The following is a 72,089-nucleotide window of genomic DNA, read 5'->3' on the forward strand; positions in this document are numbered from 1 at the left end:
AGCCCAAATAACAATCTAAGCCTCCGTGAAGCCCTCGTAGACCAACGTTGCCGATCTATGAGAGATAATCTCATATTCACCAACATCCCTGAGTACGTAGCTACAACAACTCAACCTTTCGAAGACTGTGAACAAGTACTGAGAAACTTTGTCAAAGATGAATTAAAGCATGAGGATGGTGACAAGATTCAATTTAAACGTGTTCACAGAATAGGACCTAAACGCAGTCCACGATATCATGGGGAGTCTATCAGACCTCGACCCATCATTGCAAAATTTCTTATCACAAAAGAGAGAGATAGTGTTAAGAAATGTGGGAAAATGTTGAAAGGAAAACCATTCCATATTGTGGAACAATTCCTGGAAGAAATCAGTGACTATAGAAAGAATGTTCTGATGCCTCTGTTGAAGGAGGCAAGGGAAAGCGGGAAGAAGGCAGTGATTGTAGTAGACAAGCTGTATGTTGAGAATACCCTCCAGTCCCCTGTCCCTCCCCCCTACAGAGTACCCCAGGGACCCAGCCATCCCATACAGAAACCAACGTAGGGAGACGTCGGTGGGCAGGAGCTTGAGTCAGTCAGTACTACATGGCCTGCATCCCCCTCTGTATATTATCCACCAGAACAATATGACACTCACTCATGTGAACTCCAAACCTCCAAAAGTGACTCACAAATACCCCAGTTTTCATTAAAGACAGAAGTACAAAATACTGAGACCTCATATGATCGATACCCAGTCAGTATTGCCACATATGCCAAAGCAAATACATCAATGACTCTCATTTGCAATGGCTCTCATGTGTACCCTGAACCACAGTGATGTTAATATTGCAGACCAAAATAATGTTTTTTGTCTTGATGCTATTGACATTATTGACGATAAAATTGTTGACGCCAATGATATTATAAATAGTGATGCTGTTGATATTCGTGAAGACAAACTGAAACATATCAACAAAAGTGTAAATAATGATGTTTCTGAAATTGATGGCAAAATGAAACATATCAACAGAAGTGTAAATAATGATGTTTCTGAATCTAACGACAAAATGAAACATATCAACAAAAGTGTAAATCCTGATGTTTCTGAAATTGATGGCAAAATGAAACATATCAACAGAAGTGTAAATAATGATGTTTCTGAAACTGATGACAAAATTAAACATATAAACAAAAGGGTAAATAATGATGTTTCTGAAATTGATGGCAAAATGAAACATATCAACAGAAGTGTAAATAACGAAATTTCTGAAACTGATGACAAAATGAAACATATCAACAGAAATGTAAATAACGATATTTCTGAAACTATTGATAAAGTGAAAAAGAAGAGAAGTGTAAATAATGTTGCTTCTGCAATTGATGACAAATTGAAACATAGCAACAGAAGTGTAGATAATGATATTTCTGAAATTAATGATAAAATGAAACATACCAACAGAAGTGTAAACAGTGATGTTTCTTAATTTAATGACAAAACTAAACATCTCAACAGAAGTTTAAATATTGTTGGTTCTGAAAATAAAGATAAAATGAAACATATCAACAGAAATGTAAATAATGACATTTCTGAAACTAATGATAAAGTGAAAAAGAAAGAGAAGTGTAAATAATGTTGCTTCTGTAATTGATGACAAATTGAAACATAGCAACAGAAGTGTAGATAATGATATTTCTGAATTTAATGACAAAACGAAACAAATCAACAGAAGTGTAAACAATGATGTTTCTGAAATTGACGACACAACTAAACATCTCAACAGAAGTATAAATATTGTTCGTTCTGAAAATAAAGATAAAATGAAACATATCAACAGAAATGTAAATATTGATGTTTCCGAAACTGATAACAAAATTAAATACATCAACAGAAGTGTAAATAATGATGCCTCTGGAATCGAAGATGTTGATACAAATACTGTAGATTATTGACATAGCTGATGAAGATGATAATATTGTAGATGTTGATAAACATGTTGTAGATAATGTCGATGTTGACATTTATGATACTAACGCTGATGATTATGGTGGTGGTGATGGTGGTGGTGATGATGATGATGATGATGATGATGATGATGATGATGATGATGATGATGATGATGATGATGATGATGATGATGATGATGATGATGATGATGATGTTGATGATGATGATGATGATGATGATGACTGCATTTTAAACTATTCCGCTCTTAAGTTTTTAAGTGTTAATGTATGTGGACTAAGATTAGAGTATTCGGAATTTGTTAACCTTATAGAAAGTAAACATATTTTTGGACTACAAGAAACTAAACAAATGAATTAGATGACATACATCTTGATGGGTATACACTATCGCTCAGGAATAGAGTAAAAACTAACAGAAAATCAGGAGGAATTGGAATAGCTGTTAAGAACGAGTACAAAGATTTTATTACATTAGTAGAGAAGGATAATGATTATGTAATGTGGATAAAACTGTCAAAACCTTTATTTGATATTGAGCAGGATCACTATTTAGGAATAATGTATATCCCCCCGGACGGATCCTGATGTGTTACGAATGACACTTTCCTCAACCTAGAACATTCAATTATGCATAAGCTTACGAAAAGTGAATATGTTACTCTAATGGGTGACTTCAACTCCAGAACAAATACCTTATGTGATTATTCTGTATACGATGACTTTCATACTGAAGAGTTTGATTTAGATGAAACTGGAGATATATGCCCTGAGAAATATTTACATGATTTAAACCTTCCTCTAGAAAGATCATCTCAAGATGTCGGTAAAGTAAACAATTTTGGTTATGCACTTATAGATATTTGTAAGAATTTGAATTTATTCATTGTAAATGGAAGGGTGGGAAATGATAAACATATTGGGAAGTTAATTTGTAATGACCAAAAGTTTAAAACTTTTTACTGATTTTGATGTTTTAGACTTTTCTCCCCTCACGTCAGATGTTCACTGTCCATTATCGTTTACACTGAAAAGCAAGTCTATTCCCGATGTAGTAAAGGAACCTTAACTTATTCATCATGTAGATAATAGTAAAACGGCAAAACCTAAACGTTATAATCTCGATAAATAGCAACTTTTCGCCAAAATGTTGACATGAATAAAGTAAATAAACTTACAAATCTTGTCCGTACAGCGGTATCCAACCATGAAGATTTATCGATTATCAACACGCTCTCCGATCGCTTCGCGCACGTGCTTGTTAATGCTGCACGTGAAACATTTGGGACACGACAACATATGATATACACACACCGCTATCGTAAGAACAAGCCGTGGTTGAATACAAAATGTAGAAAGTTCAGAAAAAGATTCCATAAAGCAAAACGAAAAGTTAAGGAAAATAAATTACAGTCTAATCTTCAAAACCTACGCACCGAATCGAGAGCTTACAAGAAATGCCTAGATGAACATATTAGAAAACACAGGATATCTCTTGAAAATATGTTTAGAGAAAAAATGAAAAAGTCACCGAAAGAATACTGGGAATTTCTGGAAAGATAGAAACTCGAAAGATAACATCGCGATGCCTGATACCAAAACGTTTTTGAATACTATACAGATCTAAATGCAGAAAATTACAGCGAACATGAATTGAATTTCAAAGAAAGTAACCATCCCGATTTGGAATATGACTGTAGTATTCTTAATAAAGACATTAGCATTGAAGAAATTATGCCTACCGCCAAAACACTCAAACGAAATAAAGCAGCGGGCTTGGACAATATTGAAAATGAATACATAATCGATACTATTGACATCTTTGCCCCCTTCTATGTTCAATTTTTCAACCTCGTTTTTACAACAGGTAAAATTCCCGATTCTTGGCTGATTGGAGTTATAAAACCGAGATACAAAAACAAGGGTGACCAACTTGACCCAAGTTCATACAGACCTATAACTGTTTTAAACTGTGTTGGAAAATTCTTTACCTCTATACTTAACTTGCGTTTAACATCTTTCCTTGAACAAAACAATATCATTACTCCCGCGCAAGCAGGTTTTAGAAAACATTTTACAACATCCGATAACATATTTATTTTTCGGACAATTAATAGCATACTGACATCACAAAGGCGTAAGCTCTACTGTGCCTTCATCGACTTCACAAAAGCATTTGATACTGTCTGGCGAATCGGTCTATGGACGAAGATGCAAAAGTCCGGTATACATGGAAGATTTCTTGAGCTCGTAAACAGTATGTATCGTAACATTAAGTCAACAGTAAGTACACAAAACAGTACATCCGAGTATTTCCCATGTCAAAAAGGGGTACGGCAAGAAGAGAACTTATCGCCACTTTTATTTTCAATTTTTCTTAATGATCTAGAGGATAATCTGTATGAAAATGGTTGCGAAAGGGGTTAACTTGGAATTATCTACCGAAAATGAAATACAAATCTGGCTGCAAATTTTATTGTTACTTTACGCTGATGACACTGTTTTATTTGCCCTTACTCCTAAAGCCCTACAAAAGTCTCTTGATTCCTTCTATGAATATTGCACTAATTGGCAACTCAATGTAAATGTATCAAAAACAAACAATTTAGTATTCGGTTCAGGCCCAGCGGCTAAATCAAAAATGATATTTAAATTTGGGGAAAGAAATCTTAGTTTAGTGGACAGTTATGTATATCTTGGTATAAAACTACACAGAAACAAAAGAATGGTAACTAGCATAAAAACTATAACCGAAAACGCTACAAAGGCTATGTATAGCCTGCTGAAAAAAGCAAGAAATTTGAATTTACCCTTAGATTGTTTATTATCGGCATTTGATGTGATGATAACACCTATTTTAACCTATGGATCAGAATTGTGGGGATTTGAAAAACTTAACCTAATAGAGAATATACATCTAAAATTTCTGAAACTTGCATCTGGACTAAGGAAATCTACGCCGAATTTTATGGTTTACGGCGAACTTGGCAGAACTCCAATATCTATAAAAATATACCAACGTATGTTATCCTTTTGGCACAAACTAACATAAACTGATACACTTAAAGTATCCCATGTGTTATATAATTACAGTTTAAATAAATACAATAAAAAATTTAAGTCGGATCCTTGGATTCACTTTATCAAGGGTTTACTAGAAAGAATTGGATCATCATATGTATTTGTAAATCCCTCGGTATATACTACGTCTTCTTTAGTTTTGAAAGCTGGACAAGTTTTAACAGACCAGTTTATTCAACAGTGGAGGGAAAGTATCAAATCTAGCCCGAAAGGAATGTATTATCAACATTACAAACAATTACTTGCTTTTGAAAAATACCTACTTTTACCGAAATATGTTTCTGTGCCGATTTTAAAATTTAGAACTTTAAATGTAAACCTGCCAATTGAGACTGGAAGATGGCAAAGTATACCGAGGGATGAAAGATATGGTACACGTTGTAATTTAAGTGTAATCGGTGATGAATTACACTATATTCTTAAATGTCCAGCACTTAATTCATATCGTGAACAATATATACCCACCACAAAATATCTTAACAATACATCTAAATTAGTCTTTGTTCTTTCGCCGACTACTACAGGATATAAGAAATGTTTGTCAAATTTTATCATACAGTTGCAAAAAATGCTAACCAATCTTTAATAAGCGTTTATGTTTATCCACCTATTAATATATGCACTTATTTATATATAGGGAACTGTACATATGTATAAGGAATTATTTATTGTATTCAGTTGTCTATCTAAGACGCATGCCTATGAATTGTACATAAATTGTTGTTAAAATATGTTCTTGTACCACCGAAGGTGGTTTTTTGAGTAATAAAATTGTCGACAGCCTCGTGTGACGAGGGGGTGTCTTGTTGCTACCTGCTGTGCGTGGTTAGGCGACGTTCCTTTGTATCAGGCTTGGACATCTGAGGATGCAGGCCTCAGATGAATGGATGTTATTGTGAATTGTCTCACAGCAAGACAAAGAAATTAAATAGATCGTGACATTGTACGTATGATTGTTTGTTTTATATAAATAAAAGATCATCCAGAGATTCCCACAAACAAGAGTGGCATTTGCGTCCCTTAAAAATACCATTATGCTTGGCTCAAAACATGTGGCAAAGATACTCGTGCAGCATAAGGATTTGAGTGTGACTCTTTTAGGGAGTATGAAATACATTTCCGTGCATGGAAACTCGCAAAAGTAGGGTGTGTCAAAATTAACAAATAATTGTACTTTTGTTTTAGTTATTATTATTTCAGTCTGATCATGTTGATTAGACAAACTGGTGATAAACATCATGAGCTTCGAACAGCAAAACGTGGATGCAAAGGCATCCATTCCAGCGAGTCCACCGAATATGATACGGTCGCCTCCAACGTCATGTTTTAACTTTTGTCGGAAACCATCACGTGCCCAATCCTTTAATTACGTCACGATTATATATTTTGGTTTGTTACTGACATACACAGAGACTCCTAGAACCGCCCTCGGACACTATACTTACCTACAATTATCTTCTTGTCGCCGCTGCAGCTAAGTTCACGTTGTGTGCCGTCACATGTAAAGTTGATTTTAATGTTTCCGTCATGCGCAGATGTGACTTCCAAGGTCTTGCTGACGACGGTGCTGTTAATGTCGACAACGTGGTGTCTGGGTACCAGCTTCTGCTGGACACTTCCGGTGATGAGGTCGAACGCAGCCTCCTCGGTGCAGTAGTAGTTGGTGATGTTGACAGTGAGAGTCAGGTTTGTACCAGGAATCAGGGATCCATTCCTTGAGCTGCTAATGTCACACTCCGGAGGACCTATGCATGAAAGGTAACACCAAATATGGATTCCATAACTTTAACAAGTCAATGGTTACACACGTGTTATTTGTATGATGTGACACGCTATATTTTATCCATTATACGTTTTGGAACTAAATACTACTTTATACACAAGATAGCGTATGAACGAACGAGAAAGCATGAATGTACAATAACTTTAAAAAGTAAGAGGGTAAGCTAAGTATTATTATTGACAAAAATATTATCTTATAATAATCATCACATTTATTGACGTGAATATTTCTTACACTCGAAAAAGCACCTGTAAAACTGAGTTCAAGGGAACGTAGGAAAGAATCACAAAAAGATTATATTTGCTGTAAACTCTTTAAGGCATGGCAAGTGTGTCTCTTGTCATCCTGATTCTTCTGACAATTTGAGTTGCATAGATAAGGTGTGTGTGTGTGTTCTTTGATTGTCGAGTTTTAAGGACTTCCATTTATAACTGAAGACTATTCATGCTTTTATTTTACAGAGATGTGAAAAGTGCACCGAAATCGAACTGAGACAGGAACATTTGTACATCAATAAGAACACATATGATTTACTTACACAATTTTTCGAATGTTCACACAATACATTTTAAAAACATCATGTAAGCTGTTTTTGATCTGATAATTTCTACTTACTCTTGAGAAGTTTCACAGCTCCATGACAAACGAGATTATACGTTGAGTAGTCACACGTATAGTCCAGTTGAACATTTCCAAGTCGTTTTAGTGTTACGTTGAAGGTGGTGTTGAGGACGATGTCAGTGACAACAGTAACTGTGTTGTTCTTCAGCAACACCTCGGGTACGTCACGGCCAGTAGTTAGTTCAAATCCTGCCTGTTTAGAGCAGTAGTAACCCCGTATGCCTGCGACCAGTGTCAGCTCTGAATTGGGTTCAAGGGAATCGTATGGCAGAGAGCCGGTGATGGTGCAAGATGGAAGACCTGTTAACAAAAGAAGAAACTTGACATTTATTTTAAACAAGATTAGTTCTCTTTTAGCTCCCGGCCGTTATCAGTCATTATTCGACTGTAGTCAACATGAAGTAAAGACAATATTGAACAAACTTTATCGATAACAACTTCTTATATTTAGTTAATACAACGTTTTGATACAGAATCGTGTACCGTTATCAAGCGGGAATTAAAAGAGGTTGTTACCCATAATGTTCAATATGTTAAGACCCAACTCCTGAAATGACATTCAAAGAAGTACAGACAAAAAGGAAATACATTAGGTAGGTAATGGTAGGTCGTTTATCAGTAACCAATCTGGGATATGTTATATGTCATTCATGACCAAGCTGTTACAGTCGAGACATTCAGGAGAGACATTCGTTTGTTTGGAAAGACTGAGCATGCTCAGATATGGTCAGGATACACCGGACTCCACAGTGCACAACAGAAAATGCTGTACTTAGTCATAATTCGCCTGACATTTTCTATCTCAAAAATTTAAAAGACAATGTCATCATGAAAACCAACCTGCGGCATGTAAGTGACATACAGACATGTTGGCTGCAGCTGCATCAGTAACAGTCCATGTTCCAACATCTTTGATCTGAACTCTTTCCATCATCAGGGTGGAGATGTTCTGGGCATTTTTCTGTGTTGCAGTGTAAGGGGGTACAGCACTGCAGTCTGGGCTGCATGTCACAACGTTTTGGTTATCACCTGGCCGAACCCACACGAATTGAGGGAACATTATCTCGGTAGAGATGTTGTATTTTCCACCAAGAAGAGCAATCCCCTCGCAGGGAGTTTGTGTGGATTCTACAACTGAGATAAAATGATTATCATTACATATGATGTTACATTATGATTTCATCTAGTCTATTTTTAACCCCAAAAATAAAAAACTTCAACATACAAACCAGAAAGAGTGAGTGTAGTTTAGGACTGTGGTCATAAAAAGTCCAGCTGGTGATCATGAAGGCCGAAATGTAGCCATCATCGTCATCATCACCAACTTATAGCACAATGACAAGAGACACACAATGCCCACCCGTTCCGACTTTACTAGTTTTGACACTTGAGGGTGATTGTTATTGGTTGGAGGCACAGAGGCCTCCAACATTACAATCAGGCTGACTTTTCTCTCAGGGAATGTTACAGGGAATATATGAAACCAGGGATTTCACGTAATCCCTAAAAGAGTCAGTGATTTCGTGAAATCACTGTGACCCCTGGGCATTCATGTATTCCCTAAAATTTCCAGCAATTTCATGAAATTACTGAAATATTGGCTTAGCGATTTCATGAAATCCCTGTAAGACTTTATTGAAATACAGCCACAAGAACATTAACTTGGTACCCCGAGTCAAGGTAGTAATTAGCCAAAAGCGTCACCGGTAAATTGTCAAAGTTGTCAACTCCTAAGAACTGAGGGATGACATGAGACTCAACAGTAAAGTTTTAACGTACAAACATTAATTTCACACATTTACTGATATCTTAACATGCAATATGTGTAATGGAACACCATGAAACTCAGTAATTTCATGAAATCCCTTGAAATTGTATAGAATACATGAAATTCCTCGGGGTCAGCGATTTCACAAAATCACTGACTCTCATAGGGATTATGTGAAATCCCTGGTTTCACACATTCCCTGTAACATATATACACTTGGAATATTCAAAATAACTTTCAGCCAATGATACTTAGTCTCTTTGTATTTTGGCAATTCCAAATGACCAATGAACTTAGCAGTAGCAAATTAGGAGCCACACGACCATATGGGTAATCCGAAATGAATGTCCCGCTTTACTTCATAGTTAATGAAATAGAATATAGTTAATAGAAATCGAGTTTTCTATAAATCTAATTTAATTTATCATTTTAATCAGAAACGTTTATAAACTGATACACTTTCAATAAAAAAAAACAATTTTACGCGCAATAGAGCACACTTCGAGTATTAGTTCAGTGCATAATTTAGAATTGCAGAATCGGAAAATCCTTTCCATTTTAGTAACAGCATTTACCTTTAAGGAAAGGAAACGGACATGTTGTACAGTCTTTGTAATCACTGTGCGAACCCAGACGCCGGCAGTGGCACGTCTGAACAAGTCTTACACATGGAAACTACTGTTGCAGTGAAAATGATGCTGTCAGAACTTACCTGTCACAAACTGAGCTGACCACATGATGATGTTGCAAATCAACAACATTCCCAAAGTCATCATTATCCTATGCAGTATTAGCTGGAAGAAAATATAAACATTAGATCCAGCGTATTAGGCATTGGTTTTCCTCGTCATTTTATGAAGAAAAGACAGTGGATTGTGATCAGTGTACACGCGTGCTGGAAACAAAGTAGTGACATGGTACAAGTCAAACTGTTGCAGAGTTAATTACAAAACAAGATTTACTTTTTGTGAAAATAATTTATCTTATGATAAACATTCAGGGAAGTATATCATTGCTAATATTTACACAATATATCTCACATGTATCACTCAGGAAAGTAACAATCCCATAACTGTTCACGAATTCGAAATTATAGGCAATCGCAAGCTATATATTTCGAGGAAACGTGTGTGAAATGTGGCAAGTTTATATATTGTGCAAAAATACAATTTGCAAAGGTAATTATGTGGGTATTTATCCGCCATCACGATCTGACGGACACATATCAGAGAAAGTGTTCCGTGTATGATGTCACGGTTATTGGTATTGTGCGAAAGGGTAGGCAAGTGGTCAAGGTTGCATTCAGACCGGTGAAGTGTTTGCTGCCAATCCTGAAATCTTATTACCAATCCAACCATAACTGCAGCCCAGTGTGGGAAACCCATAACGTTCCGTCCTAAATTGTAATTACAGGTTAATCTAACTGGTGTTTTTGGTTTTGTCAACTAATGATTTAGATCAATTCAGAAAGAACATACATTTTGATGCATCGATTCATTATGGTCATTTCGGATGCGTTCATGAACTCAAGAGGAGACTGTCACGTCATTTACAGCACTGCGTTAGTGTTGCCACAGTTAAATACAGGGAGTTTGCACTTGTGTGCGTACATGCGTGCCTCTGTGACGACTAGGCTACCATTACGTATCTCGTTTCTTTGTTTCTTGTTTTACGTTGTATGACAGTCTGTAAATAATCGAGTCTGCACCAGACAATCCAGTGATCAACAGCAGGAGCATCGATCTACGCAATTGCGATACGATGACATGTGTCAACCATGCCAGTGACCCTGACTACCCGACCCAGTTAGTCTCAGGACAAGCATGGGATGCTGACGACCAATTCTAACCCGGATCTTCAAGATCTTCAATATTTCGAGATCTATATACTTCATGGCACATTATACCGTTGTACATCCTCTTCAAAAATACATCTTGCATTGAGGATACAGGCCTACATCTAGATGAAACCTTCCTCACTGTATAATGAAATACAACTGAATGCCTCGAGAAACGGATCAAACCGGTTCCTTAGACATCAATGTCCTTATGCCGAGGGCAGGTCTCGTGTGATGCCCAACTATGAAGCATGAGTATGCTGCTGTCGAACCCTGAAAGGTATTAAAGATGTATTCGGGAATCGTAACAACGATCATGACTCAGTGGCAAGAGAGGGAGGCAACTGCTTCAAAAACGGTTTCATCGTTTACTGAAGAACATGCCCTCTGTGAACAAGTTGCTGGAGAGTGTGACACAATTCGTCAAGATCACCCACATCAACCAGCTTAATATGTGACTTGTGTTGTGATAATATGACAGAATACTCTTTTAAATATACATCTCAACTATTGAGAAGGGTATCTGGGTGGCAGTTAGGGGGTTCAAAAGAAACTAATCATTTGGGAGTGATGTCAGAGATAGTATCTATCATTCCAGTTGAACGAAATCATGTCGGCTTCATTTCGGATTACATCCTTGTAGAAGGCAACTAACAGCATCTGGTGGCCAGGCTTGTTGACACATGTCATCGTATCCCAATTGCGTAGATCAGTGTGCATGCTGTTGATCACTAGATTGTCTGGTACAGACTCGATTATTTACAAACCGCCGCCAAATAGCTGGAATATGGCTCAGTGCGGCGTTAATCAACAATCATGAACCAATCATTTCGGAATATATCCAGAAAGATACATAATTTAATAACATATTCCACGCTATTTTTATCAGCTTAGATGAACTTTTAAAGTACATAAAGTATTTACATTTTGTCCACCAGTTGTTTAACTTGGATCCACAATTCCAGTATCCATATCAATTGCTGAGTTGTTTAGTTTATAACACAGAAACACTGGTGTAGAAATGCATACTTAGCTTGAAAACGAATGAAAAACCACCATACCTGAGAGATAATCAGACTGGTCACCTTGGTCACTGTGGTCTTTTAGCAGGTCAGCAGGTATTTCACGGACCCCTCTGTCCAGTGTGATGGTCAGCTACTCATCTACACATAAGCCCTGACTTCACAACGCGGAGAGTTTCGATAAATAACAACAGTTGCACTTAACGAATATCACACCATATATGTGCATGATTGTCAACGTCATTCACGTCCGTATGTCATGACTCATTATAAATGTGATTTTTATCCTCAACTGGACATTAACCTTTTCGTGGGTCAGTATCTGAAGGGAAGTTGCAACTCTCACCACGTGCTGCAATTAACATATAGTTTCAGGGAAAGGAACTACCTGTACATGTGACACAGCTATCGTCGATTGATAAATATAAGATTATAATTTCAGTGTTGCTGTTAACATGTATTTTCAGTGAACAGACGCAATATTAGTATTTTCACTCAATCGACGCTCACATGTATACTGATACATACATAATATAACAGAACATATTTCAGGAATATGAACATCCCACGTGTCGATAGGTCTGTGCAACTAAACTCAAGGGCAAAAGAAACGTCACCAAAATTATGTTTCATTTTTAACGAACCTTTGTATTTTTTTCAATAAAAAAAGGGTTGAAACAACTAGCCCAGAGTTACGCTGTTTTTATAGTGCTAGCTCACTGAGATACCATGCCGCAGTGAAATATTATTTCTATCGTTTGAAGTATGAATTAGAGGGAAATTATTTTCTCCTAGCGGTATGAAGTGTTCACATGGGTTATCTGCCCGGTAGGTGGCGTGTTATGGGAGTATATAAGGGTGTAGATATTTGAATTTGGCATTCTCGATTAGTGCACTCCCGGCCTTTCAGCATTTAACATGAATTCTGACGAAAAATTGGACGCCATTTTGTCACAACTAGAGAGAAATAAAGCCACGTTTGAATCGGCCCTCGACGAACGGATTGGGGCTTTGAGGGAAGAATTCGTTCAAACATCTAAAGACATTAAGAGGCTGAAAGCAGAAAAAGATTACACTTGGCGACGTGAAGGTAATAAGATTCAGTTCAATTTTAACGAAGAAACTGCGGATGCTTTAAAAGAAGTGTTGGCCGCCATTCAGGGCAAACGTTTTGAGGAAAGTGAAACGTTAGTAGCGTCAGAGTTGGAAAGAATCCTTAAAAGAAACAAACTCATCAAAATAGCTGACTCGTCTGAAGGTGGGTGGGAGACAGTGAGGAATTACGTGGCAAACGATTTAGCGGACGATTCCGATGATGACCGGAAAATCACGAGGGCAGACAACAAAGCGTTGCGTAAATTACGCCAGAAGCGTGGAAGAGGTGCTCCATACCCGAGTAGGTCAACTCGAGACAGGCAACGATGTCTCAGCCCATGCAAAGTGTCCTTCACCAAACTACTCCTGTGCTTCACCAGCCTAGCACTAGCCATCTTTTCGCGGGAAAAGCGGGAAGCCTGGATCATGTTTCACGTGCGGAGACTTCGGCCACTTCAGGGAGAGTGTCCCTTTAATTCGAGTTTGTCAGCCGGAGCGTCAACTTCCAACACCCAGGGAAACCAGTAGTGCTGGTCAAGACTTGTCAGTTGAGTATTTCTCTCATGATGGTTTTGTTGATGATGTATGTTCTATAAAGCTCACTGATGACTATTATGAATATGAACAAGGCACGTCTGAAATTGTTGTAAGGGGCCGTCTCAAAAGCAATGTTAAATTTTGAGAGATATCAAAGCTTCTCAATTTGTCATTGATCTTATACAACATGGTTACAAGATTCCATTCGTCAATTGTCCACCTCCTATGTCAACATCTAACAACCAGTCAGCATTAAAACATAGTGATTTTGTTACGCAGGCTATTGACGATCTATTGAAGAAGCAACTTATTTGTGAATGTGCAACCCCGCCATATGTGGTCAGTCCACTCTCGGTATCGGTACAATCCTCCAGGAAGAAAAGATTGATTCTGGATCTTCGTAGAATTAACTCTTATGTGCATAAACTGAGCGTCAAATACGAAGATTGGAAATGTGCTTTAAATTATATCAACGAAGGAGACTGGTTGATTAAGTTCGACATTCATTCCGCTTATCATCATATTGATATCTTTCCCCCACATACTCGCTTTCTCGGGTTTTCATGGAAAGACAATTCTGAATTTGTACATTATTACAAATTTTGGGTTTTACCGTTTGGGCTTACATCTGCTCCTTACGTTTTCACTAAGGTCACTAGACAACTTGTAAAGAAATGGAGGTACGAGGGTAAGAGAATTGTGACATTTTTAGATGATGGAATTCTTGCGGGATCTTCTAAACATGAAACAAGTTCGTTTGGATCAGCAGTAAAGTTAGATTAGTTCAGTTCTGGGTTCGTTCCTAAGGTGGAGAAATCTCTCTGGTGTCCATCACAGTCGTTAGAATGGCTTGGATTTCATATCATCACTTCTTCCATGATGTTAACTATTCCTGATAGAAAAATTGAGAAAGTGTTGACAGCAATAAGGTTGTTGTTGTCAAGTCAGACACAGAGGATTCCTGTAAAAAGTGTTGCTTCCATTGTTGGTCAAATTGTGTCAATGAAACTTGTTATTGGATCCGTTTCACAGCTTATGACTAGATCTCTTTGTATTGATGTTGTTGCCGCTGCAACCTGGAACAGTAATATTTATATTTCTGCAGGAAGTGTTACACAGCTCACGTTTTGGGCTAACAACATACAGAAGTATAAAAGCAGAGAGTTGATCCCATCTACAGTCATCAAGAGATTAGTCTATACTGACGCTAGTAACACGGGGTTCGGCGGATATTGTGTGGAGATAGACGGTTTATTTTCTCATGGTCAGTGGTCCAGACTCGAGTCTATGCAAAGTTCTACATGGAGAATTAACAGCGGTGCATATGGTGCTCAAAGTTTTGTGCCTCAATTAGCTAAACAGAGTGTCAAGTGGTTCACTGACAATCAGAATGTGGCAGCCATAATTGAGAAAGGAAGTATGAAAGTTCACCTGCAGTCAATAGTTCTTGAGATTTTTGAGTTGTGTACGCAACACTGTGTTGATCTTCATTTGCAATGGATTCCGAGGAATGAGAATCAAGAGGCGGATTTCCTAAGTCGTTTGATTGACTATGATGACTGGGGGATTTCTAAGGCCACTTTTCAATGTGTTGACAAAAGATGGGGACCGCATGAAGTTGATAGGTTTGCTTCCTATTACAACGCAAAAACTGAAAAATTTAACTCTATGTTCAGTAATCCAGGATCTACAGCTGTGGACTGCTTTACCGTCGACTGGAGTGGGACTATGAACTGGGTTGTCCCCCCTATCCAGCTTATCCCTAGGGCAGTGAAACATTTGTCTGTGTGCAGAGCTAAGGGAACCCTGGTAGTGCCTGAATGGCATTCAGCATGTTTTTGGCCTTTGATATGTTGCAACTCAGTGTTTATTCCACAAGTCAAGGACGTAATGTATCTACCATCGTCAAAACAATGTTATGTACCAAGTAGGATACCAGGTGGCATGTTTGAACATGATTTACATTTTAATATGTTGGCACTGCTAGTAGATTTTTCCTGATTGTTTTATATATGTTACAGATGTGTTCAAATCCTTGTATAAGGAAGACTTGGAAGAATTGCCAGTCAATGTTAGGGAGCTGGCGGGAGCCTTACCAGAGTTGATATCGCACGCTAGAGCTGAGTCAACTAATAAGAAGTACCAGAATGCTTTTGCTGCGTGGAAAAGGTGGGCAGAGTTGAATGATATGCCTTGTCAGCTACCAGTGTCTCATCTACACTGTGCTATATATTTGTTGTCGGTTGTACAGCAAAGTGACACTATATCGCCTGTTATGTCAGCTTATTATAGCTTGAGATATGCTCATTATAGCATGGGGATGGATAGTCCCACTGATAATGGTTTGGTAAAGAATGTCCTAGAAGCAGCCAAACGTAAATTAGCTAAGCCTGTAACGAAGAAGGAGCCTGTTGATATTGATATTCTGCATAAAGTGTACGATTCCAGGAGTGAAAATGCATCATTAGCGGATTTGAGAATATTAGCTGTATGTTTACTGGCTTATTCTGGGTTTATGAGATCAGCAGAACTTTTAAATATAACAAGATCAGATATTGTCTTTTTTCATTCTCATATGACTGTTTTATTGAGAAGTCGAAGACAGATGTATATAGAGATGGGGCATGGCTTGTAATAAGTCGGACCCATTCTAAGTTGTGTCCGGTGGAATGTCTCGACAGATACCTGAGAGCAGCGGAGATTTCACCAGAGTCTCAAGAATGCATTTTCAGAAGTTTGACTAAAACTGGTAATGGTTATAAATTAAGAAAAACTAACGCTCCTTTATCCTATACTAGACTAAGGGAAATTTTCTTGGAAGCTTTGTCACCTTTCGTGGTTAATATTAAGAGCTATGGTTTGCATAGTCTGCGCAGTGGTGGTGCTTCGGCAGCCGCAAATAACGGGATACCGGACAGAATGTTTAAACGACATGGGCGCTGGAAGAGCGAAAATGCTAAGGATGGTTACATCAAAGACAGCATTAATAGCAGAATGAAAGTCTCCTTATCCCTGGGCCTTTAACTTTCTTTGCTAGTCTCTGCTGCGGAACGCACGTCGGTTCCTGTTGTTCAGTGTGTGCTTGTTGTGTTTTATGTACACGGGAATGGGGGCGACTAGGAGAAATATTATTTCTATCGTTTGAAGTATGAATTAGAGGGAAATTATTTTTCTCTAGCGGTATGAAGTGTTCACATGGGTTATCTGCCCGGTAGGTGGCGGGTTATGGGAGTATATAAGGGTGTAGATATTTGAATTTGGCATTCTCGATTAGTGCACTCCCGGCCTTTCAGCATTTAACATGTTTGTATTCTAATATTGTATTTCTGTATGTTTCAGATGCTCATGATCATCGTTCGTGTGATGTGGCATGAGTGATTTAACCATGATGGTTTATGGCTGTCGAGCCGTTATAATACGGTAATATGGTATTGTATGCCATATGTCGGCTGTCGAGCCGTTATAATACTGTAATACTGGAAAGTATACCATATGTCGGCTGTCGAGCCTTTATAATACGGTAATGTTGGAATGTATACCATATGTTGGCTGTCGAGCTGTTATAATACGATGATTTTGGAATGTCGAGCGGTTATACTACGGTAATATGAGAATAATGTATTGGTGGTTATGATATTGTCCATTGAATACCTCCTGTGTTTTGATGACAGAAATTGTCAGCATACTGTATATTATGAATCTCAGGTGTATGCTTGAATGTTGTGTAAATAATGCTTATATTTATGTAATTTATGCTGCTGTTGTCAGTTGTGCATATGCTCACATCAACCTACATAAACGTATCGCTGGATTGCAGCTATGTCCATGTTTAAGGTTAACGATACTGTAAACCCTCCAGTTTTTGGTGCTGCTGCTGCATTCGTTGAGGGAACACGGTTCCAGAGTTTTTTCTCTACGGGAGTTGTTATCTCTGGTTTAGGTGTAGGGCTTCAGCATGCATTTCGTTATTCACGTATCATAATGTTGAATGTAGGTTTTGTGATGAAACAATGTAAATAAATTGGCCGCGGAACGCACGTCGGTTCCTGTTGTTCAGTGTGTGCTTGTTGTGTTTTATGTACACGGGAATGGGGGCGACTAGGAGAAGCATGAATACCCCACTCAGATACATTATACTGACTCCGAGCCGACCAGTCATTGTTGTAACCATTAATACCGAGCGCCAGACAGGGACAAACAAATACCATATGTTGATGCCTTTTGGTAAGACGCGGTCGGGGATCGAACCCGCGACCTTCCGCTCTCCGGGCGGACGCACGTGGAAATTACAGCACAGATATACGCAGATATGAAACTGGCATGCACGTGGAAATTAGATAATGAGTACTTAAACTCACATGCACGTGAAACGGACATTACACAAACATGTGGAAATAATTTAAAAAGGCAGATATGAAACCCACATGGCAGTTAACAAACCGGAATAATGAATGGCATGTGCCCGTGGAAAGTTTGTAAATACGGTGTGATGGATCAATGGAGTCAGTGTACATGTACATTGTTAGAGGTCGTGTGTCCCCGTTGTGGAAACGGTACAGAAGGTTCAGTACAAAAAGGGCAGTTAACTGGTAGCATCACTGAGTGAGTTAAAATTTATAGTCACTTTTGCAATATTTCAGCCATATCGTGACTTAAAAGGGTCATATCGAAATAATTTATAATGTTATATCTTAAAATCTGTCTGAATAGGACAATAAAAGAACTAGAATGTCACAGTTGGAGATACAAAAGTAGAATGTGACTTAAATGAATGTACTATTTAGGACATTACAATATAAAAACAGGTTATAGATCACCAGTAACTGAAGGTAGATCACCATACTAGGGACTGGTAGCATCAGGGCCGGTAAATATATACAACAGAATGTCACGACTGTGAAACCTCCTCAGGCAGACCCGTGAAGATCCGGGTTAGAATTGATCTTCAGCACCCCATGTTGTCGTGAAAGGCGACTAACCTTATCGGGTGGTCAGGCTCGCTGACTTGGTTGACACATGTCACCGTATCCCAATTGTGTAGATCAATGTTGTTGATCACAGGATCGTCTGGTCCAGACACGATTATTTACAGACCGCCGACATATAGCTGCTATATTGCTAAGTGCGTCGTTAAACAACAAACCAACCAACCAACTCTTCAGGCAAGCACGAACGTTGTAATGAGACGTGGTCGATGACGGACGCTCAAAACAACATCTTGAGCCGATCTGGTGAGGTGAGGTGTGCTGTGGGTTTAACGTCGTGCTTGAGAATATTTCGCTCAAATGACGACGTGCATGCGTGTGTATGTGTATGTGCAGCTGCTTGCACTAGCCCAGACTTAAGCTAGTTTTATAGTGTTAGCCAACTGAGATACCATGCCGCAGTGAAGCATGAATACCCAACTCAGACACATTATACTGACTCCGAGCCGACCAGTCCTTGTTGTACCCATTAATGCCGAGAACCAGACAGGTACCAACAAGAACCATATTTCAACGTCTTTGGGTATAACGCGGTCGGGATCGAACCCGCGACCTTCCGCTCTCTGGGCGGACGCTCTAACCACTACACCATGGCTAACTTTTCCATCAATACGCAACAGTAATTCCCCTGACATATATGCCTCGTCACAAATAATCCGCAGGTAGACAAGCAAGACGGATGGGTTATAAACACGGTTTATTTACGGTGAACCCAAAACAACACAAACAATAAACATTTGTCCTCAGTATACATGGCAGGCGATTATTGATGAAATGGCACAACTAGTTTTGCCTGACATCACTTACAACAACCCCCCTGTGGGGTCAAGGTGGGTGGGTGGGGCGTTATCAATATTCATACACAGCCAAACTCATTACAGGTCATGTGCTTCTTGCTGAAAGGTCTAATCATATATAAACTGGTTGGATTAATCCAGAACACACAATATCTAATGTAAATAGAATAAAACTATGAGACAAAATGTCCGATATATACAGCAAAATATATAATCTCAACAAAGCAAATTTCAATGTGAAAAGCGTATGTTTCTTTGACATCATAAGTGACAACTTAGAATGACATGTGACATTGTGGTGTCAAAAGGATTACAATATAATAATATGATATACAAATACAGTAGGACTGACGTAAATATGCTTGAAGCAAAAGATACTTGATTACATGAGAATGTTCTAAAAACAAGTAATAGAGGCTGAGGTAAGATAAAAAGAACACACGGATTAATAATGAATTTTCTAGTCATAAAGCAAAGTCAGTACAATGTGTTTTAGTATAGTTCACAGTCCATTAAAAACCCGAAATCACACCACTGTACGTTTTCCATAACATAAATAACCAGACACAAACTGGTGCTTAAACACATATGTACATCCAGCTGCACTTTGAATACAAAAATCAATAAACATAGTATTCACTCAGACATCAAACAAACAATGGTGTAAATAATTTAAACAAACATCAATGAATATAATCATGATTATACATACTACTGGTCATAAAGCGTGGCTTGGACAACATCAAGTTACAATATCTTTTGAAAAGAACCACAAATGGCGTAAAAAATAATGAATGACATGGATGTTTTAACAAGTACTGCAAATTGCAAGTGTTGATGTAGTTTGATTATTATATTTCTGATATGCAACATGATAAGAATATTCAAACACTAAAATAATATTAATTGTGGCTTTCAGTAACACTAATTTCGGGAAATCAAGTTTATGAGGGTGAACGTTCTTTGCAGCCTGTTGACTGCTATGTACATACCTGGTTGACTTATTATCATATATTGATCCGGTACACATTACAAAGTGTCAAACAATGGATTTGTAGTCCTGATGTTTCCTAGCATGATTAAATGTTTCTTGTCAGTGTAGGAATATCTGAATTTGTGCCACAGCAACATATACTCTCAGAACACGTCTTCAAAATATTGAGAAACAAATGCACACTAAGTATCCTATTTCATTGACACAATAACAGCCAAGTGTTTCACTCCGACTGTCAAGTTTGCTATGTGTCTCTTTTACTTTCCATAATGCAAGAGCATCATTATTTTCAAAATGAAAATAGCTGAAAGTTTTGATCAATTATCTCGGACTTTCATTCATATAATAAGAAGCTGTTCAAAACAGACTACCATATAGTTTTACATCCCCGAATTTCCTTAAAACAGAGTCTCTATTACATCCATCGGCTATATCGCCATCTCTTTAACTGATGCTCCTTTGTCTTCTGAAGCAGGATCAGCGGTGGATCCAAGAACATTTTGATCAAAGTCTGCCTTTTTGTCAGGGTTGATTTGGGACATGCGTTTCCCTTTGTTGGGTTTATCATTTTCCTTCAAGTTCCGAACCTTGGGCCTTTTCCTTGTGACGCTGTACTTCCGGGCAACCCGTGCGATTCTGTTACGAAAGACAATCAGGACAAAGATGATGATGAGCAGCACGAGCAACACAATCACTATACCTATGATGAGGTACACAGGTACAGATGCAGGTGTTGGAGGTGTAGTGGTGGACGTGGTGATGGAGGTGGCGATGGAGGTGGAGGTGGAGATGGAGGTGGTGATGGAGGAGGAGATGGAGGTGGTTGTGGTGTCACTTCCTGGAAGAAGCAAAACGGGTAAGCATTAGGATCACAAGCATCACTGCTCTAAAGACCTAAACCAGTTTGAACTGAATGACCAATGGTTAATGTTAAATGACCTACTGTAACAAAGAGGTCACAAAATAAACTTTGACAGATATATTTTCAGCTACATGTTTAACTGGAAACAAATAGATCTTACAACTGCAGTAAACATAGCGTCAGGTATTTATGAATCTATAAAATACACACACCTGTCGATGTCGATGTAGTTGGAGATGCTGAAAGCATTAACAATACACAATGTCAAATTCTCCTTCTAATGGATTCTTTTTCTATCCAAAAATCATTTCATATGGTTCGATCACTGGAATTTTATAATGCCAAGAATGTTGAAATGATTCTTTAAAAATTATTAATCCATAGAATTACAAAACAGGGATAACACAGAGTATGAATATGCGCACATGCAGGCGTTGACGTTGGTGGTGTTGCAGTTGATGTTGCTCCAACTGCAAAGGTAAAATAATGGTTTTAACATGAAAGAGGACATTTCTCCTTCAACAAACTAGAGAAGAAATTTGTACAAACGTAATTCAATACTGCCGAGTAATGCATTGTTGGTGAAGTCGAAGTGTAATTAATTGCAATTTTCCCTTGAAACCAATGTGTCTCGTGTATCTTGCGTAATGTAAAGCTTCTTATAAAACTCATACCAAATACATCGTCGTGGTCAAACTATATATGAGGAAGCTGAGACGTAGAATATAAACATACCTAATATATATATATGTATACATCTTTCATGTGTATATAATACGCAATACCAGTGATATTTGGCCTTATGTATTGAACAAGAAGGTGTCATGGCGAGGGAAAAACAGTTGGAAGAAAAAGTTCTTTTTCACCTACCATGACATCGTGTTCAATACAGAAGGTCCAAATGCACTGGAATGACATTCTATCTTCATCAATACAGATTTATTTAGCGGACAACTGTATTACTGTATTCGCAATTTTCTTGAATTATAGTCTGGTAGATGACCAGGAGCAAATTCACGAGGTAAAGGATCGTCCAGGGTCTGGGTCCAGGCTGAGCATGCGTCGAGGTGACAAGACGTGTTTGTGTCTCCATCTGATTGAATCAACACGATTTTAATGTAAACTGTCTCAAAATACTCCAAAGTTGTCTACAAAGTATGGGAAAGAAGTTCATATCACCTGAAAGTGATAAGAAGGGCCGAAAACGACATAAACAGTCTACCTCACCTACCGAAATCAGCGAGAAGACTACAGGTGACACGTCAACAATGGCCACGTCAACACCGGGTAGCACAGCCAACATCGTGGGAGAATCTCTCCAGACTATCTACACGCCCAACCAGCAGACTGTTTTCACTACCCCACAAGGACAATATATAAGTCAGGTACCGTTTCTCCGCAACCCTCTCGCACAACCTCTACCCCCCAGCCCTTGCCTTGACTCAACCTCGGCAGCCATCTTGGCCAGGTTAGAGTCCATGGATCACAAACTTTCTAAGTTGGACTCAATAGTGAAAGATGTGAATGACATTAAGACAAACATTGCTAACTTGGAACTAAAAGTGAAAGATATTGACGATGTTAGAGAAAGGGTCAATGCTTTGGAAGAAAGCGCAGGGTTTCTCAGTGACAGTTATGATGATCTAAAACTGAACAAAGTGGAAATGGAAAAACAAATCGCTGATATTAGGGCCAAGTCAGCTAGCAGCCCAAATAACAATCTAAGCCTCCGTGAAGCCCTCGTAGACCAACGTTGCCGATCTATGAGAGATAATCTCATATTCACCAACATCCCTGAGTACGTAGCTACAACAACTCAACCTTTCGAAGACTGTGAACAAGTACTGAGAAACTTTGTCAAAGATGAATTAAAACATGAGGATGGTGACAAGATTCAATTTAAACGTGTTCACAGAATAGGACCTAAACGCAGTCCACGATATCATGGGGAGTCTATCAGACCTCGACCCATCATTGCAAAACTTCTTATCACAAAAGAGAGAGATAGTGTTAAGAAATGTGGGAAAATGTTGAAAGGAAAACCATTCCATATTGTGGAACAATTCCCGGAAGAAATCAGTGACTATAGAAAGAATGTTCTGATGCCTCTGTTGAGGGAGGCTAGGAAAAGCGGGAAGAAGGCAGTGATTGTAGTAGACAAGCTATGTGTTGAGAATACCCTCCAGTCCCCTGTCCCTCCCCCCTACAGAGTACCCCAGGGACCCAGCCATCCCATACAGAAACCAACGTAGGGAGACGTCGGTGGGCAGGAGCTTGAGTCAGTCAGTACTACATGGCCTGCATCCCCCTCTGTATATTATCCACCAGAACAATATGACACTCACTCATGTGAACTCCAAACCTCCAAAAGTGACTCACAAATACCCCAGTTTTCATTAAAGACAGAAGTACAAAATACTGAGACCTCATATGATCGATACCTAGTCAGTATTGCCACATAAGCCAAAGCAAATACATCAATGACTCCCATTTGCAATGGCTCTCATGTGTACCCTGAACACAGTGATGTTAATATTGCAGACCAAAATAATGTGGTTTGTCTTGATGCTATTGACATTATTGACGATAAAATTGTTGAAGCCAATGAAATTATAAATAGTAATGCTGTTGATATTCGTGAAGACAAAATGAAACAAATCAACAAAAGTGTAAATAATGATGTTTCTGAAATTGATGGCAAAATGAAACATATCAACAGAAGTGTAAATAATGATGTTTCTGAATCTAACGACAAAATGAAACATATCAACAAAAGTGTAAATAATGATGTTTCTGTAATTGATGGCAAAATGAAACATATCAACAGAAGTGTAAATAATGATGTTTCTGAATCTAACGACAAAATTAAACATATCAACAGAAGTGTAAATAATGATGTTTCTGAAATTGATGGCAAAATGAAACATATCAATAGAAGTGTAAATAACGATATTTCTGAAACTGATGACAAAATGAAACATATCAACAGAAATGTAAATAACAATATTTCTGAAACTAATGATAAAGTGAAACATATCAACAGAAGTGTAAATAACGTTGCTTCTGTAATTGATGACAAATTGAAACATATCAACAGAAATGTAAATAACGATATTTCTGAAACTAATGATAAAGTGAAACATACCAACAGAAGTGTAAACAGTGATGTTTCTGAATTTAATTACAAAATGAAACATATCAACAGAAGTGTAAACAATGATGTTTCTGAAATTGACGACAAAACTAAACATCTCAACAGAAGTATAAATATTGTTGGTTCTGAAAATAAAGATAAAATGAAACATATCAACAGAAGTGTAAATAATGATGTTTCCGAAACTGTTAACAAAATTAAATACATCAACAGAAGTGTAAATAATGATGCTTCTGGAATCGAAGATGTTGATACAAATACTGTAGATGCTCATATTGACATAACTGATGAAGATGATAATATTGTAGATGTTGATAAACATGTTGTAGATAATGTCGATGTTGACATTTATGATACTAACGCTGATGATTATGGTGGTGGTGATGGTGGTGGTGATGATGATGATGATGATGATGATGATGATGATGATGATGATGATGATGATGATGATGATGATGATGATGATGATAATGATGATGATGATGATGATGATGATGACTGCATTTTTAACTATTTCGCTCTTAAGTTTTTAAGTGTTAATGTATGTGGACTAAGATTAGAGTATTCGGGATTTGTTAACCTTATAGAAAGTAAACATATTTTTGGACTGCAAGAAACTAAAACAAATGAATGAGATGACATACATCTTGATGGGTATACACTATCGCTCAGGAATAGAGTAAAAACTAACAGAAAATCAGGAGGAATTGGAATAGCTGTTAAGAACGAGTACAAAGATTTTATTACATTAGTAGAGAAGGATAATGATTATGTAATGTGGCTAAAACTGTCAAAAACTTTATTTGATATTGAGCAAGATCACTATTTAGGAATAGTGTATATCTCCCCGGACGGATCCAGATATGTTACGAATGACACTTTCCTCAACCTAGAACATTCAATTATGCACAAGCTTATGAAAAGTGAATATGTTACTCTAATGGGTGACTTCAACTCCAGAACAAATACCTTATGTGATTATTCTGTATACGATGCCTTTCTTACTGAACAGTTTGATTTAGATGAAACTGGAGATATATGCCCTGAGAAATATTTACATGATTTAAACCTTCCTCTAGAAAGATCATCTCAAGATGTCGGTAAAGTAAACAATTTTGGTTATGCACTTATAGATATTTGTAAGAATTTGAATTTATTCATTGTAAATGGAAGGGTGGAAAATGATAAACATATTGGGAAATTAACTTGTAATGACAAAAGTTTAATCGATTATGTTCTTACTTCCCCCAAAAGTTAAAAAATTTTACCGATTTTGATGTTTTAGACTTTTCTCCCCTCACGTCAGATGTTCACTGCCCATTATCGTTTACACTGAAAAGCAAGTCTATTCCCGATGTAGTAAAGGAACCTAAACTTATTCATCATGTAGATAATAGTAAAACGGCTAAACCTAAACGTTATAATCTCCATAAAAAAGCAACTTTTCGACAAAATGTTGACATGAATAAAGTAAATAAACTTACAAATCTTGTCCGTACAGCAGTATCCAACCATGAAGATTTATCGATTATCAACACGCTCTCCGATCGCTTCGCGCACGTGCTTGTTAATGCTGCACGTGAAACATTTGGGACACGACAACATATGAAATACACAACCCGCTATCGTAAGAACAAGCCGTGGTTGAATACAAAATGTAGAAAGTTCAGAAAAAGATTCCATAAAGCAAAACGAAAAGTTAAGGAAAATAAATCACAGTCTAATCTTCAAAACCTACGCACCGAATCGAGAGCTTACAAGAAATGCCTAGATGAACATATTAGAAAGCATAGGATATCTCTTGAAAATATGTTTAGAGAAAAAATGAAAAAGTCACCGAAAGAATACTGGGAATTTCTGGGAAGATAGAAACTCGAAAGATAACATCGCGATGCCTGATACCAAAACTTTTTTTTGAATACTATACAGATCTAAATGCAGAAAATTACAGCGAACATGAATTGAATTTCAAAGAAAGTAAAGAAGTATATACAATGGGGGTTTTGGACCAAGTCCAACAAAAGCCTCTGCAAAGCCTTATTTCCCAAATAAGGCTTTGGTCGGACCCTTAGCTCTTGCTACCATTACCCCTACTATAAAAAAGTTTGAGACGCCAGCGGGATACGAACTCCACATGTATACCACGCAACCACGCCGCTTAACCGACTGAGCTACCGGGGACTTGGCTGAAGTATGTTGGTTTAACGGGTCTATCCTGGGATTGCATCATCATGCAGCTATGCCGTGTTGACTGGAGGTAACACTGTGCCGTACGGTACGATCAATAATTCCGCTCTTACAAACCCTCTACCTGGGCAATCCCTCAAGTAGTACAAGTTATCTATGTTGTAAGTTTTGACTGACCATATAGGATCGGTGGCTCGCTTACGGCTGTCACCCTCGTGTTCCCCCGGCTGGTATAGATACCTCACTAGGGCCCTATCTGGTATCTGTTTCTCCTTCCCATGCAATGGAGCAGCCGACTCTGCCACTATTGATTTTAGTTTGATCGCGTCTGCCGGTTTCTTGCCGGTGAGACGGGTGGCTTCATGGTTGATTGCCGACACCACCTTGGGTAACCTCACGACCCATTCAGTCGATCGTTTTCCCGGGGTTGCCATCTCCCTCGCATACTGATGCCCGAATAAGCGCTAAGCCAAAGTTCTATTAAATCTCTCAACTATGGCTTGGCTGCAATGGGCTCCAGCCGTGCCACGCCTGACCTTTGTATCGTGTTTGTCTAACAGGTGTGACACGACACCCATGAACTCCCGCCCGGGGTCAACTTGCAGCTCTGTTGGCCACGTCAGCGGACTGCGTTTGCATATGCGTTCGAATCCGCGGGCTACCTGGGCAGAATCTTTCGCGGTCAAGGGTTCGGCTTCCTTGTAACGACTGGCCACGTCCACTACAGTTAAGGCATACTTGTACCTCTTGTCGTGGGGTAGGAACAGTAGGTCTGCCTGGTGAACGCTATTAGGTATGTTAATACCAAACCTCCTTCTAGGCACGTAGCGTGGTGCCGGTAAATAGATCTGCCACAGGGCTTGTTTTTCAAGCCACGCTTTGGCTTCCTCCGGGGGTACTCGCGCCATTTTAGCCAGCTTATCTACAGCACTAGCTCCTTTCCAGTACCCACGTGGGCTATAGTAAATAGCCTCAAACTTTCTCTGGTTCCGTGACATGTCGCCTACATACACCTATGTTCTTGGTTCAATTTTCTCATGCCCGTACGCGTACGTGTTTATCCCATCAATAGCTATCCAGTGTTTAGTGTCCATAGGCGACAGGGACGTCTTGTTTATTGTCAGTCCGTATATCCTATGTCCATCACTTCTAAGTGTGTTCATTTTATGTCTAAAGGTACGGGTCTTGAACAGGGCTTCCTTGAATCTGGCGTGTTTGATGTGTTGTTTCACCACGTACTTCTTAACACCCTTCGCCTTCCGGATCTCACCATTGTCGGCCTTCAGTATGGAGTACATCTTGGGCCTCAAACCTATGTACTCGGCTATGGGCGTGCCAGCACACTCGTCCTTAATCTTACTTAGGACCTTTTTATTTACCGTGCTGTGTATGGCATGGGCCTTGGGGTAGTCGCTGGTGTCGTACAAATCGAGGTGTTTTTCATGTCCTCGTATCACGTCCTCGGTTCGAATCTCCATCAGCAGGGAATCCCGTATCAGTGTACAGCACTTCACACCTGTCGTCGTACTGTTTCTTAAGCTCGTTGTAGTAAAAGTCGTACATCAGGTGTTTGGATAAATCGAGGATGCTCATCCCCACGTAAACAGGCCGGTTGAATTTTTTTCTTCATGTGTAGGGCAACTAGGTCGTCGGTGAATATCTTGCTACGGTTGAATGCCGGACTGGCTATCAGTCTCCTGAGCTTGTCTTCCTCATTCGACCGAACCAGCTTCACGGTCACGCGTTTCCTAAGGTTCTCCATAGTCTTACCAAACACCGAGTTGTTCATGAGCTTGTAGAGATTTTTCTCAAAGTCACTGGTGGCAAGCTTTCGGAGGTCTGTGTTCATTCTGATGTAAGGCTCCATCCATGGGCTCTGGTTGAACACGAGCACCCTGTGTATTTTGGTCAGTTAGGAACGAGTTTTTCAACGTCTGCCACCCGCCCACCTAACAAGTTATGTTGGTACTCAGACATCCAGTCTGGGTTAACCCTCATACGTTCGGGGGCTAGGGGGTAGCTGTTGTGTGATGTGTGTAATGCCTTGGGGTATTCCAAGTCAACCTCGAGTATATAACCTTTGTTCGAATCTGGTGCGATGCTCATAACATCGACCTCATGTGACGCCCATTCGAATCCCCCCTGTGGGTAGATACTGGCTCATAGCCCAGCCGTACAGGTTGTTGGCATCGAGGTAGAGAATGTGATTGGTTGGCTTGCTCAGGTCGTAGCCTTTCACGTATTGATTATTTGCTTTCGCGTATCGCTTGGTTGCCATGGAGATCCCGCCTCGCAAGCCTTTCTCAATGAATAGGTGCATGTCATAATCTGTAAGCATCTGTTCACCAACAGTAGTCATAGTTGCGTACTCACCTAAGAAGATCAATCTCTAATTGGACCGCCGTAAAGGTAAAAAAATCTAGATACACCTTATCGATTATTCCCTCGACCCACCCGGAACATGCGCAGCATAGCAGGGTGTTTTGTATTACTTGCAACGAGTCGTCAACAAGTATATCTATCTCCCCATGCACATCTACTCGCCCCCCATCAAAGTAATTCCAATTGTGCCCAGCCCATGGCACATCAAACCCTACTTTTACCATGATTGTAAACGAGCACCCCTTATATAGTTCACTAACAATCATGGGTTTGAGGACACTGATATCTATACTTTTCCCCACATCCATCTGCCAGCTTCTCAGGCAACCTTCCCTGGGCTCAATTTCCACAAACATAGCTATACGTAGGTGTGTATAATCTCTAATTGGGACACTACACTGCTATCTTGAGAAGTCGCCTACGTTCTTTTATGTAGGCCTTTTTTATTCTCGTAGATGAGATGATGTCTGACTACGTTCGCCCCGTGAGCTTTACATAGGCAGTAGTGCCCTTTAACCCCTATACCACACACAGAACACGTGTAGTTAGGACTTCCCATGTGGAAACAACAGTACCCCTGAGTCCTGCATCTCCTATCACAGGCTTCTTTCTTCCCCATAAGTATGTATTCGCATCGGTATGGAGCAGGTCTCATGTTTAGCATACTTATATGAGTATTTAGTCTAATTGTTTCGCAACCAACGCAGTCGCTGCAATACCCAGCGCTATGAATACCAGTTCACGGTCCATTTGCCCCTTGGATGGTGTGTAGTACTGAGCGAGTGTGGGTTTATTGAGCGGTTGCAGCCGTTTACCTGTTAATAAGAAGTATTATCTCGCTGCGTCGTCGACATCGTGGAATGTTTGAACGGCATGGTTTTCACGCCTGAGTTGTTTGTTAATGTAATCGATCCTCTTGAGGCGTTTTTTAGCGTACTCGGATTGGGCGGTCTGTAATTTCTCAATAGCGAGGTCGTGTCTTTTACGCTCTTCCTGTATTTCAGCCGCGAGTGACTCTCGTAGTTTCGAGAAGAGGAAATTACTCCCGGAAAATGGTAGAGCATTTACTAACGCCCCCACCAACCATCATGGCGATCGTAGCCATCCTATATTTACTTCATAATATTTTCAGGTAGTATCCCTTGTTTTACTAGGATGTCTTTTGTAGCCATCGCCATACCAAGGTTCATTATGAGCATACCCATATCCTGCAGGTTGAAATCTAGCTTGATGGTCGGTTGTTTAAGCACCATTTTAGTCAACCGAGCGTATCCTACGGCTAGACTGGCGACCACTGTGGCGTGGTATGCGACGTTGACGAACGTTTTCCCCTCAGACATTATGTATATGATATAAAAATATTAAATTATAACATGATATGTGGGTTGACCTCTAATTGTGGGTGAGGGTTTCCCTCACTGTGTGGGTCTCCCTCACTGTGTCTTGTATATAACCACGAGATAACCACGGCAGCAGTTACGCCTACAGCCAACAAGAGTCGGGTCGGGTGAGTCACCGTGATAATTTTATGTTGGTTACACCACCGTTTTTTACCGGCAGCTACTCTCTTAGGATTCTTCTGCCTGGTGACTGTGGGTGGGTTCACCTCGGGAGGGTTCACCTCTGAAGGTGGGGTCTCCCCCCTGGAGGTTTCCTCCAGTTGGGGTTCCCCCCTGGGGGTTTCCCCCAGGTGTGGTGTCTCCTCCTGTGCAGCATCCATCTATACTATTATTATTATTTTTCCTCTCAAATTGACAATGCTTTGCCGTAATAATCGCCGCCGTAACCGGGGCTAACAACATACCATATTTGTGGTACAGCTCGCAGCTAATAGAGCTCAAGGCGTGTTCGATAAAAGGGTCTTTCTCGAGGTCTTCCCACAGGTAAAGTCGGCGTTCCTGGGGAATGGGAAGGAAGTATGACGCAATACCAGTGTATATCTGGGTCATAGCCGATCCTATTGTCTTTGTCATCTCTGCTCCGAGACGGGTCTCGTATCTAGCGTACAGTTTATCGATTTCTTCAGCTGACATTTTGTGAATTTTATCGGGAGTGTAGTCTCCAAAGTAATGTTTGGCTTTGCCACCAACAGCCAACGCCACCAGTTTCTCTCGCTTGTCATCACTCACCTGTGGTGAGTGTACTGGCACCAACAGTTGCTCTAGCAATTCCTCACACTCCATCTTATAATGTGATAAGTAAGTTTTAGTTTTAACTATATAATATACGATATAGGCGAAACACAGAGAAATGAAGGTTAAGTTGCACACGACAAACACTTCAAATACCATAGCTATAACTAAATGCTAAGTATTTATACTAAGCATTGCTAAGCTTTACTTAGCTTTGCTAAGCATTTACTAAGCTTTGCTAAGCATTTACTAAGCATTGCTAAGCATTGCTAAGCATTGCTAAGCTAAAACACCCTATAGGCTACGGGTTGGTCGGTCTTGAGCACGAGCTTAGCGTGTTTAGTTTCAGCAAGCTGTTTCTTCACCCATTCCCGTTCTAATTTACTCATCACATCGTTCTCTCTCAAACACTCCTCGAACGAATCCCTGTCCTTGCAGTGAAATAAGGCCACCCATCGCGTCTGCTCCCTGAGGTCTTTCAACACCTGAGTTGAACTTCTGCGTTAGTACCCAGACGCTGTGATTTGCATGCCGGCTGGAGAAGGCCAGGTACGATAGCATATCTCTCTTTTTGTTATCTCGCGATTAAGCGCCGCCAGTCATCCAGTATGAACAGTGTCGACTCCCCTTTAAATTTCCCGTGAAGAGCTTTCAACCAGTCCTGCAGGCGTGTTCCCGGGTCGACTTTGTGTACGTCCGGGTCCGTCATCACCCAAGGTCTTTCCGTGTACGTTTTATTCATGCTCAGAGTAGGGCACATGATAACGATGTTGTCGAACACATCCTTGTAGTAACCCTCCAACATATCCAGCACGAAAACGGTCTTCCCACAGCCAGTCTGCCCGCACACTATGGCGCAGTGTGGGTCGCGGGGTAAATCAGTAGGCAGTTGCCTACTAGATGATGGCTTACCGCCATCAATAGATGGCCTGCACGAATCTCCCATTGTCTATATTAAGTTGCGCGTCCATAATCACGTACAGATATAATTTCAACTTGCCCGCGGGTTGAGCCTTCTTGGTAATCTGGATTGTTATCCCCTCGCTGCCGTTGTCTATGCGGCGACCGCTACCGTGCAGTTTATCGTCATCCGTGGATCGCATGTCCAACCACAGCGCGTACTTCGTGGTCAGGTATTCACCGATCTGCACGGAGGATAGGTCCAGGTCCTTGGTTATGTATGGGTGTTGTTTGATGGCCGGTAGCTTTTTTATCTCATCCCACTGCTGGTATGCCCTCATACCATGACTGAACAGCTGGTTGGGCACGCCCTCTATGGTCACTTCCACCTTTTCAATCTCGGGGTTGAAAAACTTCTCGCTGTCCCTCCGGAACGGCTCGTAATCCTCCACTGGGACGACCAGGATACCTTTCATCGATCGCGCCGGCACGTTCAGGTTGATATTCCACACAGTGTCGCTCTTATCTCGCACGACTGATCTATGCCTCAGTATGCGATCGTACAGGATGGCCATCTTCCCAGAGTACTGGCTTCGAACCTGCCTGGCCAGCTCTGGGCTAGTGACCATGTCGAACTCCAGAGAGATGTTGTCTATGGCGTAACTGGCCTCATCACCGTTCGGCGTACGCACTACTTTGCTGTAGTCGTTAAATGTTAGCTCGAATTCAAGCCTATCACCCAGCGCGGCCTGGTAAAACGGCGCGTGCCCCGTGAGCAACTCGAAGTCGAGCGGCACGCAGAACCGGTTCCCGTACGCTTGAGCGATGGCCTTTTCACCGTCCGATAGCTTGTCTAGCTGGTCTTGAGTGAAGCTATACCCAATGCACAACCGGGTCGATTTGCTGATACCCTGGTACACGTCATTGACACGTTCTCCCTCGCTTTTCCAGAGATCCCCGTAGCAGTGAAACACGTCGCTGTTGTCGATGCTCAGCACCTCGTTACCGCTGATCTTGATGGTGGTTTTCTTGATGATGGCTCGACCTACGTTCCGCACTAGCTCGCGTTTGTCGTTGGTGGAGGTCAACGTGAGGTTGAACGCCAGTCGAACCGTGCCTGGTACAATGAGGTCATTCTCGCCAAGGTTTGGAAATCTAACCAGCAGCGTTTGGTTCTTGTCTATCTTGCTGGGATTGTTGGTGATGGTCACCGACTGGCGCACGGCTCTGACGCCTAGAGGCTCTCTTGATCTTCGGAAGGGATCTAGTTTTCTACCATACATTGTTATATAAATGAAATATATAAGTTTTAATACTAAATAATGGCTGAATACATACCTATGGATGATATGTGGGATGATAGTGCCCAGGCATTCGAGGATGACACCACATTCACTACCCCCTTAAGTACTGAACTTGTACAGCCTGCTGTCGACGATTATTACGACGCAGTTGAAAATAGAGACAACATCAAGCCGTTGGGAAGGGACTATGCCAAGTTTACCGTCGATAAGAAGGGCACGCTGCGATTGAAGGCTCACCCGGGGGTCGATATCATAAAAAAAGACGGGAAGCCGTATGCTTTGTCAACACTCACCAGTCGCCCTGGTGGGGGTCAGCTGATCCGTGATGAACTAGGCTTCATAGATTATGGCGGCGCGGCCAAAGCTTCCCCCGAAGGTCGTCCAAGATCTGCAAGCAGCCAGACCCAAAGGCGATGAAGGTGATATACTCCAACGTGCTAAAGAAACGTCGGACAGTATCGAGAAAATATTGACCACATACCATGACAAACCCTTGCCGGGTCTCGAATTTCCCCTGAGGGAACTGCGAGGCCTAGACGAAGACTTGAAACATGTACGCGGAGAACTCGTGAACAACATGGGGAATATGAAATCGATGAGCACATCGCTCGCGAGAAAATAAAACTCACCGAAGCCGATTGTGATATGAAACGTCGTATCGAGGAGAGAATAAAAAACTTGGAAGACGAGAGACGGACTCGGTTGGAATCCGCTTCCTCTAACCGGGAAGCCCTCCGATCACAGATCAGTAGAGTACGGGAAACCATCGATCGAGTCCTAAATGAGGACACCACGCTAGCTAACAGGATTCGGATCCTCTTCCGAGAGCAAGGCATCACCATCGCCAGCATTCTGACTGCATTGGGCTTCATCATATCAACCCTGGTCGTGTCATTAACGCCTGCCGGCGGCGGGGGTACCCCCATGCCTGCTGGTAAACCAAGTGGTGGGGGCTTCAAAGCCTGGATAAAAAAACTCGGGGAGGCCCTGGCTAAACTGGCTGGTAAGGCCGCCGGCATCCTGGGTAGCATCGTCTCGTGGCTGCTGGGCGCTCTGGCTAAAACTGCCACGTGGCTCAGTCAAAACCTATGGGCAGCCATTGTCGCCATGGTGGGTTTGGTGTACGTAGCGGCTAAGAAATTTTTAACCAAATAAGTCCCAAAGCTACCCCACCAACCACCAGGGCTGTTTTACGGTCGATGTGCTGCTGTGTGTGTGACCCCACAGGGGGTGACCCCACAGGGGCTGTTGGTTGAACCCTAGGCTCCGGGGGTGGGGTGACTATACCCATTTCGCCGGTCGTGGGTGGTGGGACGTGGGGGATGTTAACATTGGGGTTGACGCCCAACTTTTGGTCCGCCGTGGCTATAACTATTTTGTTGTTGTAGCCCACCACTTTTTTTACTCTCAGTTGCATATCGCTCAGAGCCATGTACAGCCCCACGTCGAAGACGTAGTCGACTTTCGACCTGGCGTATTCCAACACGTCTTGGTAGCGTTTGATGGCACTCGGGAGATCAACTGGAGAATTGATAGCATCCTCAACGTTAACAACGAACTGTTTCTGAGCGTCGTAAGCAGTCCCCTTGCCGAGGATGTTGGAACGCGTTTGCGTCTGCGCACCCAACAGCGCCCACACGTACGTTCGAATCAAGTCGTTTAACCTGATTACCCCGGCACGAGTGAATCCTTTCGACGTGTCCAGCATGAACTTTTTCCAGTCATCCGCTGCCCCCTGCTCGAACCTCCAGACTCGGTAATCCTTACTGTTGTCGAAAGCCATGTAACGGTCATCCCACTCGTTCGTTGTGAGGTGATGATACGACTTGTATCCCCATTCTTTCAACTTCTCGCTGGCATCCACGAGGTGCATGTTGTGAACGATGGGGATACCCAACCCGTGGTTCGGTCCCGGCAAACGCCAATCCGTCTTCGTGTTTAGTTCGAATTCGTTGCAAATACGTTCGTAGGCCCGCCTATCGTACTTGTTGTTTACTGCGTTCCATGCGTTGTCCTGTGGGACCGGAGCGCTGATTTCTTTAAGGATACGCCTGACCTGGTAGTACACGTGGAACGTGAACACAGACTGACTCAGCGGTCCACGCCGAGTGTCGGTTAATGTCACACCACACCCCGTTGTAGCGCACCACACGGCGAAGTTGAGTTGATTCTGCCAGAACTGCATCGGGTTGTTGAACCAAGCATGAACTACCTTAGCGTTAGTCACGAAAATTTATACAGGCTGAACACATCTAAAAGCTGGGCGTTGAAATACATCCCATCAGCGACCGCGATCTTCATGGGCGAGAAATCTACGTCCAGTTTAGGGTAAAACACTCCAGGGTAATACATTTTAAAACTATTATATAATGAGCATATATACTCTAACATGTACATAACACTTCCAGGAATAACGAGCGGCGAGGCTGTTCAGCTGACGCACGCGATCGATAACACGTCAGGTCAACTCGAAGTCGCACTCTGCGATATCACCTACCTACCGCAATGGACTAACATCAACGCCAGCAACAATAAGCTGTGGAGCTCGCAGCCAGATAACTGACGGCTACTACAGCGTGTGCTCGCTAAGCGACGAGGTCTTCAAACCCCTGGGAGCCGAACTCAAGATGAACGACTCAAACGGCACAGTGGTGTTAATCAACAACAGAAGAAACTCCTTGAGGCTCGGCCGGCCATTGGCGAGGACACTCGGTATACCGCCTGACGAGATAAAACCAACAACAACCGTCACAGGTACGAAGTTACCCGACCTAGTACCGTACCGAGAGCTGTACATTCATCTCGGTCAGGTGAGCACAACGTACAACATTCAAGGGGGTCACCCTTCCACTATACTGAGAGCCGTACCGGTGAAAACGGAGAAATACAACGACGGTAGAACTGAGTCGTTTTCACTGCGGCAGTATAAGAGGTTGACTCAGGGCAACATACCTGAGCTGATAATATCGGTGTTAGATATAAATCATAATCCCGTCAATATAGGATACCTCAGCAACGCTTCACATAAAATGACCAGCGCACAAGGGCCGGGGTGAAAAATGCGTCAATGTGGGGATCTCCGACCTCGGGGACACACGCGGATTCGACGCTCCCGGAGTAGATGGTAAATTGTACGCCTTGCAACTGAAAAACAACATTTACAAACGCGTTGAAGTCCCCTCCGGTGGAGCCCTAGGTGATATAGTAGATACCACAAGAGCGACAGTCAACACTCGGTACACCCTAGTCACCACCGGGGATGATAAATGGATAATATACCCATCGTTCGGGGGCAAACTGTTCGACTTAGACGATGTTGAGAGCACTACCGTCGCCCGAAACAAGCCATATACGCTCGTCTTCACTGAAGATGACAAGTGGGTGTTGTTACCAGATAAAGACGACTGGTTTCTCAATATGAGGCTCGGCTCCCCCTACGTGTTCACGGATAACAAAGACAACCACCTAAACAAAGTCGTTAACAACGGAACCCTGCTCGTGGCTTACGTCCCGACTCAGAGACGTAGCGTAGCCATCAGCCCAGTCGCCAGTATGGCAGCCCATATGCTATCGGGTAAACCGGGCATGCAAAACGTGGTATTGCAGTTGGTGTCTGAATTTGAAGGCGTGGTCAGGATACTGGAGAGTCTACCGGCGAACTCAACACTGATCATCAAAGTCTACCTAGGGGAACCATCGGGGAATGAGGTCGAGATCGTTAAGGGGGTCAAACTCGGGTGGGTGAAACGACACCAGTATCACGTTTGCACAGTTTACGTGCGGGTGGGTGTCGGCTCCAACACCAGTCTGCAGGGTGTCACCGTGATCGTGGAAAACACGATATCACTAACCAAGATCTTCCTACCCGACAACATACACTTCATGGGGGTGAAGTTCACCCCTGAACTATTATCAGAAAACCAGTTGGAAATTACCTCGTAATAGTATTATAGCAATGACCAGTCATCGTCCCAACACTACACTTAACGATCTAGGGGACACGGAGGGATTCGATCAGCCTGGTGAGGAAGGTGGCTCATACGTCCTACACTTGAAAGACAACGTGTATAGGCGGGCAGCAATAGCCGATCATCTACCCAAACTCACACTCAGGGACCTAGAGGGATTCGATCAGCCTGGTGAGGAAGACACCTTGTACGTCCTACAATTAATAGGTGGTGTGTACGTGCTGAGGCGCCTGCCAGACGACTTTATGAGAAGTCTGCACAATCACTTTATGGAGTCCAAATGGTTGCTCAACATAACCCTCACCACACCTTACGTCTCTTTTCATAATGGTAGGCATATCGCTGAAATTAAGAACAGCGGTATCTTGCTCGGGGGGTTTCAATCCAACGGCCCTAAAAAAATTAGAATTTCCCAAATCCCAAATCACCCTGGTTACATGTTAGATGCACCCGGGAATGCACAGTTATCATTTAAGATATACTCTGACCTACCATTTCCTAGGTTTATGCCTCCAGGCTCCACATTAATCATAATACTCTTTTTTAAAACGTCCATGGGTTCTCATGGGACCTTTTATCTGGGGTGCGAATAGACCATTCTTTTATTGGCTTTGAAGACCGCCATTGTAGTATCGTTATACGACGGGACTCGGGGCCGGGTGAGGGGTTGCTGCCCCTTAATAAGCTCCAGTATATTTAGGGTAAATTCCCAAAAATTACCTATTGACCTTTCCTCTATTCACCTACCGAGAACGTAGGCCTTATAAACTTCAAGTAAGTTGATCGGCTATTAACTGATACCCAATTAAAAAATATTTTATCAGATATATTATAGGCACACAGAATGGGTCTATACCCAGTCGTAGAGGAAGTAGCGAAGACCCTGGAAACCGTAGACAGGTTCCGTTTGAGACAGTTATGTGATGTAAAACGCCAACTAGAACAAGACCGCGACACGCGTAAAGCACTATGTAAGAAGTACCATAGAGCTTTCAATATCGTGGACGGGGCTGATACTGCCCTTATGACAACCAGCATGGGGCTAGGAGCGACAGCTGTTGGGTTGTTAGCTACCATCGTGGCTACCCCCGTAGTGCTAGGCATTGAAATAACAGCTGGGGTGGCAGGGGTGTTAGGGTTGGCGCTTAAGTTTGCATCACGCAGACTGCATCGTAAGGCATTGAAACACGACGAGATCAGGGTTCTGGCCGAAGCAAAGCTGAACACGGTAAGTGAGCGTATATCCACGGCACTCACTGACAGTAAGATCTCCGAGGAGGAGTTTCGTTCAATCCTCTCTGAACTCACAAAATATAACAAAATGAAACAAGAGATTCGTTCAAAGTCTCGTAAGTCTGCTATCAGCGAGGATGAGAAAAAAAAAGTACATAGAACAAGGGGTGAAAAAAGCCCAGCAAGCCTTTATTACAAACACCAAAGAGATCATAGGCGATTCACATTAAACTGTTTCATCGAGGTCAACGTGACATAGTGCCCCAGGATAGACCCGTTAAACCAACATACTTCAGCCAAGTCCCCGGTAGCTCAGTTGGTTAAGCGGTGCGGTTGTGGGGTATACATGTGGAGTTCGTATCCTGCTGGCGTCTCAAACTTTTTTATAGTAGGGGTAATGGTAGCAAGAGCTAAGGGTCCGACCAAAGCCTTATTTGGGAAATAAGGCTTTGCAGAGGATTTTGTTGGACTTGGTCCAAAACCCCCATTGTATATACTACTAAGTAACCATCCCGATTTGGAATATGACTGTAGTATTCTTAATAAAGACATGAGCATTGAAGAAATTATGTCTACCGCCAAAACATTCAAACGAAATAAAGCAGCGGGCTTTGACAATATTGAAAATGATTACATAATCGATACTATTGACATCTTTGCCCCCTTCTATGTTCAATTTTTCAACCTCGTTTTTACAACAGGTAAAATTCCCGATTCTTGGCTGATTGGAGTTATAAAACCGAGATACAAAAACAAGGGTGACCAACTTGACCCAAGTTCATACAGACCTATAACTGTTTTAAGCTGTGTTGGAAACTTGTTTACCTCTATACTAAACTCGCGTTTAACATCTTTCCTTGAACAAAACAATATCATTACTCCCGCTCAAGCAGGTTTTAGAAAACATTTTACAACATCCGATAACATATTTATTTTTCGGACAATTAATAGCATACTGACATCACAAAGGCAAAAGCTCTACTGTGCCTTCATCGACTTCACAAAAGCATTTGATACTGTCTGGCGAATCGGTCTATGGACGAAGATGCAAAAGTCCGGTATACATGGAAGATTTCTTGAGCTCGTAAAAAGTATGTATCGTAACATTAAGTCAACAGTAAGTACACAAAACAGTACATCCGAGTATTTCCCATGTCAAAAAGGGGTACGGCAAGGAGAGAACTTATCGCCACTTTTATTTTCAATTTTTCTTAATGATCTAGAGAATAATCTGTATGAAAATGGTTGCGAAGGAGTTAACTTGGAATTATCTCACGAAAATGAAATACAAATCTGGCTGCAAATTTTATTGTTACTTTACGCTGATGACACTGTTTTATTTGCCCTTACTCCTAAAGCCCTACAAAAGTCTCTTGATTCCTTCTATGAATATTGCACAAATTGGCAACAAAGAATTTAGTATTCGGTTCAGGCCCAGCAGCTATATCAAAAATGATATTTAAATTTGGGGAGAAAAATCTTAGTTTAGTGGACAGTTATGTATATCTTGGTATAAAACTACACAGAAACAAAAGAATGGTAACTAGCATAAAAACTATAACCGAAAACGCTACAAAGGCTATGTATAGCCTGCTGAAAAAAGCAAGAAATTTGAATTTACCCTTAGATTGTTTATTATCGGCATTTGATGTGATGATAACACCTATTTTAACCTATGGATCAGAATTGTGGGGATTTGAAAGACTTGACCTAATAGAGAATATACATCTAAAATTTCTGAAACTTGCATCTGGACTAAGGAAATCTACGCCGAATTTTATGGTTTATGGCGAACTTGGCAGAACTCCAATATCTATAAAAATATACCAACGTATGTTATCCTTTTGGCACAAACTAACATATACTGATACACTTAAACTATCCCATGTGTTATATAATTACAGTTTAAATAAATACAATAAAAATTTTAAGTCGGATCCTTGGATTCACTTTATCAAGGGTTTACTAGATAGAATTGGATTATCATATGTATTTGTAAATCCCTCGGTATATACTACGTCTTCTCTAGTTTTGAAAGCTGGACAGGTTTTAACAGACCAGTTTATTCAACAATGGAGGGAAAGTATCAAATCTAGCCCGAAAGGAATGTATTATCAACATTATAAACAATTACTTGCTTTTGAAAAATACCTACTTTTACCGAAATATGTTTCTGTGCCGATTTTAAAATTTAGAACTTTAAATGTAAACCTGCCAATTGAGACTGGAAGATGGCAAAGTATACCGAGGGATGAAAGATATTGTACACTTTGTAATTTAAGTGTAATCGGTGATGAATTACACTATATTCTTAAATGTCCAGCACTTAATTCATATCGTGAACAATATATACCCACCACAAAATATCTTAACAATACATCTAAATAAGTCTTTGTTCTTTCGCCGACTACTACTAGATATAAGAAATGTTTGTCAAATTTTATCATACAGTTGCAAAAAATGCTAACCAATCTTTAATAAGCGTTTGTGTTTATCAACCTATTAATATATGCACTTATTTATATATAGGGAACTGTACATATGTATAAGGAATTATTTATTGTATTCAGTTGTCTATCTAAGACGCATGCCTATGAATTGTACATAAATTGTTGTTAAAATATGTTCTTGTACCACCGAAGGTGGTTTTTTGAGTAATAAAATTGTCGAATTGTTGACAGCCTCGTGTGACGAGGGGGTGTCTTGTAGCGTTGCTACCTGCTGTGCGTGGTTAGGCGACGTTCCTTTGTATCAGGCTTGGACATCTGAGGATGCAGGCCTCAGATGAATGGATGTTATCTTGAATTGTCTCACAGCAAGACAAAGAAATTAAATAGATCGTGACATTGTACGTATGATTGTTTGTTTTATATCAATGAAAGATCATCCAGAGATTCCCACAAACAAGAGTGGCATTTGCGTCCCTTAAAAATACCATTATGCTTGGCTCAAAACATGTGGCAAAGATACTCGTGCAGCATAAGGATTTGAGTGTGACTCTTTTAGGGAGTGTGAAAAAAAATTCCGTGCATGGAAACTCGCAAAAGTAGGGTGTGTCAAAATTAACAAATAATTGTACTTTTGTTTTAGTTATTATTATTTCAGTCTGATCATGTTGATTAAACAAACTGGTGATTAACATCATGAACTTCGAACAGCAAAACGTGGATGCAAAGGCATCCATTCCAGCGAGTCACCGAATATGATACGGTCGCCTCCAACGTCATGCTTAAACTTTTGTCGGAAACAATCACGTGCCCAATCCTTTAATTACGTCACGATTATATATTTTGGTTTGTTACTGACATACACAGAGACTCCTAGAACCGCCCTCGGACACTATACTTACCTACAATTATCTTCTTGTCGCCGCTGCAGCTAAGTTCACGTTGTGTGCCGTCACATTTGAAGTTGATTTTAATGTCTCCGTCATGCGCAGAGGTGACTTCAAAGGTCTTGCTGACGACGGTGCTGTTAATGTCGACAACGTGGTGTCTTGGTACCAGCTCCTGCTGGACACTTCCGGTGATGAGGTCGAACGCAGCCTCCTCGGTACAGTAGTAGTTGGTGATGTTGACAGTGAGAGTCAGGCTTGTACCAGGAATCAGGGATCCATTCCTGGAGCTGCTAATGTCACACTCCGGAGGACCTGTGTATAAATAATACCGACCGAATATGGATGCAAGACGTTGTTTTTAAGTGGGTTTTTATGAAAAAGTTTTCTCACAAAATCATGATGGACCAATGTATGATTTGTTTTAATATATATTTATAATGTATAATGGGTTCTTTGAACCAAAGGGTTACTGTATATTGTGTAAATATATGAACGTATACATGTATGCGCTTTACCTAGGGACTGTATTTGTGTAAATATATGAACGTACATGTATGCGCTTTTATGAATGACTTTTTCGCTTTTCGTTGACTTGTGTCAAAACACATTCATGATCTAAGTTATTGTGGTGTAAACTAGAACACACACTAAAAGACTTCGACATCAATAATGGCTTTTCGACAGATTTTAAAAGAATATCCATACGTGCGTGCATGTTTGCATTGTTCACGTATGTCTCAGAATATACTTAAACAATTTACAAATTTTATATGTCTATTTACTTTTGAGAAGTTTCGTCACTCCACGACAGGAAAGATAGCGTATGAACGAACGAGAAAGCATGAATGTACAATAACTTTAAAAAGTAAGAGGGTAAGCTAAGTATTATTATTGACAAAAATATTATCTTATAATAATCATCACATTTATTGACGTGAATATTTCTTACACTCGAAAAAGCACCTGTAAAACTGAGTTCAAGGGAACGTAGGAAAGAATCACAAAAAGATTATATTTGCTGTAAACTCTTTAAGGCATGGCAAGTGTGTCTCTTGTCATCCTGATTCTTCTGACAATTTGAGTTGCATAGATAAGGTGTGTGTGTGTGTTCTTTGATTGTCGAGTTTTAAGGACTTCCATTTATAACTGAAGACTATTCATGCTTTTATTTTACAGAGATGTGAAAAGTGCACCGAAATCGAACTGAGACAGGAACATTTGTACATCAATAAGAACACATATGATTTACTTACACAATTTTTCGAATGTTCACACAATACATTTTAAAAACATCATGTAATCTGTTTTTGATCTGATAATTTCTACTTACTCTTGAGAAGTTTCACAGCTCCATGACAAACGAGATTATACGTTGAGTTGTCACACGTATAGTCCAGTTGAACATTTCCAAGTCCTCTTAGGGTTACGTTGAAGGTGGTGTTGAGGACGATGTCAGTGACATCAGTAACTGTGTTGTTCTTCAGCAACACCTCGGGTACGTCACGGCCAGTAGTTAGTTTAAACCCTGCCTTTTTTTGAGCAGTAGTAACCCCGTATGCCTGCGACCAGTGTCAGCTCTGAATTGGGTTCAAGGGAATCGTATGACAGAGAGCTGGTGATGGTGCAGTTTGGCAGACCTGTTGACAGAGGAAATAAATTTGACAGTTATGTCAACAAAATTAGTTCTCTTTTAGCTTCCGAAAATTATTAGTCATTATTCTTCTGTAATCAACATGAAGTTAAGACAAGAGAAAAACATTAGGTAGGTAATGGTAAGACGTCAAACAGGTATATGTTATGTGTCAATTATGTTACAGTCACGACATTCACGAGAGGTTCATTTGTTTTGAAAGATATAGGAGAGTGCTCGGTTTTAATCAGAATACTCCGTTTTCAACAGTGACGCGAAAGAAAATGCAACCTGTTAGCACAACATCGTCTGTATTATTGATATGAGCGACGGTTCGGTGTAGTTACATACACCCTCATCAAGCAAGTAGCGTCTAGCTATAGAACGCTCCTCACTAGCTACACCGAAACGCTCATGTTAATTATAAAGAAGCTGTATATCCATAGAACTCATCACACCAACTTATAAATGCCACTCAAAGAAGTTAACAGTTCTACATAATAATTCGTCTGATATTTAATAATATCAGAAAGTTTAAAAGGAAATTTTAGAAAAAACTGACGCTAAACATATTCAACACAAAACTGAAAATTTCAACTGCCTATTTCACTTTCTCATGTTAAGCATTCGTGTTCAGTAAGAATTGTTTTGGGTTTGTGGAAGTCGCCTCAGAGACTGACAGTGACGGTTCGACTCTCGGACTTGACTTAACCCGAGCCAAGTGTTATCCCAAATATAACCAGTAACATCTAGTCACTTTTTAAAGGCATGTGTATTCATTATGTCAGTAACTGCCTAAGCCAGCGTCCTTTCTGTGATCCTATTTATGTGAAGGTAAGAGAACATACGTCAGTTTTGTAACGGTATTCCAATGTGCCAACAGGACAAAGTGGTATATTTTTAAAACACATTTGCATGTAAGAAAGACTGTTATATTTGAACATGACGCAGGACGCCAAAACAAAACATCAACAAAGGATAGAAAGATAGTTGAACTGTTTTGAAAGAATCAAGATCAACTTGATACATAACGCCATGAAAACAACACAAAATAAAATACTAAGTCATATTATATTGAGATATCGTTTCTCGTGATATTGTCGATTTCACCCATTGTAAATGCAGTATGTATTCATGCATACAAACCTGCGACCGTTAAATGGCATGCGGGCACTGTGGCAGAACTTGTGTTGGATATGACCCATGTTCCAGCATCTCTGATCTGAACCCTCCCTATCGTAAGGGTGGTTATATTTTCGGCATTCTTCTGGGTTGCAGAGTACGTAGTCGTGCCGCTGCATTGTGGACTACAAGTGACGACGTACTGGCTGTCGCTGGGGCGTACCCAAACGAAACGATCGTATACAATCTTTGCAGAGATGTCGTAGGATCCCGAAAGACGAGCTATTGCCGGGCATGGAGATTCTGTCGATACTGCAACAGAGGTCACCAAGTATCAGTAATCAGTATCATTCTTCTGATTTAATAGACATTCGTACGAGTGATTGAGTTTAATTTTAAAGCAATGCATATACCAGTTTTTTAATGTTGACGAGCAGCTGTAAATATATAATCAGTGAAACATGCGATTCTTGTAAAGCGTAAAGCCATACTCACTAACTCATCACTAAGATACCATGGACTGTGCTTCTCACACTCGTGAAACGTATATTTGTTTAACGTTTAGACTAGAGGAGCAAGTGTATACAAGGCGCAAGTAGCCATTTTGATGCTGCTGTTACCGTGTCTACTATTGCTGTAGACGATGCATCGAACTATCGATAGATTACAATTGTTGGAGCAATTAATCGATGGCAGAAACGAAAATCTATCGATGCATCGATAGTATGTGTGACTATCGATAGTTTAGTAATTGACTTCCGCTGATAGATGCGCAGCGCAACATACAGGAAGTACCAGATTCGTTCACTTTGATTAGATCTTATCCACCCCTGTTACCTCTTAAACAAACATATTGTCAATAACACAAGTTTAAATTTATGTTAAAACTGTTTACTTTATCTGGGTTTAAAGTTTCTTGTCGGTTATTAAAAGAGACTGAAACTACTTCAACTTTTTTCTGTTTCATATACACTATGACTTCAAACTTCAAGTAGAAAAGAACTAATGCAATAGTATTGCAATAGTATGTTGCAATAGACCATTGCAATCGCAGTAGTATGTTACGATAGACCATCGCTATCGCAGTAGTTGTTTCCCCCTCAAGAGTCCCCCCTAGTGTCTACTACTGTTGCTACTACAACTACTGGTGATCGAGTTGTCAAACCTTACCCGTCACAAATTGTGCTGACCACAGCATAATGCTGTAAATCAATACCATCGACAAAGACGCCATTTTCAAGATGATCTGGAACAAAATACAGGCATTGGTAGAAAGCGAGGGAGTGACATGGAATATACGGGAACACTGCCTGTGTTGTATGTACATAGAGACTAAAGGCAACGGTACTTCAGCCATGTAGCGACACTGTTTCAGCCATATAGCGACACTGTTTGAACCATGTAGCAACACTGTTTCAGCCATATAGCGACACTGTTTGAACAATGTAGCAACACTGTTTCAGCCATATAGCGATACTGTTTGAACCATGTAGCAACACTGTTTCAGCCATATAGCGACACTGTTTCAGCCATACAGCAACAGTGTCTGAGCTATATAGCGACACCGTTTCAGTCATATAGCGACACCGTTTCAGCCATATAGCGATACTGTTTGAACCATGTAGCAACACTGTTTCAGCCATATAGCGACACTGTTTCAGCCATCAGTCATATAGCGACACCGTTTCAGTCATATAGCGACACCGTTTCAGCCATATAGCGATACTGTTTGAACCATGTAGCAACACTGTTTCAGCCATATAGCGACACCGTTTCAGTCATATAGTCACACTGTTTCAGCCATACATCGACACTGTTTCAGCTTTATAGCGACGCTGTTTCAGCATATAGCGACACTGTTTCAGCCCTATAGCAACACTGTTTCTGCCATATGGCGACAGTGTTTCAGCATATAGGGACACTATTTCAGCCATACAGCGACACTGTTTCAGCCATACAGCGACGCTGTTTCTGCCATATAGCGACACTGTTTCTGCCATAAAGCGACACTGTTTCAGCCATACAGCGAGTCTGTTCCAGCATATACCGACACTGTTTCAGTCATACAGCGACACTGTTTCAGCCTTATAGCGACGCTGTTTCTGCCATATAGCGACACTGTTTCTGCCATATAGCGACACTGTTTCTGCCATATACCGACACTGTTTCTGTCATATAGCGACACTGTTTCTGCCATATAGCGACACTGTTTCAGCCATACAGCAACACTGTTTCGAACAAAAGGTACCTGTGTTTCAGCCATACAGCGACACTGTTTCAGCCAAAATGTAATTGTGCTTCAGTCATACAGCGACAGAGTCTGAGCCATATACAGAAAGCAACCTTGCAACACTGTTTCAGCTATATTGCAATGATGTCACTGTCCGATAGAGACACTGTGACGTGTGTTTTTTTCTAATGAAATTGTCATGATATTTGTACTCGACAAATGTAATACTCTTCATTTGAAAGGTAATTAATGATGGATCAGTCAACACACGCACGCACGCACGCACGCACACACGCACACACACACACACACACATACATACATACATACATACATACATACATACATGCATACATACATGCATGCATGCATGCATGCATACATAGCCGTGAAGATCCGGGTTAGAATTGATCTTCAGTAACCCATGCTTGTCGTATATTGCGCGTTTGTCTGGTCCCTACTCGATTATTTACAGACCGCCGCCACATAGCTGGAATATCGCCGAGTGCGGCGTTAAACAACAAACCATCCCTGCGTGTGTATCATCAAATTATACACTGTAATTACAATGTCTAATGTTCCGTCTTTTTACATTCCTAATGCATGGGAAAGCGTGACTTGGCTATGGTACACAGCTAATGAGCAATAATGCGACACAGATATTTTAATTCTATCACACTTCCTAAGTAAGAAACTGTTACATTTCATTCTAGTTGTACTGCATTCTCTCCCACAAGGCTGCTGAGACAGGGGCTATATCTTTGAGATGTTGAAAAAGTGAAGCCGACATAAAATTTTTGTAGTCTTGCTCTGATAAAACGTCAGTTTCAGTCAGGTAGTGACACTGTCTCAGCCATCTAGCTACATTGTCTCAACCTAAAGGCGACCCGTGAAGATACGGGGTAGAATAGGTCTTCAGCAACCCATGTGCTTGCCATAAAAGGCGACTATGCTTGTCGTAAGAGGCGACTAACGGGATCGGGTGGTCAGTTTCGCTGACTTGGTTGACACATGTCATCGGTTCCCAATTGCGCAGATCGATGCTCATGCTGTTGATCGCTGGATTGTCTGGTCCAGACTCGATTATTTACAGACCGCCGCCATATTGCTGGGATATTGCTGAGTGCGGCGTAAAACTAAACTCACTCACTCACTCACAGAAGAGGAATATGTAGGAAACGATGACAACAATACCAGTTACCTCCCAATTTCAATAGAAATCGATGAAGCGTGAGCGAGTGTACAGTGGAGGGAGGTACTTGAATGTGCAGTGGACCGAAGAAGACTCCCTAAAGATGTGGTAACAAAGGGGACAAAGGAAGGTATTGAATTGAGCGGTGTGAATGGAGCGACGATGGTGTTCGTTGGGTTGGATAGGAAAAGTCCGCCTGCTTTAAGACTGTCGTCTGCTAGCGAACCACTTCCGGTTTACACGTCCGAGGAAGGTTGCTGAAACAGTCTCGTTGCGTCGTTGCGGTGTGTGTGTGTGTGTGTGTGTGTGTGTGTGTGTGTGTGTGTGTGTGTGTGTGTGTGTGTGTGTGTGTGTGTGTGTGTGTGTGTGTGTGTGTGTGTGTGTGTGTGTGTGTGTGTGTGTGTGTGTGTGTGTGTGTGTGTGTGTTAAATGTAATCGGTATATTTAATACATTTGAATGAAATTGCGGTCATGTAGGAATGTATGTGCGTGTAGATTTTATGCATATATCTGAACATGAATGTATGACACCTTTCAATAGATCCATTACGGTTCTAACCACAGCATGAAACATTACTATGAGTGTGGCTAGCAGTTCGTATTTATAAACACATCGTAAGTAACAGATTTCTGATGAATGAACTCGCCCGCACACATGTCTAGGGTCAACATAACTCTGGGTATTTTCAGACCATCCAACTGTAAACAGTTACACATTGATAACAGGAGGGTGTAGCGTTTGTGCGGAATGCACTCATCCTTGTAAAGGTAAATCCATGTAAAAATACGCGTTTAAACTCACAATTTAAATGATGGCTTTACTTTTTAGCTGTATTGCTATGGATGGGAGGTTCGTAGATCTGTGAAGTGTGTATCGATGCCTGTCTAGGGACTACACATATATTATCATCGAGGTATATAAGGATTATATTCTAAGTATGCAACAAAAAAAACAAGCAATTCCATTCATATCACTCGCTCACGCTTCATCGATTTCTATTGAAATTGGGAGGTAACTGGTATTGTTGTCATCGTTTCCTACATTATCCTCTACTACTCACTCAACCTAAAGGCGACTGTGTTTTAAAACATAGAGCAACAAGCCTCGCGACACTGTTTCACCATAACACGATCGTCGTTTAGTCAGATAGCGAACCTTTGTGATCGGCAAGGTGTAAATGGGCCCTGTTGCCAGAACACCTATTTCAATTTTAATTATCTATCTCTCTATCTACAGTGACTCGGCCAAACAGCAAGAGGCTTTCCATTAGTATAGCGACATTGTTACGGCCGTACAGAGACGGTGTTTCACCTATACATGTACTCTGTTTCACCTATATATAGACACTGTTTCACCTGTACAAAGACACTGTTTCACCTATACAAAGACACTGTTTCACCTATACATAGACACTGTTTCACCTATACATAGACACTGTTTCACCTATACATAGACAATGTTTCACCTATACGTAGACTCTGTTTCACCTATACATAGACACTGTTTCACCTATACATAGACACTGTTTCACCTATACAAAGACACTGTTTCACCTATACAAAGACACTGTTTCACCTATACATAGAGGGTGCTTCACCTATACATATAGTCTGTTTCACCTATACATAGACACTGTTTTACCTATACAAAGACAATGTTTCACCTATACATAGACACTGTTTCACCTATACATAGACGGTGTTTCACCTATACAAAGGCACTGTTTCACCTATACAAAGACACTGTTTCACCTATGCATAGACACTGTTTCACCTATACATAGACACTGTTTCACCTATACATAGACACTGTTTCACCTATACATAGACACTGTTTCACCTATACAAAGACACTGTTTCACCTATACATAGACACTGTTTCACCTATACATAGACACTGTTTCACCTATACATATACTAGTACTCCGTTTCACCTATACAAAGACACTGTTTCACCTATACATAGAGGGTGCTTCACCTATACATATAGTCTGTTTCACCTATACATAGACACTGTTTCACCTATACAAAGACAATGTTTCACCTATACATAGACGCTGTTTCACCCATACATAGAGGGTGTTTCACCTATACATAGAGGGTGTTTCACCTATACATAGACACTGTTTCACCTATACATAGGCGCTGTTTCACCTCTACATTGACACTGTTAACACAGACGGCGTTTCACCTGAACAAAACACTGTTTCACCTCTACATAGACACTGTTTCACCTATACAAAGACACTGTTTCACCTATACATAGACACTGTTTCACACATACATAGACACTGTGTCACCTATACATAGACACTGTTTCACCTATACATAGACACTGTTTCACCTATACATAGACACTGTTTCACCTATACAAAGACACTGTTTCAGCCATATAGCGTGACAAACACGTATGTGATTTTGTAACTGAATACTGAATATAGTAGCCGGTGATGCAGGAAGAGTTTTTACTCTTAAACTCACTACAAATGTTTGCAGTTAATCAAATAGGAAGCAGACGAAGTATTGATTGAGACATTAAGGTAAACATTGGTTGGTAATATCATTACCGAATGAGTCAACTAAATCGATTGTACAATATGAAAGTTTACAAAAGTAATCTAAAACTACCTCATCGTGATATGACAGTGAATGTATCCCGGTTGGTGTAAGTATTCAGGTGTGAAATCAACACGTCGAAGAGTTTGGTGTATCAGAATGCAATTGGTACCATATACTTTAAAATCTTTCTAGAATATAGTTGGCAGCGGTACTAACCCTTACCCATCCAATGGAACTGCAACTCTCATCTACCTACAACGGTATTAGTAGATGCGACGTATCGGAAGAGTCATTTCCTAGCAGGCTAGACAAAGTTATAGATAGTGCGCGGTTGGTACAATAGTTCATTAACTGAGTTTAACACTTTAACATGTTTGAGCATTATGTCAATCCATTGAGGAGTAAAACTTCCATGAAGTTGGTCGTTTGCTGCAATGAAAGCAGTCGTACGTTGCATATAAATAGAAGGGACAAAACCTTTTCACCATTCATAAGAAACTCTGATAAAAGCAGAATCGATTGACAAATGTGACTTTATCATGACCATATAAATTTGTTTCACCAGTATTACAGCTGTACGATGTTGTTAGTAAACAAATCAAGTCTGGACCAGACAATCCAGTGATTGTCACCATGGGTTACGATGACAGAGCATGTGTTTATGAATCACTATGAAATAGTGATGATACCTGGTGTTCGCGAAAGGTGAGCGTATCCTGCCCCATCAAGTCAGAATAGAGAATTGCATCGGACATTATTTTTGTCGCTGATGAATAAAATTTGGAAATTTCCTCCACATGTCTACAATAGAAATTCTTCAAAGCTTTACTGAGGCCTTCAATGCTGTAACCTTGATCAAACAACTTCTGAGCAAAACCGAGACACCAGAAATGGGCATAGAAGTAGGGTATCGTCTTTGGGGTGACGACTGAACCCTTTGACCACGACTGACTGACTGGTTAAGTTTGGTTTTTACGCCGCAATATTCCAGCAACATCACGGCGGGGGACACCAGAGATGGGCTTCACACATTGTGCCCATGTGGGGATTCGAACCCGGGTCTTCGGCGTGACTGAGCCAACGCTTTAACCATAAGGCTACCCCACCGCCCCTTTGACCACGAGGCTACCCACTGATCCCATAGTTTACGGACACGTAAGAGACAATGCATGTACCTTGTGTTGAGTAACATGTAAACAAGAAAGGTATGACGCTCTTTGCAATCCTAAGAAATAGAGCACGCTCGACTGTACCTCAAACGTTGTAGAAATGTAAACACCAAAGGCTGGTGTTGAAATATTGCTCGACATGAAAGTTGACAATTGGGAAGTTGAAATCATCCCTTTTGTCATACAGCTTTGTGGAGAGTTTTGTGTCACTCTGACTCTTCCTGCATAAATCTAAATATGAAACCGTTGCGGTGGTTTCACTTGTCTTCTTAATGTCAAGTTCAGGTGGGTAAATTACTAATGTTATGAAAGCAGATAAAACGTAAGTTCCTCATCACTTTTAGGTGTGTACATGCAGGGGTCTGTTTATGAAAGATTCATACATAATAATGTTGCACGTGTTGAGCCCTACCTGTAGGAGTGGATAAGGAAATAGAGCGATCTTATGACATGTTGCACTCCCAGTCAAAAGCTGAGTGTCTCTGTCCACACGTTATGAGTGAGTGAGTGAGGTTAGTTTTACTCCGCACTCAGCAATATCACAGCTATATGGCGGCGGTCTGTAACTAATGGAGCCTGGACCACACAATCCGGTGATCAATAGCATGAGCATTTATCTGCGCAATGGGGAACCGATGACATGTGTCAACCAAGTCAGCGAGTCTGACCACCTGATCCCGTCAGTCGCCTCTTATGACAAGCATGGGTTACTGAAGATCAATTCTAAGCTATACCTTCACGGGTCACACGTTATGTGATCAAGCTTGCTCTGAAATAGTTCAGGTGTGGCCTTAACTCTCATCCAATACGGCTGCCACATGTCAAACATCTTTAGCCTAAAATTGTGTGTGTGTGTGTGTGTGTCTGTCTGTCTGTCCGTCTGTCTGTCCGTCCGTCTGTCTGTCTGTCTGTAAGTGTAAGTGTATATTATAAGTTGTTCAGTGGTCACAAGGGGAACATAAACAAACATCGAGGGTACATCAACCCATGGGCCCCGAGGGACCAGTGAACAACGTATTTATCTTATCGAACACCTTAATGTTGATATTGAATTGTTTGAAGCACGGGTACAAATCTTTTTGTAGCTATCGCTAGATCTTGTTGACAAGAAAAACAGATTTAGAGTTATCTCCCTTCCATCAATTTCCATTCGCGAAACATCGGTAATTTCCGTACATCATACGTGATTCAATGTTATTCGAGATAAAGAATTACTACCACAAACTACCAAATGAGTTGCCATTGACAGCGGGGTACATTGAAAATAATAGAAGGGCGCTCAGCCAATCAGAAAGCGACATTTATGTGTGAGAGGTAAGATAAATACATATATCCGCCACGATCTACGACTTTGTCTTGTTGGCTTTTGGGGTTGTTTTTTTGTTGGTGGTGTTGTTGTTATGGGGAATGAGTTCTTTATTTTATTTTCAATATTTTGCCTTGTTTCTAACGTGGCACTGGTGATATGCTCATTATGCTGTTTCTACCTTTCTTTCAACTGATGTCAACAATTGATGTTTTCACTTAGTTTCACTGTCGATATTTAAGCAAATCGTGCGAAAACTAGTCACCAACCACTAACGGTCTAACCATCATATAAAAACAGCATCAGACCCAAGTTGTCCAATTACAGAACGTGTTGCAGAACTGGGACCTTGCTGCTCATGCCATAAACTCCAATTTATGGCAGAAAACGAAAGCCAGTGTCATCTGAAGTTTGCTGAGAAAACAATGAGTGACATGCTGGACATTTAGTCAAGAATAGACACCCTTTGAGGCAGCAGATATGTTACCCGCCTTGCTGATGTGTTACTACGTGCATATGAACAAAAGAAATCTGTTCGTACTGGTAAAACAAAAGACGGAAAAATGTTCAACTTAAGCTTCTCGAATTCAGGGATTTTATATCGTTCAATAATGGTTTACATTCCTTTCAATTTTTTTAAAAACCTGGGACACTATCCACAACACATTCGTAGCACTATGCCGCCCGTAAGTTACGGTAAAATAAAGAGTTACGATTGATTGTAACGTTATGAACGCTGGATCGGAGCTACGACAGTCGTAAGTCTATGTTGAAGTATGGGGGTTACGATCAACTTAGCGCTGCAATCGCTTTGAGGAACGGGGCCCAGAACTAGAAATAATGAGAACCATATCACCGCTTCATATCTGTTTCATATTCAGATGACTGTTTGACAAGAGGGATGACATGACATTTTCCCTTCCTTTCGGGCAATATTCTGTTAGAACTGGGTGCTGTTGTACAACACAAACTTAGCGCTAAGACCACCTAAAGTCCATGTTAAGGTATGGGAGCTACTGTCACCTTAGCGCTATGATCGCTCTGTACAACGGCACCCTGGGCCCCGTTTCACAAAGCTCTCGTAAGCCTAAGATCTCGTAACTTTTCTCGTAGCATTCGTACTTCCTATGTTACGGTATAGGAGGTACGAATGCTACGAGAAAAGTAAAGAGATCTTAGGCTTACGAGAGCTTTGTGAAACGGGCCCCTGGTCTTCTTGGTCTACCGTAGACAACGTTTTCAGGTATACTTGAACATGGTCTAACTACGGAAAAGAATAAATCGCGTTGTAAGACCCTTTCCCCAAAGATGTTTGGTCAACGTGACAATAAGCCCGGCAAAGATTTCGTTGTTGCTCCACTGCTTTATCATAATGTCACTAGTGCATGTTTTAACCCACTGTAGATATTCACTGCACTGCTAAATCAAGCAACCAGTGAAGATATGGGTTAGAATTGATCTTCAGTGAACCATGCTTGTTGTAAGAGGCGACTAACGAGATCAGGTGGTCAGGCTCGCTGACTTGGTTGACCACATGTCATCGCATCCAAATAAGATCAGTGTCCATGGTGTTGATCACTGGATTGTCTGGTTAAGACTCGATTATTTACAGACCGCCTCCATATAGCCGGAATATTCCCGAGTGCGGCGTAAAACTAAACTCACTCACTGCTAAATGAAGGTCTGTTTGGCTGTAGTTATAGCCTCCACGTAAGCTAATAAAACAAACAGGAAGCATGAATACTTGGCCAGGAAGTAAAATTTATCAAACAATTCAATACCAATTCATGGCTGAAATAGTGCAATCAAGACGACACTGTATTTTGGTGTTATGAAAGGACAATCAATTCAAATTTAGGCGATCAATGAAGGGTGTTGTTTATAGATTGATCAATTTATTACAAACATTTTTAACACGACAATTTAAAAACTGTACTGTTTCGAACCTTCAACCAATGTATATTTAACGACAGAGTGTGAAAATATTGATTATCGCTGTATCAGCAATTTTGCATACAAGCATGTATTTAGCTCCAATATAACCTAGAGATAGTAACATACAACATTAGGAAACAGGGCTATTGAATGATATTTAAATGTTTGGACAGTTAGAAATTCCAAACAGTTTTGACAACATGATAACAATGGATGGGTGAGTGAGTGAGTGAGTTTAGTTTTACGCCGCACTCAGCACTATTTCAGCTATATGGCGTCGGTCTGTAAATAATCGAGTCTGGACCAGACCATCCAGTGATCAACAGCATGAGCATCGATCTGCGCAATTGGGAACCGATGACAAGTGTCAACCAAGCCAGCGAGCCTGGCCACAGGATCCCGATGGATTGGTGAAAACGTCACACTGAAATGTAACGTGATTCTAAGTTCAGTATTGTTTTGTTTGTATATGTTTTTGATTTGATGGAATAGTTTCACAAAACCACTGTGTCAAAGATTTGTTTTTACTTATGTGCTAATTATTTAGCAATATTTCAACTACACTGCAAGTAATCCAGCTTGGACCAGACAATCCAGTGATTCACATAACGAGCATGATTCTGGGAAAAAGAGACACGGGCAACCAATGTAGTCTTGTGCTACATTCATTTTCCGAGGATTTGGAGGAAATATACAGATCACGTTCAAACCAACGCTAATGGTTAATGCCTTTACCGAAGGTAGTAATGCAGAAGAGTACGACTGCGTATATAGGGCTGTATCCGCTCTTACAGGCTCACACAGATTGTGATACCTGTGATGGAAATGGTTCTCTGAGAATTGTGGGCTCCTGTAAACATCAATGGCTGATTGTACTGATTAAATACCAAATCAAGGAGTTCGATTTACGTTTTTATCGAGAGTGGTTACATGGTTATTTCCAGGAAAGCGAACGCCTCATTCTGGAGCGTTATCTTATGAGCCGACCACTCGATAGTGGCCTCCGCTGTATAGATGATAGAGCACGGATTGTGAGTGGAGAGTGATATACTGATATACTGGATAAGGTGTAATTTAGTGAAAGGATAGTGATATACTGGATAGAGCACGGAATTCTGAATAGTGCGCTTTGATATACTCGATAGAGCGTAGAAGAGTGAATAGCGGTATGGTAGATAGAGCATGGAGAATATCTACAGCTGATATTCTGGATAGAAGGTGAAATAGTGAATCGAGCATGGTAGAGGTATAGTGGATAGAGTGTGGGTAGTGAACACTAGGGCTGCGCAATATAACCGGTTTACCGGCATTTTACCGGTTCAGACATGAAATCGATACGTATTGCGATACCCGGATCGAAAACCGGTTTTCGACATGCATTCGGAAAACTTCGTAACACTCGGAAACCTTCGGATATTTCCGTTTTCACACCGGAAATCAAGTTAGTTCGGTTTTGAAGTTGTGTTCTTAATTTTGTTCAAGTGTTTCGCAATGTTTTGGATCTGAATGTTATATATATATATTTACTCATTATTGACCAGTGATCCCTGATATGTCCTGACCAGGTCAAGTTGCTGTCTAAAATCTCAGGGCTTTTTTGAAAGTGGAGAAACTAGTTCAAACTAGTAACCACTGTGATGATGTTAATTTGTTCTTTCCCTTTGTTTCCTTCATTTTAACATGATTAAAAGGTTTTATTAAAGCTTAATCAAGCATAGAGATTTTGTTGTGTTTTTGCTTTATAAATCAAGCATTAACTCGATTATAAGTAATTTTTTATTAAAAACATATTCGTGCAATATATCGCAATATGGAAATTCTCTGCAATACCCACCCCTAGTGAACACAGCGTCATATATAGAGTCTGATGTAATGGATAGAGTATGAAATAGTGAATAGAGCGTGATATACTTGGTGTTGTGTGGAATAGTGGACAGAGCTTCCGATATAGTGGATAGAGCGTGATATACTTGGTGTTGTGTGGAATAGTGGACAGAGCCTGATATATAGTGGATAGAGCGTGATATACTGGGTGAAGCGTGGAATAGTGAATAGAGCCTGATATAGTGGATAGAGCGTGATATACTTGGTGTTGTGTGGAATAGTGAACAGAGCCTGATATAGTGGATAGAGCGTGATATACTTGGTGTTGTGTGGAATAGTGGACAGAGCCTGATATAGTGGATAGAGCGTGATATACTGGGTGAAGCGTGGAATAGTGAATAGAGCCTGATATAGTGGATTATTTATAGACCTCCGCAACTAAGCTGGAACACTGCAGCTTGCGACATTAGAGGACCAACCAACTAACCAAAATCTGCGGCGTAAAACTAAACTCCCTCAGTCACTCACTCGTGGTTCAAATTTTCACAAAACGGCGCTAAGTTACCGTAGCGCTGCCTTGACCATAACACGAATACTGTATCATACATAGACGTTGTGAAGCCCTGGTTTGGATCGAATTTACCTGCTCTATTAACTGTATAGCTAAAATATTTAGTTCGAGTTATGTTTTCGGAGCTTGAGCAATTGATTGTCTGGTCTGGACTCGATTATTTACAGACGGCAAGCATATAGCTGGAATATTCCTGAGTGCGGCGTTAAACAACAACCCAACCCAAATCGAGTGATGTTCGCAGCACACACCATTGTCCTGTCACAAAACATTCATTGTCGGCTTCCTCGTTGATAGGAGACCAATACAGTTTGTTCAGGAACAAGTTTGTTGTATTGTGCCTTTGTTACATTTGACCCTAAACATATCGACACAACATAACATCAAACGATAACATATCTACCTATATAAAATAATTATGATACTCATGTGATGTTTTTAAGTCATATTTTTTCTTTCCGACGCAATTTTGAGTGGTCATAACGTGATATCGCAGCCAACATGTACATTATCAGACAAATGTTTGTGTGGTCATAACGTGTTATCGCAGCCAACATGTACATTATCAGACAAATGTTTGTGTGGTCATAACTTGGTATCGCAGCCAACATGTACATTATCAGACAAATGTTTGTGTGGTCATAACGTGGTATCGCAGCCAACATGTACATTATCAGACAAATGTTTGAGTGGTCATAACGTGGTATCGCAGCCAACATGTACATGAGACAAATGTTTGAGTGGTCATAACGTAACGTAGCATCGCAGCCAACATGTACATTATCAGACAAATGTTTGTGTGGTCATAACGTGGTATCGCAGCCAACATGTACATTATCAGACAAATGTTTGTGTGGTCATAACGTGGTATCGCAGCCAACATGTACATTATCAGACAAATGTTTGAGTGGTCATAACGTGGTATCGCAGCCAACATGGGTACATTATCAGACAAATGTTTGTGTGGTCATAACGTGGTATCGCAGCCAACATGTACATTATCAGACAAATGTTTGTGTGGTCATAACGTGGTATCGCAGCCAACATGTACATTATCAGACAAATGTTTGTGTGGTCATAACGTGGTATCGCAGCCAACATGTACATTATCAGACAAATGTTTGTGTGGTCATAACGTGGTATCGCAGCCAACATGTACATTATCAGACAAATGTTTGTGTGGTCATAACGTGGCATCGCAGCCAACATGTACATTATCAGACAAATGTTTGTGTGGTCATAACGTGGTATCGCAGCCAACATGTACATTATCAGACAAATGTTTGAGTGGTCATAACGTGGTATCGCAGCCAACATGTACATTATCAGACAAATGTTTGTGTGGTCATAACGTGGTATCGCAGCCAACATGTACATTATCAGACAAATGTTTGTGTGGTCATAACGTGGTATCGCAGCCAACATGTACATTATCAGACAAATGTTTGTGTGGTCATAACGTGGTATCGCAGCCAACATGTACATTATCAGACAAATGTTTGAGTGGTCATAACGTGGTATCGCAGCCAACATGTACATTATCAGACAAATGTTTGTGTGGTCATAACGTGGTATCGCAGCCAACATGTACATTATCAGACAAATGTTTGTGTGGTCATAACGTGGTATCGCAGCCAACATGTACATTATCAGACAAATGTTTGTGAAATCAATACTGACACCAGGAACATGCGGTAGTTACATCGTTCGGGATTCATCGGCGCATTGACATAAAGGTGGTACTTGTTGGTTTAACATCGTAAACTTTTCAGATTCAGGAAACAATATTCATACTAAAATTGAAGTGTAACTGTACACCGATTCAATTTAAACTTGAAATCAGACAAATTAAATTCGGTTCAGACACGACCTGATAGTTCAATGCTAACACCGCAAACATTTCAGCTTCGGGAGACGATTCAGGAGGGCGGTAGTGGGGGGATAGCCTAGTGGTTAAAGCGTTCGTTCGTCATGTCGAAAACCCGGGTTCGAATCCCCACATGGGTACGATGTGTGAAGCCCAATTCTGGTGTTCCCCGCAGTGATGTTGCTGGAATATTGCTAAAAGCGGGGTAAAACCTCACTCATTCACTCAGCTAAAACTGTACATTTTGTCCATTAAAAATGAATTCCATCCGGGTGATGTGAAAATTCTGAGTACGTGAAACCTCTGTCTTATCAAACTCGCATATTTTCCATATTCATGATGTTAACATTTTAAAATATTTTACGCATTTCATGAATTATACTACAGAATTCCGTTTCATTATGATTACTTTTAATCCATAATGATCAATGGAATATTAGTAACGAAACGCTTTCATCATAAAATGGGAGAGTTATTTGATGATCTTTGCAACATAATTTAATACATGTATATTTATATTAATAAGTAATTAATATTTCAAAGTAGGGATATCTCTTTTTTTTAAACCGATGTCACAAATATTGATATTTTATATCTTTAATAAGACAAATAGTTTAACAGTGTAACGGGACACCTGGTTGAGATTTGCAATAGTCATTGTACGTCAGATGCCCGTAGATTTTGTTGGATGATTGGCTAAAGCCCAAATCTTTTTGCGTTCAAGTCGAAAATAGGACAATAACTCGAAGTCATATCGTACACCTCTGACGAAAACTGAGAAACAGACTGTAAACCAACCTACCTGAAAGGTATCGATCAGTGTGGTCAGTTTGGTCAGTGTGGTATGTTGCTAACCCGTCCGTCCAGTGTGGTGTCTCACTTGTCCTATCCACACAAACTATTAATCCACAACAGGGAAGTTTTCGTTGAGGAAAAAGTAGCAAAACGCCATCAACTGTTCTACATGTCACTCTATGTGTATATATTTAGACAATCAACATTGGAGCAAGCCTGGCACGCCCAGATAACTCATCTGAATATATTCACTCTGTCCAGGTGTATTCACGTGGGTCAGCATCTTGAGGAAACTTTCAACTGTGAATACGAGCTAGCCAGTATGTACATTTTCAGAGAGAGGCCGGCTGACTGAATAAGACTAAAATCTGTGAGCTGATTATATGTTAAGTGAATAGACGATGTAATGATTTATTCAAGACATATAGTCGATTCAGAATTGATTATTGAATATCGGCCAAGCAAAAGCAAATAAGATCATAATGGCTTGATCGACACGATTTTATCTGTTTCAGAAGTTTCACATGATACACCATGTGTAGATCATAGGGTCAGATCGTGTAGATCATAGGGTCAGATCAGCAAGGGAAGTTCATGATCGGACATGGTACACCATGTGTAGATCATAGGGTCAGGTCATCAAGGGAAGTTTATGATCAAACATGATACACCATGTGTAGATCATAGGGTCAGATCATCAAGGGAAGTTTATGATCGGACATGGTACACCACTTGTAGATCATAGGGTCAGATCATCAATGGAAGTTTATGATCAAACATGATGCACCATGTGTAGATCATAGGGTCAGATCATCAAGGGAAGTTTATGATCAGACATGATACACCACTTGTAGATCATAGGGTCAGATCATCAAGGGAAGTTTATGATCAAACATGATACACCACGTGTAGATCTTAGGGTCAGATCATCAAGGGAAGTTTATGATCAAACATGATACACCACGTGTAGATCATAGGGTCAGATCATCAATGGGAGTTTATGATAAAAAATGATACACCACGTGTAGATCATAGGGTCAGATCATCAAGGGAAGTTTATGATCAAACATGATACACCATGTGTAGATCATACAGTCAGATCATCAAGGGAAGTTTATGATCAAACATGATGCACAACGTGTAGATCATAGGGTCAGATCATCAAGGGAAGTTTATGATCAAAACATGATACACCACGTGTAGATCATAGGGTCAGATCATCAAGGGAAGTTTATGATCAAACATGATGCACTACGTGTAGATCATAGGGTCAGATCATCAAGGGAAGTTTATGATCAAACAAGGTACACCGCGTGTGGATCATAGGGTCAGATCATGAAGGAAAGTTTATGATCAAACATGATACACCACGTGTAGATCATAGGGTCAGATCATCAAGGGAAGTTCATGATCGGGCATGATATTCCACGTGAAGATGATATCGTCACATGCATCATCAAGGGAAGTTCATGATCGGGCACAATACAAAATCAAAATTCGATTTTCTTTTAAAAGTCCTTAGTATTTATCAATATATGGTGTTAATTAAATTCCATATTTTAGTTCAGTGCTTGTGGGAAGGAGATATACTAGTTTTTCTTTGCACCACACTGGAGGAAGACCCCGGACAGCTGGTACGCAGACAATCTAGTCTGCCACAGTGAAGGAAGACCCCGGACAGCTGGTACGCAGACAATCTAGTCTGCAACAGTGAAGGATGACCTCGGACAGCTGGTACCCAGACAATCTAGTCTGCCACAGTGAAGGAAGACCCCGGACAGCTGGTACGCAGACAATCTAGTCTGCAACAATGAAGGATGACCTCGGACAGCTGGTACCCAGACAATCTAGTCTGCCACAGTGAAGGATGACCTCGGACAGCTGGTACGCAGACAATCTAGTCTGCCACAGTGAAGGATGACCTCGGACAGCTGGTACCCAGACAATCTAGTCTGCCACAGTGAAGGATGACCTCGGACAGCTGGTACGCAGACAATCTAGTCTGCAACAGTGAAGGATGACCTCGGACAGCTGGTACCCAGACAATCTAGTCTGCCACAGTGAAGGAAGACCCCGGACAGCTGGTACGCAGACAATCTAGTCTGCAACAATGAAGGATGACCTCGGACAGCTGGTACCCAGACAATCTAGTCTGCCACAGTGAAGGATGACCCCGGACAGCTGGTACGCAGACAATCTAGTCTGCAACAGTGAAGGATGACCTCGGACAGCTGGTACCCAGACAATCTAGTCTGCCACAGTGAAGGATGACCTCGGACAGCTGGTACGCAGACAATCTAGTCTGCCACAGTGAAGGATGACCTCGGACAGCTGGTACCCAGACAATCTAGTCTGCAACAGTGAAGGATGACCTCGGACAGCTGGTACGCAGACAATCTAGTCTGCAACAGTGAAGGATGACCTCGGACAGCTGGTACCCAGACAATCTAGTCTGCCACAGTGAAGGAAGACCCCGGACAGCTGGTACGCAGACAATCTAGTCTGCAACAATGAAGGATGACCTCGGACAGCTGGTACATTCAGACAATCTAGTCTGCCACAGTGAAGGATGACCTCGGACAGCTGATACGCAGACAATCTAGTCTGCAACAGTGAAGGATGACCTCGGACAGCTGGTACCCAGACATTCTAGTCTGCAACAGTGAAGGATGACCTCGGACAGCTGGTACGCAGACAATCTAGTCTGCAACAGTGAAGGATGACCTCGGACAGCTGGTACCCAGACAATCTAGTCTGCCACAGTGAAGGAAGACCCCGGACAGCTGGTACGCAGACAATCTAGTCTGCAACAGTGAAGGATGACCTCGGACAGCTGGTACCCAGACAATCTAGTCTGCAACAGTGAAGGATGACCTCGGACAGCTGGTACGCAGACAATCTAGTCTGCAACAGTGAAGGATGACCTCGGACGGCTGGTACCCAGACAATCTAGTCTGCAACAGTGAAGGGATTGTGTAAGTCATGAGCAGTCGGAGTCGAAAGTCCAGCGACTCACAGAGAACCAACGACTCAAACATATACAGACATACGACACAAACGCATATACAGACACACACAAAGACACACGACACAAACACATACATAGACAGACACACTCATGCTTATACACACAACGACACACACACATGCACAGACGCAGATAGACACAGGCGGATACTCACAGACACACGACACAAACACATACATAGACTGACTGACTGAGTTGTGAGTCTGGAAGTGAGTGTGTAAATGAATATGGTTTCACGCCGCTTTTAGCAATATTCCAGCAACATCACGGCGGGGGACACCAGAAATGGGCTTCACACACTGTACCCATGTGGGGATTCGAACCCGGGTCTTCGGCGTGAAGAGCCAACGCTTTAACCACTAGGCTACCCCACCGCTCCATACATAGATAGACACACTCACACTTATACACACAACGACACACACACATACACAGACACAGATAGACACAGGCGGATACTCACAGACACACGACACAAACATCTACAGACACACGACACAAACGCATATACAGACGCAAACGCATATACGGACACACGACACAACGCATATACAGACACACGACACAAACGTATATACAGACACAAGACGCAAACGCATATACAGACACACGACACAAACGCATATTCAGACACACACAAAGACACGCAGCGACACAAACTTAATATGCACACACATACGACACAACGCATACACAGGTACAGATACACACATACAGACACTCGACGCAAACACATACACATATATAGACACACAAAGACACACACACACACACACACACACACACACACACTCACACTGGGCGGCTTCCTTCGTGAATTTCTGACACACATTCAGATGCCGTGGTTTGACTGAATATTGAATACATTCATGTAGAATGATGACAATATTTCTGTACATACAACTTCTTTATTCAGTACAGGCGACGTTTCGACATAGATTCGATTGTAGTTGTCAAGCAAGCGGTGTACATTCACGCATGCGTGTATTGTGTACAAGGAAAAGTATCACAAGTTACCAAATGGACACGGTAACAATAAACCAACGCTAGGATTGAAACCAGGTAGTACAAACAATGTCACAATGTCACAATCGAAAAGCGTCAGTAACAAAGCGCTTTTGTTTACCAACAACCAATCTGTTTACTTTTTGAAGTCGTTTGTATCCTCAAGGCTTTTGTTCATCGAAACGCAAGCATTTCACTTTTTGAATGGCTATGAGGAAAATTCCATTCACGGCATATGATATGTGTAGTTGTTAGAACCAGAAAGGCTACCTTAATGGCAGTAAGAATCAACAGAGTATATTTACAGTTTGATAACAGTGGCGCCCACGTTTAATGTGTGCAGCAAAGGGGGAGGGGTAGGGTGGGACGGAACAAATCTACATACATGAAAGTCTAAATGTGTTTCACACTGTGCACTATACCCGCACGAGGAAGACATATTTATATGAGTGAGGGAGTGTGTTTTTTCGCCTCGTTTAGCAATATTCCAGCAATATCACGGCGGGGACACCTTTCAAAAGGGCTTCACACATGTACATTGGACCCATGTGGGGAATCAAACCCGGCTTCCCCTACACCGCCCAATCTTTATAGGAATGTGTTCCTTTACAATATAATGTACAACAAAAATAATCGTACCTAAAATCGAATATAGGTTTGAAAACAGAGCAATACCGGTTTAAAATCGATCACCGTTATACCCCTCACAACTAACGCGTTTTACAACAACACCCTTTTAACTGGCTAGCACCCTGTTTTACACCTAGACCGTTTTATACCTCTTACATCCCGCTTACACAGTTTTACACCTGTTTTACATCTACCAACCATTTTACACCTAGACCCGCTTTTTATACCTACATCCTGCTTTGACAGTTTGCCACACCTGTTTTACATCTACAACTATTTTTACACCTAGGACCGCTTTATACCTCCACATCCTGCTTACACAGTTTTACACCCGTTTTTACATCTACAACTATTTTACACCTAGACCCGCTTTATACCTACATCCCAAGCTTTACACAGTTTTACACACCCGTTTTACATCTACAACCATTTTACACCTAGACCCGCTTTATACCTACATCCTGCTTACACAGTTTTACACCTGTTTTACATCTACAACTATTTTACACTCTAGACCCGCTTTATACCTTCCGCGATCCTGGCTTAACAGCAGTTTTACACCTGTTTTACATCTACAACTATTTTACACCTAGACCCGCTTTATACCTTACATCCTGCTTTCACACAGTTTTACACCTGTTTTACATCTACAACTATTATTTTACACCTAGACCACGCTTTATATACCTACATCCTGGCTTACACAGTTTAAAAAGCGACATCCCTCTGTTTTCCGTCCGTTATTCAACTTCAGAGGGGTAACCTGGCCCAGAACCAGTAGCAAATATTCCATGTCGGCTGTGGGGTTTGAATCTATATCGGGAACATTTTGGGTTTCGAGGTAGATGGGACTGAAGCACTCATCACGAGATATCCGAGATTCGATACAAACACAAGCCGATGACTGAATAAGGAATACGCAGAAACCAAGTTGTAATTCGAGACTGTCGTAAGTTCGACACATCAAATCTCGACAGAATGGTCTTTCACTGTGTGTGAAAGGGGCGGAGGGATAGCTCAGTGGTTAAAGCGTTCGCTCGTCACGCCGTCGATAACCCGTGTTCGAATCCCTACATGGGTACAATGTGAATCCCATTCTGATGATATTGCTGAATATTATGTGCCGCGTAAAACCAAACTCACTCACTACCACTGTATGTGAAGGCACGTCAATCCGATATGAAACAGACGTAAAATATCTCTTTTATGGTATCCATGCACTTGAAAATGCGATTTGTCTTACTAGTGTTCGTATGGCACCCGCCGTAATAATATTGCTGGAATATAGCTAAAAAGTGGTGTGAAAATATTGATTATCGCTGCATCAGCACCTTTGCACCTGCTTTGCGACGAAAACGATACTTTACAAGCATATAGTTAGCTGCAACATAGCCTAGAGATAGCAACATACAACATTATGGAAGCGGAGCCATTGGAGAGCTAAGTACGATGACAAATGGACAAGGAGTGAGTGAACGCCGCACTGAAACAACATCTCTCCAGCCATACGGCGGCGGTCTGTAAACAATCGAGTCTCGGCCAGACAATCCAGGCAATCAAACAGTAAATGAGCATCGATCTGCGCAAATGGGAACCGATGACATGTGTCAACCAAGTCAGCATAGCCCAGCCACACGATCCTGCGTTAAGCATCGCCCTCTCTTACGATACGCTACGGCTACTGAAGATCAATATTCTAACTCGACCTTCACCGGTACGGCGTAAACTCCAACTCTACTCTTCGTATGGCCTCGAACAAAGGCGATGCGTGGATATTTAGCTACCATCACTCATAACAATCAGATCCTTTAGTCATAAAGTTAATAGATATGAAAAACTGAACGGGTTCCATCCCTTTGTAATACGTACATATTGAAAACGGCCGCTTGATTCGTTTTATTATAACGCGTTTCTTTGCTGAGCAGTAGTGCGATGTGTAAGCCATGAATCAGTACTAAAATGAAAACAGGTCATCAGCAAAAGCGCACAACATATATACTTCTTTGATGAACGTCTCTGCAAATAGTGAGTGAGCTTTAGTTCATACACTTTGCCTCGCTTGATTGGTATATGCTGTCATCGTATCCCCCAATTGCGGCAGATCGATGCTCATCAAGTTGATCACCTGATTTACAAAACCATTACATCTCGAATATTGCTTGGAACGCAAGTAAAATCAACATACCAACCAACCATACAGAATCAAAATATTGCTGGAAGCGGAGTTAAAATCATACAGCGTCTCAGCACTTTCTAGTACCCCTGGAAACTATTCCGTTGAGAGGGGATGAACAGTTCCTTATACGCCTCCACCGGAATCTCGCCGAACACTCTCGACAATCTGTAGAGAGTGAAACCCTTGTTAATCCGAAAACCTCGTCGTTATCCCAGTGCAAATATGTTCCGTTGTTACCAAGACTCTTTCAAAATGCAGACCAGATAAAGTGCAGAGGCATGCACTCTGTTTCTTCATTTTGTCCTCTAATTGACACAAAACGCGTAGCAAGCATCCTATGTACCACGCGGCCATTTTATGGCATTATCCTTCGCCAAGAACTGGGAAGAGACGGACCGAGTGCCATTCCTGGACGCACATGCAAACGCGAACTCCTACTTCCTGACACACACAGCCGCGACAAACAAAACGGGACGCTGCAAACAGAAAACGAAAATGTGGATTTGGATTTGTTTTAGCAGTACTTCCAAATTCAAAAGTGATATGATGGGTGGGATGCAAGTACTGAGTCATGGGAGACAAGAGAAAATGTGTTTTAACATAATTCAGCGCAAACTCCGGCGGTGTGTGGTCCTGCAAGTGTAGAGCTCAGGTCACAACTTCAGCTGAAGGCTTAGCGTTGGTCGCGGACAGTCTCGATGTGGGTGACCGTGTTTGGCAGCTCTGACTCCTGAGAGTTTCTAGGACTTCAGTCTCGCCTCACAATGGTTAATATGTCGCTATTACGTGGTTCTACCTTTAGGCAAGTGGAGCTTTGTTCAAACTCTGGCCTCCTGTCCACCCAGCAGTAAAAATTGGGTACCTTGTGTATGATACGATGGTAGTCTGAATTTGAACTTTGAGCGCCTCATGGCGACCGTCGGTTGTATTCTCCATTGGAGAAGTTCTCTGTACCTGTTGACTAGGTAATATGTCAATGTTGAGTACGTAATGTGCATGGATAAACGCCCAACATAAATGGACTATTATTATTATTATTATAATTATATTGAACTGCTAAATTACATATTTTGTTTTTGCTTGTGCATCGCAGCACTCATACCTTTTCTACTCTATATCACGGAGGGAATCTGGTAAAATGGATAATCGAGTCTGGACCTCAGACAATCCAATGATTGACATCGTGAGCATCTGTCTATACAATTGGGGTACGATGACAGCGAATTCAGCGTGCTTGATCTACTCCCACTTATCATCAGTCGCTCTTCTACGACAAGCACGCTGGGTTGTTGAGACTACGGCTTAACCTGGTTCTTAACGGGTCCTTAGCGTTTATATATTACATGTAACTGACGCGGTATGCATGAGTGATAACCTGCAGTTAGTATCCAGTACTTCCCTACCGATATAACATGCTGCAATTTAACATGAGAACCCAACCTGTGCGATACGCTGAAGATGATGCGATGATGATGACAGATGATGATAGATGATGATGAAGAAGATGATGATGATGACGAAGATAGATGAAGATGGTGATGATGATGAAGATGATGAAGATTGATATTGATGATGATGATGATGATGATTAGATTCAACCCCCACAGACTCTGCGGATGGAGTAAAGCGATTAATCTATTCTTTCATACACCGTTTAATGGAACATCCATATGCATGGCGGTAAATCTGGTCGCTGCCTATTTCGTTGAAAATATTGCCAATGAGACGTAAAATATTAATCCCAAACAACCAAGCTCTGAAAAAATACCATCGAGCACAATAACTATTCATTTTAACAACATTAAATGTCAAATCCAGATCTTCCACCTGACGTTGGAAAACAACGTTCCGCGAATACCACATACAAACTTCTAGACCTTAAGGTATCGTGGTACTGTATGACTTGAAGCTCATGACAGTCAATCACTGGACTGTGCGTGATACTGACTCTTGAGTATTGACACGTCGCCGTCAAGCATAGCTGGAATGATTGCTGAATGCGACGTTAATCATTAAACGCGCGTGATACAAACTTAATTGTTGAATATTCTAACTACAAGCCTATTCGTAAGAGTCATGAACGGCACGTTCCGTGTTTGCAACTTTATAAGAAACAACTTCTAAGTGATTTGGAATACAGCAATCATTTCCTCCAATATGTCCCGGTAAAGATTCCCCCACTACGGGCACAATACGCGGAAGCCCATTACCGCGTGTCTCTGGCGATATCGCTGTAATATTGCTAAAAAGCGGAGTAACCTTCAAACCCACTCACCACCTGATAACGTACACGGGCAGTCAAGTCATCCACCCGCATCATCTCTCAACTGGTCCGGTCTCCTATAACCCGATCCAGTCAGTCGCCATCATTCATCCGTCACCGCTATGGGCACCGTCACATATCAACCGCCAAGCGTGACGCGCAATAACGGGCTCGTACTATAGCGTGAACATGGCATATCTTGAGACCGTTTAGGGTTTCCTTCCAGGGATATACCCTGTAAGTGCGAAGAGTCAAGGGTTAAATCGGTTTGAGAGTGATTTGGTCATCACGGATACAGCCTGGTTGGAGAGCTGCCGTCTTGGTTTTAAGCAACTCTCGACTCCGTCAAGCAGGGCACACGCGAACTAAGGACCGTGGGAAGGGCAAGATTAAATCTTTAACTCTTTAGTCCTGGTGAACAGCAATTTCATTTCAGTGGTATGTGCGCCTGGTGCATCCGACATCTGACAAGGAACACGTTAAGTTTATAACACAAAGCTCAGCAGTAGGGTGGGGTGACCTGCTAAGGGCTTGCAGTGGTGAAGATTGATTATAGTACACCCCTCCAGACCATTTTTGAATTTCCTGCATGGTGGTTATTCTTGTACACATATACATCTTCTAGATAATGTTTCTTTCAAAATATTATTAGTGAACAGAGGTGATTACCGAAGGGTATAAGCAGATTATGGTAAAGGTAAGGATGCATGCTTTATCCTCCTTAGTTAATGACATCTAAACTTTACATATTTCTGTGGAATTATTGGGTAACTCGATGACAGTGAAATATATATAGGATTGATTTTTAGGCATGTTTTCAGAAAAATAACTGTACATATGTCTCCTAAAGTATTCTAATATTCACATGCGTCGGTCTACAAATGATCGTATCAGCGAATCTTTCCTCAACAAAAGTAAAACAAAACCTTATATATTCTTGATTCTTCCAATTTTATTCTGCTGTCAAAAGGCGTGCTTATTACTCCTGAGTGCCACCTGAAGGCGAGAGATGCAATGCTAGCTTGGTATTTTCAGGAACTGAAAATTACACTTATCAAGCGGCAAATATCGTTAGGAACTCATCAACAAAACTGAATTTCTCGTGGCTATTTTTCAACACTTGGTGTACAGGTAAGATTTTACAAACAAAACAAGAAAGTCCTTTTAGAACGAATTCATTTATCTCTGACAATGTTGAGAATGGTTCAGCCAAAGCGCACTATGCGTTCCGTAATCTGATTTTTTCCTTTTGTAGATATTTACAGTAAATTGGTTTTTAGCTGCCTTTAGCAATATTCCGTATAATATCACAGCAGGCAACGAGCGATCGCTTTTAACTACGAGGCTACCCCACCGCCCCCTAGATATCTACAGAAGCGCGTCGAAATTAACACAGCACACTGTTAACAGTTATAATTGAAATGCATCATCAAATACCGGCACCCTAAAAAATAATGTGAGCAACAATACCAATGAACAAATTTAAAAATATTACCTTGCTACATTATTACTTTCATGGTTTGGAGAATAAAGTCAATATATCATTTAATGAAATAAAGGATTTCTAAAAAAATATATAAACATAAAAACGGCAAACCATTAACTTCTGCTGTATATTAGTCTTCAACAACATAATATCTCCGGTGTGGGTGGAAAATGGTGAAAGAAATTCAAATACTTGTATTTCAAATGAAGAATATTCTATCGAGCGATACTGCTGCGTTGCAGAGAAAAAGATAAACGGTGGAAATATTAAAATGATTAGCCGCCCAACGCTGCCGCATGTCAATACAGCAACGTGATGAAAATGTTCCGTCGTGCAAGACTATATTTTATGCTTGATCCCCATCTCGCCTTTGTGACATGTCAGTATGGGCCTGGATAAATAATCTTGATCTCAATAACACTTGAAATAAAAGCCAGTCTATGCTAAATAGACTTCGCTTTCCCCTTTATCCAACAATGCTAGCGTCGTAAACTCGACCTCGTTCTTTCATACTAATGTATTCCACGCTGCCGAGCGGTTCTACGCTCGGAGATTTGACTTATAGGCCGTCAATCAATGGAAACACGAGGCACTCGCTGGCAATACCAGTCGCACCTGGCTCTTCCGAAATTACGTGCGTAAAATGATGTGCGTTGTAGATTCTATAGATGCGTCGGTTCTAGCACGGGTTTCACGTGCAAATAGTACACTGTTCCGGGTATTCAGATATGTATAGCATCGATGACGGATTGATTGTCGTTTCTAACAATACAGGAAGGATCTGCAACAATCAGCAGTTGATAAGAGCATTACGTTAACTCGTATTTCGAAATATTTAAATCGCATCTATAAATTGTGACTTACCTATGGTTGTGCGTCTCCAATAAGGCGTTTTATGGTTAAATTTCTTCGGCCCTATGGGCTACAGCAGATCCGGGCTAGAATTGATCTTGAATGGACCCATGCTCGTAAGAGCCAACTCAACGGGAATCGGGCGGTCAGGCTCGCTGACTTGGTTGAGTCATTACGTCATCTTATCTTAGGGCGGAAACGTGCTACCCTACATGCTAGTAGAACTCGCGGTAACTTCTGGCTCTCGGTTGATACATACTGGTAACGTAATCCGTAAAATTTCGGCATTTTCGGCCTTTGGCACCGCTCATTTTGTTAACCCTTTACACCCTTCCTAACCATCCAGGAAACAGAATCATCTTCGTCAAAAATTCATGCCATTACCTTGCCATGACGGTCGCCGGATTTTCCCGAAGTAAGTAGCCTCACATACGAAATCTAAAACGTACTGGAACCGAAGGTCTCGTACCACAATGTGTACCGTACCGTGCAGTATTTCTTCCGTTTCCACCCCGCCAAATTCC

The 72,089-nt window shown here is 41.1% G+C and overlaps 1 protein-coding gene across 1 annotated transcript; it reads right to left on the reverse strand.

Annotated features, from left to right (window-relative positions):
- Positions 1-19,357: 19,357 nt before the first annotated feature.
- On the reverse strand, positions 19,358-60,216 carry LOC124268358 (A-agglutinin anchorage subunit-like). Its single transcript, XM_046703333.1, has 7 exons — positions 60,133-60,216; positions 45,848-45,923; positions 44,702-44,989; positions 41,938-42,237; positions 21,754-21,798; positions 21,541-21,567; positions 19,358-21,304 (listed from the first exon to the last, which is right to left on the reverse strand). The coding sequence occupies exons 2-7, from the start codon at positions 45,909-45,911 to the stop codon at positions 20,895-20,897; spliced, it is 1,134 nt and encodes a 377-aa protein (XP_046559289.1). The 5' UTR covers positions 45,912-45,923; positions 60,133-60,216; the 3' UTR covers positions 19,358-20,894.
- Positions 60,217-72,089: the final 11,873 nt, after the last annotated feature.

Source organism: Haliotis rubra, unplaced genomic scaffold, assembly GCF_003918875.1.
Source record: "Haliotis rubra isolate DU_JTF1 unplaced genomic scaffold, ASM391887v1 Scf1374, whole genome shotgun sequence".
NCBI lineage: Eukaryota > Metazoa > Mollusca > Gastropoda > Lepetellida > Haliotidae > Haliotis > Haliotis rubra.

Coding starts and splice junctions, on each gene's coding strand:
- LOC124268358 (XM_046703333.1), bottom strand. CDS start 45,911: ATGGCGTCTTTGTCGATGGTATTGATTTACAGCATTATGCTGTGGTCA. Junction 21,799..41,937: donor CGACAAGAAGATAATTGTAG/GTAAGTATAGTG, acceptor TTACCTTTGCAG/TTGGAGCAACATCAACTGCA. Junction 21,305..21,540: donor AACTACATCGACATCGACAG/GTGTGTGTATTT, acceptor TGCTTCTTCCAG/GAAGTGACACCACAACCACC.